Here is a 72089-nt window from a genome sequence, read left to right on the forward strand (position 1 = left end):
TTGATCCCTGAGGTGGGGAATGTTGAATCAAGGGAACCAACCTTTATTGGTTTGGGTCTGTTCAACACTACTTTATTTTCTTTTTATGGCTAATGGATCTGACAAAATGTTGAACAACAAATTGAAATAAAATCTTCAAAAGTGTAAGTTCTAAAGTCTTGTTCTATAATGGATAGTTTCGGTAGTCAGGTCACCTAAGCATACTTACCATGCGATAAGTGCACTGTACTTTATTATCTTGATAAATTGACTTCTTTGCAAAGAAAATAGATGGCCAACAAGTGGCGTTATTATTTTATCCCTTTGGAATTGGTCATTAATTCATTAAATGCACTGATAAATCAATACTTAAATGATAAAATTGGAGAACCGTGCACATTGTGCAGGAACATGAAAGGTTTGATAAGTCATATCTAAATGTACTCTATGGCCTGTCATAAACTAATAGAAAAAGATTTACACAGAGGAATGAAGTCATCATTTATACTAATAAAAAATGACACGAGTGTGTGAATATAATTTATCAGTGATTCATATGCATTTTATCTATGTAACTAGGACTGAAACTTCTTGGTGGAAATAATAAAATTCTGGTTTCATCAAGTACTCTAAGCAAAGAAATTAAATGACCAAAAATGAATGCAGAGGCAAGATTTTTATGGATTTGTATCCTACAAATATAGCACATTTCTTCCTCCCCGAGGAATATATATTTATATTATTGGAAGGAAGTGATCCTATGAAGGGCATTCTTATTTGTCAAATTGACACAGATAGAGCCATTTAAGTCAAATAAATCTGATTGTAGCACAGTGACTCACGTCATGTCCCTTTCTGCAGCATCTCTGAGATTTCCTCACTCTGGGTAAAATGGTTTATAGTTATACAGTATACTGTAGACAAAAGCATACATGAATTAGATACATTATTCAAACCGCGTATAACAAAATTATATAGTTTATACGTTTGAAAAAAACAAACACATGTCCGTCAAGGTTATCATTGTAAATTATACATAAAAATGCTGTACCCCACAACAGTAGTGTCAAATATGCATCACAACGTTCTGTAAGAGGCAATGAAATGCTAATCACTACTGCCAGACTGAGTTTCTACTGTGCCAAATGCTGCCCAAAAATATTGGAATAAAAGTCTGAGATCAATGCTTCTCCCTAAAAATCCAGACTCTAAAAGTCTTTGGATTGTATGTTATCCCTGTTATAGAGTACATTTTTTGTCCCATACTCTATTGCACTTTTAAAAGCCTCTTTTGGTAGCAGTATAATAGGGTAATGCATGTGTTTTATAAGAAAGCAGTCTATAAGGCAATATGGCTAACCCCTATTCAGCAGCTATTTTATAAAGATATATGTCATAGGTTTGCTTTTTATGGTTCACAAATAACCATTAGACCATGAGACCTTGTCTCATTAATGTCTCGTCAGGGCCTTAGCTTCACTCACATGCCAATGGCAATAGACAAAGACTGTTCGAGCTGCCAACATATGCAAGAATAGGACATGGTCCACAAGGTGAGGCCTGGGCTGCCAGCTCACACATGAGGCTATAGAAAATACAGCTATGGGCTCATTCACATGAACGTAATGGGACGGACATCTGGCTGCACCATTTTTGGATGGATATCAGTCCCCAATGACATCTATGGCGTCCAGTGACAGTGCAGTGAGCACATATTTTCCCACCGCAATGTGAACATGCATGGTGAAATATAAGACATGTCCTATATTTTGCCGTGTTATGGCACTGGCCATGTGCATCTCTATAGATGGTGGAGGAGTAAGCAGCACTCAAGGACGAATAAGCACACATTTGTGTGAATGTACCCTATGTATGAGTCAATAGAAGTAACCGGGGATGTGTACGAACTGATAAAACAATGGCTAGCAAACATCCAAGAACAACAATAACTTTGAAATGGTTTTGAATTTTTTTTAATAGCTTGCAAGAGCAGTCACCACATGGGTTGCAAACTTTGGCCAACACCTCTTGTGATTTTATGCAATACACTTACAGATACCCCGAAAAAGGCTATCTAATAGAAAATGCCAGAGCTGTAAAATGTTAGTCTGCATGCTACACTACATCCACCCATTTAGTTATTTCTGTGTACTTACAATACTTTACATACACCTTTCTTGGTTGGTTGGTCGCTGTGTGAGTGGATATTCATTAGTATTTTTTTTACTTTTGCCACCTCCAGCATATATAGACCATTGGGGTCTGCCTGCCTCTAGCAGGTTAACTGACATTAGAAAATAGTATTGTGAGCATACCTCCCAACCGTCCCGTTTTGGGCGGGACAGTCCCGTTTTTTAACCCTTGTCCCGCCTGCACGGACCGTTAAGTGAAAGTCCCGGTTTTTTTGCGGTTTCACGGATTTTTCCGTTTTGTCCCGCCCCCCCCCCGAGTCCCGCCCCCCCCCCCCCGAGTCCCGCCCCCGAGTCCCGCCCCCGTCCTGCTCAGGATACAGAGAAGCCAGGGGGCGGGGTACAGCGTCCTCCTCCTCTCCAGCTCCCGGGCTGTCTGCTGCAGAGCCGGCACCTCCCCCCATCCCCTCCCCTGGGAGGCAGAGCCCTCCCTGTCCTCAGGCTGCCACTTGCAGGCACATGGATGGATGGATGGATGGAGCAGTGCAGAGTGTCATATTCTCTGCACTGCCCCTGCACAGCAGCCCCAGGGGATCATCCTCCGTGCAGGCAGGAACTCTCCAGCACTGCTACATCAATGGCTCCCTGCCCCCACCTCCTCCTCCTCACTGAAGTTCGTCTGATGAAGCAGAGCCGAGTGTGTGCAGCTGCTGCAGTGTGATAACAGGTACTCTACAGTGACTGCAGGCAGCAGCTAAAGGGTTAAACACTTTCCTCCATAGACCCCCTGCCCCCATCCCTAACCCCCCCAGTGCCCTTCTATTCTGCTTTTATTGTACCATATACTTAATCCCTTAACCCCTTAAGGACGCAGGGTTTTTCTCTCATTTCTCGCTCTCCAACTTCAAAAATCCATAACTTTTTCATTTTTCCGTGTACAGAGCTGTGTGAGGGCTTATTTTGTGCGTAACAAATTTTACTTTCCCGTAATGTTATTTATTTTAACATGCCGTGTACTGCGAAGCTGCAAAAAATTCCAAATGTGGAAAAAAATTTTTTAAAAACCGCACATGTCACGTTCTTGTGGGCTCAGTTTTTTCGACTTTGACTGTGCACTCAAAATAACACCTCAGCTTTATTCTTTGGTTTGGTGCGATCGCGGTGATACCGGATTTATAGGTTTTATTGTGTTTTAATACATTTTCAAAAATTAAACGCATGTGTGCAAAAAAAAAAATAAAAAAATTTTTGCCATCTTCTGACGCTAATAACTTTTTCATATTTCGGTGCACGGAGCTGGGGGTGGGGTCATTTTTGGCGAAATGAGCCGACGTTTTCATTGCTACCATTTTGAGGTCTGTGCGACATTTTGATCATTTTTAATTTCATTTTTTATGTGATGTAAAAAGGTGTAAAAGTCGCATTTCGGACATTTGGGCGCCATTTCCCGCCTCGGAGGTCACCGCCGCCCGTAACCGTTTTTATATTTTGATAGATCGGGCATTTTGGGACGCGGCGATACCTAATATGTCTGTGATCTTTACTGTTTATTATGTTTTATATCCGTTCTAGGGAAAGGGAGGTGATTAGAATTTTTAATATTTTATAAATTTTTTTTATTTTTAAAACCTGTTTTTTCTTTTTTTTCCACTATTTCTTAGACCATCTACGGTACATTAACCCTAGATGGTCAGATCGCTCCTACCATATACTGCAATACTTCTGGCTCATTGTAACGAACCTGCAGAAGCCATGTAGCCTCGTGTCAAAAGAAGACCCGAGGCTACCACGGCAAACGATCGCCCTCCCCCGATGACGTTCGGGGGCACAGCGATCGTAAAAAAGACTTTGCCGGCGACAATGACCGACTGCGGTTATTAGCGGTGGGGGTTTTCTGCAACATGCAAAACCCCCCACCTTGTATGAAGAAGACTCAGCCCGTGAGCCCTCTTCATACACTCCTTATACTCTCTGCGTCGTAGAGCTACGGCGCAGAGCGTTAAGGGGTTAAAGGGGTTTTCCCACAAATACAAGTTAGGCCCTATCCATAGGACAGGGCTTAACCTGCTGATGTGTGGGGGTTTCAGTGATGTGACCCCCATAGATCATGAAAACGAGGGGTCTGTTGGGGTCCACATAAGGTCCATGTCATCGCTCTATGACGGTAATGGAGCAGAATGGTCATACACGGCCGTCTGCTCCATTACTCTGACGGAACAATTTTTGCGTTTCCATATTTCACTCCCCACTTTCAAAAATCAATAACTTTTTTATTTCTCCACGTACAGAGCTGTGCGGCCTGTTTCTGCGTAACAAATTATACTTCCTAGTGACAGTATTAAATATTCCAGGCCCTGTACTGGGAAGCGGGAAGGAAAATATCAAATGTGTTTTTTATGGCTTTCACTGCGCGCTCAATAGGACTCCTCCCCTTTACTGCGCTCCATAGGACCCCTCCCCTTTACTGCGCTCCATAGGACCCCTCCCCTTTACTGCGCTCCATAGGACCCCTCCCCTTTACTGCGCTCCATAGGACCCCTCCCCTTTACTGCGCTCCATAGGACCCCTCCCCTTTACTGCGCTCCATAGGACCCCTCCCCTTTACTGCGCTCCATAGGACCCCTCCCCTTTACTGTGACAACGAGCATGTCCCCCCCCTAGACAACGAGGATTTCCCCCCCTAGACAACGAGCATTTCCCCCTGCTAGACAACGAGCATGTCTCCCCCTGACCCCTAGACAACGAGCATGTCCCCCCCCAAGACAACGAGCATGCCCCCCCCCCTAGACAACGAGCATGTCCCCCCCCCCAGACAACGAGCATTCCCCCCCCTAGACAGCGAGCATGTCTCCCCCCGACTCCTAGACAACGAGCATGTCCCCCCCCTAGACAACTAGCATTTCCCCCCCCCCTAGACAACGAGCATGTCTACCCCTGACCCCTAGACAACGAGCATGTCCTCCCCTGTGGCTGCGTGCCCTTTTTTGTGTGTTTGTGTTATTTTTGTCTTCCAGGACCGTGCCTGCTGTGGACTGCTTCGGATTCGAAGGATTACGTCTATGACCGACATTTCTAACAAATAAAATGGTCAACGAGGGTGTGTCTGCGTCTTTTGTTCAATAAAATTTTCTGAAAACGGTGTGATTATTTATTTTTTTGCGACACTCTTCATAGTTTGCCGTAGTAGTGGTGCCGGCTAGGTGACGGTGCTCATTACTAAGGGCTGGCCTTAGTGTTTGCCTTAATTTTTTTGGCAAATTTACACTAACGCCCATACCATTACCCCGGTACCCACCGCCACCAGGGGTGCCGGGAAGAGCCGGGTACAAACCAGTACCTGACCGTCTATAGATGGTCAGGTAGTGGGGCGGCTGCAGGCTGTTATTGTTGCGCTGGGATAGCCCCCTAACAGTGGCCTATCCCAGCTCAGTAATAGCAGGCTGCTGCTGCTTTTTTGTATCTGGCTGATTTGAACAATAGGGGGCACCCCATGCCGTTTTTCCCCCCCATTTTTTTGTAAAAATGGGGGAAACAGCCTGGGAGCCCCCTTTAAAGGGGGGACCCCACGCATATTTTTGTCAAAAATTTGAAGAAAAAACGGCATGGGGTGCCCCTATTTTTCAAATCAGCCAGATACAAAAAAGCAGCAGCAGCCTGCCATTACTGAGCTGGGATAGGTCACTGTTAGGGGGCTATTCCAGCGCAACAATAACAGCCTGCAGCCGCCCCACTACCTGACCATCTATAGACGGTCAGGTACTGGTTTGTACCCGGCTCTTCCCGGCACCCCTGGTGGCGGTGGGTACCGGGGTAATGGTATGGGCGTTAGTGTGAATTTGCCAAAAAAATTAAGGCAAACACTAAGGCCAGCCCTTAGTAATGAGCACCGTCACCTAGCCGGCACCACTACTATGGCAAACTATGAAGAGTGTCGCAAAAAAATAAATAATCACACCGTTTTCAGAAAATTTTATTGAACAAAAGACGCAGACACACCCTCGTTGACCATTTTATTTGTTAGAACTGTCGGTCATCGATGTAATCCTTCGAATCGGAAGCAGTCCACAGCAGGCACGGTCCTGGAAGACAAAAATAACACAAACACACAAAAAAGGGCACGCAGCCACAGGGGGGGACAGGCTCGTTGTCTAGGTGGGGGACATGCTCATTGTCTAGGGGGGGGGGACATGCTCGTTGTCTAGGGGGGGACATGGTCGTTGTCTAGGTGGGGGTACATTCTCGTTGTCTAGGTGGGGGTACATGCTCGTTGTCTAGGGGGGGGTACATGCTCGTTGTCTAGGGGGGGGCATGCTCGTTGTCTAGGGGACATGCTCGTTGTCTAGGGGGGGCATGCTTGTTGTCTAGGGGGGGCATGCTCGTTGTCTGGGGGGGACATGCTCGTTGTCTAGGGGGGGGCATGCTCGTTGTCTGGGGGCGGACATGCCCGTTGTCTGGGGGGGACATGCTCGTTGTCTGGGGGGGACATGCTCGTTGTCTAGGGGGGGGCATGCTCGTTGTCTGGGGGCGGACATGCCCGTTGTCTGGGGGGGACATGCTCGTTGTCTAGGGGGGGACATGCTCGTTGTCTAGGGGAGGACATGCTCGTTGTCTGGGGGGGGCATGCTCGTTGTCTAGGGGAGGACATGCTCGTTGTCTAGGAGGGCATGCTCGTTGTCTAGGGGGAGTGGAATATGCCCCCCAATTATATACATAAATATACATTGGTGCCAGTGGATGCGTTGAAGGTATGAGCAGTGGCGTGGCCAGGGGGTGTGGTTAGGGGGCGTGGCTAGGGTGTGGCTTCTGTGGGCAAAAAAATCCCTCTTTCTCCTCCACAAAAGTTGGGAGGTATGTTGTGAGTGAGAATTTTTCAGTGATGAATTTAACTATTAAGAGGGCTACTGTGATAGCAGAAACGTTATACAATTTCCTATTATGCTTTCTGTATCAATTCCTCTGTGTTTTCTAGATCTCTGCTTGCTGTCATTCAACAAGAATCTTCATTATGTACATCCTGTTTATGTGCTGTCACATACTGACAAGCACTGGGTGACATTACATGACCAGGTTTTTATCCACAGGAAGTAAACAATGAAGCTTCCTGTTGAATGACAGCAAGAAGAGATCTAGAAAACTATGAGTATTGGATACAGTAAGTGCATTGGAACATGTTAGAAGTTCTCATTGCACAACAATATCAATTATTTGCTGAAAATGGAAAACTCCTTTCATGTAATATGGGCTAAGTCCTGCCTTACAGAGCAGGTGTTTTTCATATTATACAAAAGATACCTGCCATTAACTGCCCACATTCTGCTTACATTGATTGAGGTAGTTAACGTATTAGGTACCATGGTCAAACCCCACTAGGGTACATGTCTATCAGCCCATAAATCAGTTCAAACACCATATGACTCTGAAAAAATATTTAAAAAAAATTGAAAAAGTCCAGATACAGAAAAAGTTAAAGTAAAGTAAAAATGAAATACCCACATTTTCCTAGACTGTATATAAACAGGCAGTCCACTATTTAAGGACACCCGGCTTACAAACCCCTAGTTAAAGACAGACCCCTCTGCCCACTGTGACCTCTGCTGAAGCTCTCTGAATGCTTTACTATAGTCCCAGACTGCAATGAACAGCTGTAAAGTGTCTGAAATGAACCTTTATTGATAATCATTGGTCCCATTGCAGCAAAAAAGTTTGAAAATCCAATTGTTACTGGGGCAAAATAAAAATTGTCTGGTGTTGCAGTTATATAATATAAGGTTCCGACTTACATACACATTCAACTTAAGAACAACTTAACAAAGCTATGGAACCTATCTTGCACGTAACCCGGGCACTGCCTATATGCATAAAAACAAACAAAATAGTAACCATTTTAGGCACAAAAAAGCAATTATCCCATATGGTGAGCACTGTAATTGGAAAAAGTCCACAATTTAAACACCTATAAAAGTTTAATAAAAAGTTACTTTTGGCAAATTTGTAATAATTTCTAAAACTATTTAGACTTTCTTTAAAACAAAAATAATTTTATTAAAAGAAAAGGGTATTTGTCATTTGAACTGCACAGTGAAAGAAGTACAAACAAAGCCCTCTGGAAAGTGGCGCAACAGTATTTTTTGTCACAGTTTTTTTCCCATGTAGAATTTTTTAACTGCTGTCAAATACAGTGCACAAAATATTGATCTGTAAGTGGAAAAATAAAAACAACATATGGCTTTTGGTATACTGGAAGTATAAAACAGAAACACAATAATGGAAATGGGCCTGCACCATAAAAGGATAACACAAACTGCGTTATGAACAAGATAGGTTTGTACTTAAGTTGAATTTGTATGAAGTTGGAAATGGTATATTTTATAATTGTAACCCCAGACAAAATTTTTTTGGCCCTGTAATTTTCCAACGGATCCAGAGAAATTCACCAGACACACTCAATGATATTGGTGCACATGTAGGATTCTTAATCCAGCTGCATAGAGTACAGAAACAGGGCACACACCAAGTTGCTTCTACTTATTCTGCTTTCATTCTTTTAAAGCCTGAATGACTTTTGGCCCTCACAAAAACCTGATAGCATATTCACACATAATATTCACGATGGATCATAAACAATATAACATTTTGGTCATCCCGACCTTTGTCAATTTAGATCTGCATTGTTTGGAGCAATATCATGTGCATGCTGAGGCTGATGACATTGCTACAAACAATACAGATCCAAATTGGCAAAGGTTGGGATGATCAAAATGTTGTATTGTTTTTCTATTGCTGATTAAAAAAAACATGCACTTTAGCATGGGGGGCTAAAGTGCATGTTCTTTTTAATCAGCAGTGTGCTTAGGTTCATGGTCAATTCACTATATACAGCTAGTCAGTGTAGATCTCATAGGGACAGCATAGTGTGAATGAGAATACTTCTTCTAGTCACAGACTCCTTGTAGTGTAGGGTTCTGGTCATGTCGTATGACCGACCCACATACACTAATAGAGGGTTAGCATCAATTGGTCCACTATCTACATATAAATACAAATGAGAGATCCAAGCTACTCTATCTAAGCACGATCTAGTGCAATGTGTGTGAACAGGCAAATATTTGCTCTAACACATTAGACCTAGCTACTCCAAAGTGACCCTCCATACTGGCAACTAAATAGAGTCTGTTACCTATCTAGTCACACTATAATAATTTTTCCCAGCGATCTTAAATCATACACATCGCCCTGAGGCGACTATGTGATATACCAGTAGTGAGTGAATACTCGCCCTTGACTTATTGAGCCTACCCCACTGTGCTTTTAATATTAATTGCCATGAGCACATTGTAGCAACGCTACTATACACATCTTTTAGACTTGTGAATAATAAAGGTGATGTTTTACTATATATCATGATACACTTTTTTGTCTGGATATGGGTACATTTTTCTCTGCCAGTGGCAGCTTTGTGTCCTTTTGGAAAGAGGTAGGGCACAAGGACAGTTACCTCCTTTGGTGCTGCCGGTCCATCTGTTGCTGATGTTCTGCTGTTTGTTTACAGGGGCACAGCAGCTCTGCTCTCACAACTTCCGCCAGTCTGGTACACCCACCTGTCTCCTGTTCCAGTGCTTGTTACATTGCTGGAACATGGGGATGGGTGGGTGTTCCAGGCAGGTGGGTTTGTCAGAGAAGAGGGCTGCAACAGATGGCAGCACTAGACACTGGCAGCACCGAGGGATGTAAGTATAGGTTTATTTTTTTCACACTCCACCAGGAGAGTTTTTATCAATGTCGGACAACCCCTTTAATTACCCCCCCTAAGCTGAAGATGTCCCAATTTAATTAAGAGTGGGATAGCCCCTTAATCACTTCAAAGCAAGCATGTGATCCACGTTTAGAAAAAAAACATAATCAACATTAATAAAGTTGCAGATAAAGGAAATGTATCATTATTTTTCTACAAAAAAAAAACCTTTTTTTCCTATTTCACCTTGAAAATTAATGTGCTGCATGTATTTACAGATCTGTCACTGATCTTTTAAAGTTTGCAATTAATGGAAGCGCTGAAGAGTATCGAGATTCTGTAGCTTGAATGGAGGGCTCAGTGACCTATCCTTTCTAATCAGTGTTGTCTATGTAAAGAAGCAAACATCTCCCGTTGTATTTTGCCGCTGTTCCTGTTTGTTTTTGTACCTCTGAGCGGCTAATCATTTTCTCTTCTTAGACGAAACTGCCTTACAGATCTACATCCAGTAAGTTCATACAACGCGCCTGTTATTTCTGCTCCGTGAGCCATTTATAATACAGCATAAAAAGTAGGAGACACGCAGTGGATCATTAATAGTTTAGTTCATTAGTGTCAACAGTCTTGTCGTCAGATAATGGCAGACCTCTACAAAGCCTGGATCACATTGTGCTCAAAGCAGATGAAAAGGAGTTGGATCATCTGAGCACACAACAAAATAAAGCCCTCATTTTATATTGTTTGAAATCCGCTACACCTATATTCCTGGTCACATCCCTATGAAAAAGCAACTTCAGAAGACACATTTTCCAGCAGGCAGAAGCTTATTTTTATTAAATTGTGCAGGAAACTAACAAGAAGTGAGATTATTTCTTCGATCTAAACATAACAAGGCGATTTCTTCATAAATGTGCCCATGGAGAAGAGTGTAACTTCATGGTAAAAATCATACATATAAGAAACGTCAAGTGTCTGTGATGTTAAAAAGGATAAAATATGTATGAGCTAAGAAGTACAAATGGAAAGACTATAAAGAAATGAACAGCGTGTTCGGTCTGAGTGGCTGCTTTTATGTCCTGTGTAATTTGAAGATTGTATTAACCAATTCGCTATCAGCCGTGCGTCTGTAGAGAAATATATATAGATGAGGTGGTTTAGCCGATAGCATCTCCATGTAGGCCTTGTGCAGATATCAGTTTCGTTTTATCTAACTCCTATCTGGAAGACGTTATATCAGCATATTTTCTTCTTAGCCGATTAGCTGTGTAACTCTTCGCCGTATTGGACAGACATTGGTTCCGTAAATGCCATTTGTGATCTGCAGGGAAAAAAAAATTGATGGGGTGACAAGAGTTTAATGGGGTTTCTTTTAATCATGCTGACTTCATGCAATCTATAAAGTTCAGCAGCCGCAGATATTTCTTGACGATTAAAAGATTTTGCCAGTATAAACAGGGCTCTCTTCTTATCTGAAAATCAAACAATTTCTGCACGGCAAAAAAAAAAAAAATGGTAAGCCGCATGTACTCCCAGCATGCATTTGGAATACATTTCGATCAAACAATCTCTTAAAGCAATAGAAAATTGACTGAATTTTAAATGGAAGCATTGTATTTAAATATGTCAAGCTGCTCTTTGCTCATCTCTATGAGGGAAACATATTGACTCTCAGCTGCAGCTAATGCAGTTTTTTTTATAAAGATCCTGTCAGACAAATAATAGTTCTCTATGGATTCCAGTATGATGTACATTTCTAAAGCAAACACTGAACAGCCAGGAGGCTTGAGGGAAACAGCTATAACAAGACTCTGAACTGAGAAATAGGATTTATTTTATCTTCCTTACTACAGTACTATGCATTAGAGGGCCCATGACAAGAATGTCATCTATTTAACCAAAACTAAAATGTCCACACGTCTGGGGAAAAGCTGCCAAGCCATTCATTCTAGAAAAAACGTGCCACAAAGAAATACCTTCACAAAAGATTACGAGAGTAGGACCGTTTTTGGTTTGCCTGAATTATGATTGAGAATATAAAAAAAATTCCAAAAAAATGCAGTCAAGTAAAAATAAACCCCAAATACAGAACTATAAATGAACATGATAATTGATCCACTCGTCGTAGAACAAACAGTCTTTTTCTGTATTTGGATTGCGTCGAGACAAAGAGACTTTATTATAGCGCGATATATCTGTCAAGGTTTGGCTCAGTTACCGATCAATATGTCCTGTTTTTTGGAAGTTTGCAAATGGAAAGGTTCTTTTCTATTTATGTTCTTCACTGCTTCACTTATGTTTCATTAAAACATAACTTTGAATTTGTATCTTGTGGAGACAGCAATAACCGCAACAGATGCCAGTAAGTTGAATAAAGTGACACATTTACGCGTAGTGCTGCCAAGATGGAGGGTGGATGTTACAACACTGCAAATCTTTTATTTTATCTTCAACTTCAGTCTAGCAAGAAAAAGAGAAAATGTTATTGAAGTGCCATAATATAAGAGATATGATTTCTGCATACAGATGGGGCCACAGCTATTCTAACTTGTAGGGGTAGTCAGCATCTAGCATGGAGAATATGTGCTTACTAAGTGTTAATTTCCAGCAAATTAATTACTACATCAAAATAATACTTATTGATTTGTAGCAGATGGATGACTTTGTACAACTGTGCCGATGGAGAAAATGTATGTTTTAAAAATCTGCAAATTTAATAAAGATTTTTAGTTTTAACAAAAAATTGACCCTTCATTAATCGTATTATCAGACATCCAGGCTGAGACAAAAAGTCATCCTTTGTCTATAGCCAAGCTTCCATGAGAACACAGCTGCTGAACGGTGCTACATAGCTGGTCTGTAAGTATGTACTTTTTGTAACTGAAAATACTGTGCTTTTGGTAAAATGGGTTCAGTATAGATCAAAATCCTACAGTCCCAGAAGTCCTTAAAGCTTAACCAGTTATATTTAAATTCTTTACAAAAAGAAAGTACAGAAACTTCTGGCATGGAGTAAACTAAAGAAAACTGAGATACTGGTATTTAAACACACTGTTATGTTTGTGCATGTACCCTAAACCCATATCTCTAGTACAGTAACCACCGGACTTGACATATTTTCTTCTGGATAAATTTACAGCTTGTCTCTTTGCTTCATTTATAGTCACTCAAGTCATATACACACAGCAAATGGATGTTAACTTAGAGAGACATTCAAACTAAAAATGTATTTATCACAGTTATTGCTTAGCCTTTGTGAATAAAAAATATAGATAGAGAGGATAGTAGCAGAGCACTCATAGATAGCAGAGATTGTTCTGCCTCCGGCTGGTCATGTGATTCTGTGCAAAGTAATCCTACCAGCTTGGACTGTCCTACGCGTAAATAGGTACTTCCACCGGTGGGCCCCTGGCTAGGTTGAGCCCTCAGCCTTTGCATGACAGATAGCACACAGTATTTCAACTATTCTATTTATTCTTATGAATAACTGTAACTTATCATGCTGTTGGGCTGAAGTCACACTGCTGCCTGAGGCCTGCTGCTGAGTGGACATGTATTTTAGGCTCACAGAGATTAGATGGTCATAAGAAAGAACAAAGCAGTAGGTTACTTTAGGACCATAACAATCCAAGGCAAGGACTACTGAAATAACTTACATTCAGCTCTTCAATCGTGGTTTTTATTGGTTGGTCCTAGACATTTCAATCAAGCACGGGCATCGTGGGATCTATAGCAAACCAAACTGACAAGAAAGTAAAGGTGAGGATGCAATACAAACGTAACAGCAATATGTTTAAAAAAACTCATATGCCATATGAAGCAGGTGCAGAAATGGAAAGTTGTGTGTTCTACTGGACATCTGATTTAAAGATTAACGATAAAAGAAAAAAATGCTTCTTTCTATAATGAGGAAGTTCCATAAACCTAATTTTCAATGGCCAGCTTCATAAATTATTTAAATTGAATACATTTTTATTATGCTGTTACTTGTGTGTTACAGTAAAAAATTCGTTAGTATCTTAAAGGGAAGCTTTCATCAGAAATTGGCCTCATAAATAATTGTATATTGTCAAGCAGCTGAAATGCATCTAGATCATGTTGCTTTCATGACCCAGATTGGTGGCATCATCCAGAAACTCAACTTTGAAGTGAGATGTTAATTGGTTTTAAGTCAGAGAGGCAGAGAGTTTAAAATTGAAGTCATGCTCTCCCTGCCTCTGAACACCTTCTCCCATGTGATTGACATCATACGTTGGACTTTAGGAGATCTGATCAGTGATGTCCCTGGATGCAGGACCATAATTACAGTGAACAGGGTGTTTTAAGGTTGGGAAAGCTTAACTTTAGTTTTAAACTCTCCACCTTGTTGACTTCATAAAACCAATTTACATCTCAAGTTGATGTTCTAGATGATGCCACCACACCGGGCCATTACAGAAACATGATCTAGAAGCTGCTTAGATGCTTAACAACATAATGGTGGTGGTTTATTAAGCCAATTTCTGATGTCAAGTTTTGGGCTTTTTGGTTATATGTAAAAAAAAAAAGATTAGTATTGCTGGTCAGTATTGCTGGTCAGTAAGATTTAAATAGTATATTATTATTTGTTATATACTGAGGCATTCATTTCAACAATAATGGCTGGAATAATACAGTCACTTGAAGAGAGAAAATGATAGCACAATAAAATTAAAAAAAACTTGTACTCAACTGAATAATTGTTAGAATAACACTTTAACAATTAATCCAAATGGGCAATTATTTTATATTTCATAAACAGTTGATTACACATGGTCTGGACTAAATACAGTAGATAGCTGTAAATACAGTAAACATAATAAAAAATAGTAAAATAACTTCAGAATCTTACAGAGCAAGATGAGTCTGGCAACAATGGTTCATTTAAGACATTTGTGATACTGTTTCGGAGCTGAGGAAGACATTTCAGGTAACCTCCACATTGTTTTCATCAAGCACTTCTGTTTCCTTGAAGCTGACAGACCTCCCGGACATCCCCATCTTAGAGTTTCATTATTACTACAAGCCTGATTGACAGCAAGTCAGTAGATATAGTTGCAGTGATTGTCACCAGTGACAATATGTCAGCTCTTTTCCCCAAAGATTTGCATGTGATGGATTTGGCAAAGTAATAATTATTTCTTTTTATCCACAAGCCATCCTAATAGTGTCTAGCTACAACACAAAATAAACAAAACAAAAAAATTTCAAAGAGACACCATAAGTATTGTTATTTGTTTTACTTGCAGTTGTAATATGAATCATACAATGGAGACAAAAACACCCAAAATGATAAGTTAAAATCTACATTGCATCATTGTATAAGAATACATTCAATGGCCAACCATGAGCTATGTAGATATTAAACGATATGTCATGCTTAAGTATTGGATTATTGCTTTTATATATCCTCATATAACCGACTGGCTACAATAATGAGTTTGTATTATGTAATTATTCATCAGAGCAACACTAGTCAAAACAAGGCACATGTCCAGTTAAAACCAATGTACAATTCTTAGTCTATCTTCTCTCCCACGTTCACTCTATGTTATGACTACTTCTTCTGGCAGAGAATTACAAGGTTTTACTATGTTGACTATAAAAAAAAAATCCCCTCCCAATAACATCTTGGAGAATTATAGCAATTCTGCCACCTCCAAACTCACCCACATCTAAAATCAGTGTTCTGTAGGGCATTGTGTAAGCTTTCCAGACATGCATTTCATTTTTCTCAGTGATTTGTTATTTCAGAAAAAATATTTAGGTAAATGAGCACACCAAAGTCAAGATCATTTCAGCTGCTGCACCTGTTTTCTTATGCTGGTGCGCAGAGAAGTTAATTTGCATAAATACATTTCTCTAAGGCTACATTCACAGAAACATATGCCTGTTGGGCCGTAGCCTGGCGGGCATACGCTCTCTGGGATAGAGAGGAGGAGTGGTGATCCCTTCCCTCTCCATAGCAATCTGGCGCCGTAACACAAGGAAAGATAGGACATGTCCACGACCTTATCGCTCCGTGCGCCCATTGCCAGACTATAGGGAGACATATGTACGTCTGGAAGCCGTGCCCCCATGGTCGTGTGAATATATCCACATTTGTTGAAAAATTAATTTGTGCCCACAAAACAAAATGTTGTTATTGTTTCAAGGGCTGCAAACATAGTTCATAATTGTAAATCAGTGTATGTGTGTTAATAGTCGCTATACCGACCGACCAGTTGAATGTTGGGTCATGCTTACGATATGGTAGGAGCTGGAATCTGATGGCTGTGTACTGGCGGGCTGGCTGCATGCTAGATACAACTTTAATTTACAGATGGAACTGTGTTCTTGCGGGTTGATCCATAGTGTAAAACAGTTGACTGGCAGAGGTGGCATTTGTCAAGGCCCTATTGATATCATTGATCTATCTCTAAATAGGTCATTCATAGTTTTTGGTAGAAAAGGCTCCTTAAAAACAGTTATCTTCCAACTTGTCTGGAGTTAAAGAAGCACTCCAACAATAATAGCTTTTCATCCCTGGACTTGTGATATTATTACCATAAACACTCCAGGTTTCTTTTGAGAGATATTGCACTAATTTCCATCGGACTGTTTCCATCAGACTACAACTTGGTATTTTATATCTCTCTTTCTTTTTGTTCACATTGCTTATAGATATGCAGGCTGTGCCATGGTTTCCTTCTTTATAACTGAGTTTTCTATTCACAGCTGTAGTTAGTGAGATAGATTTGTGGCCCCTTATGGAGATTCTTGGTGGAACGGTCATTATTCGAACTATGAATCTGACTGGTTGGAGGAATTTGCCAATGATGTGCCTCTTCAACCAGTGCCACGATTATAGATGGGCACTGGTTTTCAATCGGGGGGCGAATTCATATAGTCATTAGTGTGGTTAAGCGCTTGTCCACCTGACTTACCAAAAATGCAGCAGGATGTGGAATATAATTTTAAGTACCTAAAGCAGCTGCTGGCAAATAACATTAACAGAACATCCTACTAGCAGAAGACCACAGTTTAATGGTGTAAGATCAGTATAGGGGGCCCTACTGTGTATGGGGATTTACTCTTTACTGATAAACTCTGATATTTGTGGCCAATCCCCTAAACTATTGTAGATGTAAATAGATCACATGACCTAACTATTATATTTTAAGGGAATAGATACCTAATCACTCACACATTGCACTGCACACTGCAAGTCACAATTATTGCTAAGATCCTGCTATCAGAGCAGTAGCTGTCGTAGCAGCTTCTATGGGGCCCGCAAGTACCAAGGGCCCGCAGGACATGGGGGCCCCTGCCTGGCAGAGAGGTGGCAAAAGCATAATTAGTGGGTAGAGCTCAGAAAATGCAACCTCTCCCCCCAGACAGGTAAAGATGAAATTGGTTTATTAAATGTATGCTCCCTGGGCTCTACATCGACCGGCCACCACATATGCGGCTTTCTGGTCACTTGGCACTGGCGATACAAATAGATTGTCACATTTTATAAAAAGTTAATAAAATAATAAATATTCAAAGACCTTGTGCTGGAGCTGGAACATGTAGACAGCCCATGGACATTCTCTGCTCAATAAACAAGTTGCAAGATCCGGACAGAGGGCAGCCCCTTCCAGACCGGAGGAGATTGGCCACAATATGAAGAGAGAAATATAGGAACAGCCCCTAAAATATAGCAGATTCAGCCGGGATAACTGTGATAACTCAGTTTTTTATACATCAGTAGGTGTGTATATACTGTGTGTATGCTGTATGTAAGTGTATATATTCTACAATTGTGTGTGTATGCTGTATATGTGATGCTGTATGTACTCTATGTATGTGTCTATTTACTGTATGTGTGCATATACATAGGGGAGATTTATGTTCCAGTTGCCCATTGGAACCAATCAGAGCTGAGCTTAAATTTTATAAACAGCTGTGGGAAAATAAAAGCTGAAATCTGATTGGTTGTTATGGGAAACTAGAACAGTTCTGCTCTCAGGCACTTCCGCTATATCTCCAAATATACATATATGTGTATATGCTGTTAGCGCATTTACTATCTAATGTATAGTATATAAACTCAATGGGTGTATGACGTCTATATACTGTATGTATGTGTATATGCTATATGTATATGCAGTAAGAGTGTGTATATAGTGTGTTTCTATTGTATGTACATGTATATATAAAGTGTATATACGGTACGTCTGTAAGTGTATGATGTATGTACACTATATATGTGTATATAATTTGTATGTACTATACAGTATGCATGCAAATTTAATGTTTATATGCTATGTGTGCATATGATTTATGTATATTGTATGTGTGAATAAATGTAAGGATCTGGACATACAGAGTGTGTTTATACTCTATGTATGAGTGTAATAATGTATACATTAGTACATAAATGTGTGCTTATGAGTGTATAAATGTGTATGTATGAGTGTAAAACCTAATGTGTGTATATAAATTAAAAAATGTGTGTGATTGCATAAACGTGTGTGCAAATATGTACTTACGGTATATATTTTTCTAAGAGGATGAGGGGCTTGATGAAGAAATCTGCTACTCTCTCCTGCAGACTCTCCTACTTACTCCCCTGTATTCTATATGATTCCTCTATAAAATTTTGGAAATACTTATACATTATAATTATGCATTATAAGATGTATTGTCCTGAAGATTATCTTTTTAAATAAATTTAAAATATCTCAAAAAATATCAGGCGACCCTGCCCGGGTACTAAGTCACACTTGTAACTATCCCCTATATGCTGTCATCCTATATACCGTTTTAATGTATAAAAAATATAGGTGTTCCTGTTGTTTGTGTTTGTTTGCTGTTGTATTTGTGTTGTACGTATTTATCATTTATATTGCTAAACTCTATTGTATTTTTTGTATACAGTAAAAATATAAAAAATATATCAGGTGCCCTGTTTTTAGGGATAATGGTCTATATTGATAATATTCATCGGTATATATATTTAGTTTGTGTACAAGACAGGTGGATAGATAGATAAATAGATAGAAAAAAAGAGAGTTCACAGCGGCACTGCTTAACAAATATGGTTGGGTGCACGCTCAAACGGGCCGGCTAGGTCCCACAGTCCATATAAAATACAAAAATAGGCGGCACTCCAATGTTGTAGGGATAAATCAAGTGGTTTTTATTCCCAACTTGGGAATAAAAACCACTTGATTTATCCCCACAACATTGGAGTGCCGCCTATTTTTCTATTTTATATAGATAAATAGATAGATAGATAGATCAGTAGATAGGAGATAGATAGATAGATAGATAGATAGATAGATAGACAGACAGATAGATAGATAGATAGATAGATAGATAGATAGATAGATAGATAGATAGATAGATCAGTAGATAGGAGATAGATAGATAGATAGATAGATAGATAGATAGATAGATAGATAGATAGATAGATAGACAGACAGACAGACAGACAGATAGATAGATAGATAGATAGATAGATAGATAGATAGATAGATGAGTAGATAGATAATGTCCTTCCAGTAAACTTCCCTATCATTATTCTTGTGAGTCTTTTCCAACTTTCCATGTATAATTTACAATATGTCACATACCAGGCTCCAGCTGGCAGGCATGACTGATTTGGCATAATTTCAATTAAACATAATTGCTGTTTAGGTGGTCACATCATGTTTTACGAAAAAAAAAACTTTATTAAATGTCAACATACTTCAGCTGTGGTGTTAAAGAAGGAACATGTATGATTTTAGATTGGACATCTCAGAATAGCAGATAAATAGTCAATATGATATTTAATATGTTCCGAACAAATGTCACACTGCAGGTAAAAACTGTTTATACTAAATAATAGTTCTGAGCCAAAAAAATCTATAGAGCCTAATGAGCCTTGCAATTTGCTGTTTATTATTCACTTTATTATTTGATTGTACAAGGCTTACAATCATAAGGTTTTATTTTTTTCTTTTAATTCAAAATCATGTTATAAATGAATGATAAAAACACTACTAATGTACTTATGTACCAGAAAAATACTACTAATACCTTCAAGGAACATAGCCCTGTTTTAGCATTTTTATTTTTTACTCCCACCTTTCAGCTATAAATTTAAAGGCATCATTTCACAGAACCATAGAACTGCATGTCTCCTCATAGAAATTGCACTTCCAAGTGGCATTATTTTATATTCTGGAAAAAGCTGTTGCACTAATCAGTGGTGCTAACAGCAGGTATAATACAGCAGACACCCACTCTGAATAGAAAGAGTGCATCCTGTGAGCCTTCTGCATACAGGAATAGAGACCACAACCAATACATGTACTCATTATAACACCTTGATGAGTAAACTTAGTTCACATCTGCATTGATAAGTTTCATAATTTTTTTACAGTAGGATTCTAGTACTGCAGCCTACTAATTTGTTTGTACAGTTACATGTATGTAACCCTATGGTGAAAGTAATACCTTCCATTCACCTTCAGTATATAGCTTTGGTCACAATCCCTGTGTGCATTAATAGTCTACGGTAAAAATCTGTTTTCCTCCTAAAACTTCCTATTAAGTTTTCCTTTTTCTATAATCCCTTGCTAGTGATTCTTAGGGATTATTCACGCTGCTAAGCACCACCATGGTTATCTTTCTATAAGGCAATGTTTATACCATGGTTACCATAAGCCTCAGAGAGGCCATTCTGCCTTAAAGAGTAACTGTAAAATTATAGTGATTTTACCAAACTAATATATGTGATTCCCCCTTTAAAAACAAACAAAATGATACCTCCATTGTGCTGCTCACCCTTTGCTTTCCAAAGTTATGGCATTCTCTGTTCTGAAAGTGTTTGACAAAAATATTTCTCACCAGAGGTGAAATGGGAGGAGACTAAAGTCTGTCAGTCTATGCCCTCAGGCTGAATCCAGTTAATTTGCCCACAGATCCCATGATGCCTTGTGTTCGCTCTCAAAGTGATTTAGCATTAAATCCATTTAGTTTCCCACTAGTAAATCCACTGAATGCTGCACAGTGCACATAGAAGATGCATATAGTGACAGCCTGGCAGCTTCTATCACATGGAGGAGCAGGGAACATGCATAGTACACATAAAGGATGCATATGGGGAATAACCCGCCAGCTTCCATCACATGAAGGAGCAGGAGACATGCACAGAGCACATACAGGGTGTACCTTTTGACAAACCTGGCAACTTCCATCACATGGAGGAGCAGGGAACATCTAATAAGAGGTAGAAATCATAAGTGAACCAGTTACATGAAGTGTAAAGCCTGTGCTGTCTGAGCAATAAGGGTTAATAGCTTATCTGCAGAGAGTTGATAGTGCCAAAAACAATGTGGGGGAGGGGAGCTGCCTGAGTTGCAGAGAGAGAGACAGAGAAAGTTCTGTACAACCACAGATTAGGATGGAGGGACTGATAAGGAACAAGGGAGATCTTGAACCTCTCTATTCTGTGCAGGAGATATCTGTACCCACTGTTCATAACACATCCAGATCTGCTACATACAGAGAGAGAGCTTAGTCACATGACCTCCTCCTCTGTGAGCAGGGAGCAGCAGCCCCTCCCTTCCCATGAAACTGACAGATAAACTATGGAATCACAGGGATTGTGCAGCACTAAGGTAATCTGAAGTGTAACAAAGATAATAGGCAAAGTTGTTTTACATCCTAAGAGCTATTGATTTTTTTGTGAAAAATACCTTTACAGTTACGCTTTAAGTATTTCTCTCTTCCCTCCAGCAATCATGTGTCTGAAAGAGGTCTATCAAGACCGAAATTTCCCAATTTTCTGTGGATTTCTGTTCGTCTGTTTCAACACAATATAATAACACTTTATATTCAAGGGACAGAACTCCAGGCGCTGGGTATCATGCTGCCACACTGTTCAGAGATTGCACTGTACTTTACACAATGTAGCCACATGATACCCGGCACCTGAAATTCTGTCCCTTGTCTGATCAAGGCTTGATTGCCAAAAAGTCACTTACTCCATATTTGCCTAAGTAAAGAAACCATTTTCACAAAAATCTTTGCTTAGACTTCAGTTTATACTTAGCTGGGAAAGGCTCCCTTGTCTTCGTTGGGAATTTTTAATTGGATGTGCGAATTGTACCTTCAATAACGTTATATTCAATCCAGTTTAATTGCCATATTACTTTTGTGATTTAAATGAAGTAGTATCTTACTCAGGCACCACCATTTCCATTTGGAGTGACATCTATGTCTTCTATAATGTGATAGCATGATGGAAAAACTCTCAATGATATGGGCCAAGTATGCTATCTTATACATCAGAACTGCTTCAATGAATCTGCAAGATTCAAAGGTAAAATCTGTAGGGAACATGCACTGTACAACAATCCTTTGGAGGGAAAACTATTTATCAAATTATGTCCCTGTTCCTTGTGTTTCTAAATGCAATTTAACTGGAACAAGTTAATGCAGCCTTTCTCTTTACAAAAATTCAGAATCTCTGCAATTCATTGAAAAAGAGCGTTGTTTGGCAAGGCATAAAACATTTTACATAGAGAGAGTTTATATTACTTGTTAATGTCAATCTAGTAAGCAATTTGTATGTGGGCATCAGTGGGTTTGGGGTGCGGTAGTTTGTGTGTAAATAAATATGGATATTCCCATGCTATTTCATTTTTACACTTTTTACTTAACACAAGAGCAGGAGTGAGCTACAGTGTTAAAGAAAGTCTTATTTATGGAGGATGAATAAAAACTAAGAAGGCCATTGAAATCCACTCAGCAAAAAATGGGAATCCCTAGATGAAGCAGGCTGTGTTAGTACCCAGGGAAAGACACAAAACTGAATTGCGGGCAAAGATACTTTACAAAATCACAGACCTCTTCCCCAAGTTCCCGGCAGGATTCTGATCATGATAGCCACTTATATAGCCATAACTGTGCTCCTGGCCAGTGCAGGTAGGAATATGGATACAACCATCTAGAAATCCGAAGGAAACAGAGAAGGAAAAGGACATTTCCTGTACGAAAGTCCAGCTGGTCGCAGTCTGCAGCGTCAATTGTCATTTAACATCAGAATTCAGTAAAACTAACCGTAGGCAGGTAAATACAGACAGATAAATAAGGCCCATCTGACCACCCCAACTCTTGAATGCCAGGTTACTCCGTGTACTTACCAAAAATGTGTCACATGAAATTTACAGAAATAGACCGATTTGGCAAGCTCTGTTTAGCGCTGCTTAATCTGTGTGTGCTATATAAATAAAGGTATTATTATTATTATTATTAGCAGTAATAACATCACACACGTCAAAAACTAGAAAAAGTTTTTGACAAGGAAGAGGCCTCAATGATGGCATTGGAGGGACACGGGACACAAAGAAACATTGCTAAGAGACCCAAAGCACACAATGGAAAGATGGTAAAAATGCTGTCTGCTGATGTCTATTAGTCACCAAGGAACAGAAATTCAAGTCCACTTACTAGTTCAGAACATATTTGTGACACAAGGGGGAGAATAACTTACTCAGATTCAAACAGATCTCAGCTGAGTAGAATGGTAAGGTGGTAGGGCCTGATCTGAAGGAGACATGAGATGATATTGGCAAGACGAGACCCGTTGCAACATGATAGACAGGAGGGGTAAGACAGGGGAACTCCACTGTGGAAAGTCTTGGAGCAGGATACCTAGAACCTAGCATATCTGAGGAGGATCAAATGTTCAATACTCTTACAGAGCAGACAGACTGAACAGGAAGTCCCAGTGATAAAGTATGTTCTGCTCTCTTAGTAGCTTAAGGAGAGGATACAATGTCCTCCAGCCTTTTAATGAATCAATCCATGACAGATCTTGGAAAAGCTGGACCATTACCTCTTGGAACTCAATGTGGCACAAATGGTATGTGTTTGCCATAATTTCATCCTTAAGGAAGAAGACACTGATGGAACAAATGAGGCCACAGGGATGTACAGCTGTTGATGCAGGCCCCAGAACTCTTTGGGCTCTGCTCATCTTGATAGGATCTTCAGGACAACAGCCCAACAGGGAATATAAAAGAAGAAGTAGGATGGCAGGAACATCTTCAGGACATGAAGCCTCAGGTACCCCGCATACATTAATATTATTTTACCACATGAAAATACAAGTCTTGGATAATTTATGCTTCGGAGACAAGTTGAGAATATAGTGTATTTATCACCTTCAGTGCTGCAGTATGATCATCCTCAAACTGGTCCACTCTGCTTGCATTTCTTGGCATGTCTTTGACATCAAGAAGCAACACCTGGAAATGCATACTGGGGAACCCAACTCTTTCTTAATCTAGAGACTGGCCTCATGTGCCCTGATGGGGTCTAAAAGCCTAAGTCTTCTGGACACACCCCCTTTGACCAACATTTCCAAAAAACACTTTTTATTTCATGTTTCTCTGTTTGAGTTCCTTAAAACAATCTCATGAAGCTCCCTTCTCTTCTCTACAGATACATCTATACATCTTTCTTGACATTTCTTGTGACTGAATAGGTCTTGCAGAATAAACTCTTACAAATAAAGCGTCACAGAGCCCATTGATACACAGCCTGCCTGTCACTACTGGTAAATCTGGATATCTTCATTATTTCTTGCAGCTTTGTCTATGATTAAATGACTATTTGCATTTTGGTGTTTAGAATGAAGTAAGGCTTGGCCAAGGTGTGTTATGTTACATATTGTTAGCAACACTGTAATCTAATCAGCTACCAACTTGTACCGTATTATATTTATTAATGTATCTAAATAGTTTTATGAGCTAGAAGGAAATCTGCAAATACAATCTGTTAGGCATTGTCTCGTTCATTCTTGGAATATAAGCCAATGGAAAGGTCATGTCACCCACTGGACCAGTTTACTATTCACTTAATACTTGTTCATTGAACATTGACGCATTACATGACTAAATACAAGTCAATTTTAAGAACCTTGTGGATGGCCATTTTATTGTATTTTTCAACTGTAAAAAAAAATTGTCTTCTTTAATATTCCATGTTAAAAATACAATACACCATGGATAAAACAGACCTGGATTGATTTCCTTCTTTTGTGGCTTTAAGTTGGGTCAGGCTCTAGACCAGTTCCTGTGCCCCGTGAAGCGCTGCTTTTTGGGAGTTCAACATTGCTGAGAGCCGAGTATAGAGGTACATTCTATACCTCTGTTTTTTCTTTTGCCTGGCCATTTTATTGTGACAGCATAAAAACTTTAAGCTGTTACACTAATTCCTTTAAGCAACATTTTATGGTTTAATAAGACGCAGAGGGTGGTCCACTGCTTGAGTCTTCATACTATCTTTGAGCCATTGACAACATGACATTTAGCTCAGAAGGAAGTCCAGTGACCACAGGGACAACCAACATAAACAAATGATTAAATATGGCTTAATGCAAAGATATTGCACATTTTATTTCAAGTGATAGATGACTCTGTATGTAAATGTTTCGAGGTGACACTTTGAACAATGTTTTTTACAATAATATTTTTTTACGGCCCATGTGAACACATTAGGGCAGATTTACTTACCCGGTCCATTCGCGATCCAGCTGCGTGTTCTGTGTGGAGGATTCGGGTCTTCAGGCGATTCACCAAGGTAGTTCCCTCGATGTCCACAAGGTGTCGCTGCTGCGCTGAAGTTCATTGAAATGCACTGAAGTTCACCAAGCCAGGCCGGGTGCAGGTAAGCGAAAGTGACACTTTTTTATAAAAAATCCGAATCAGAATCCATTTTGTACGGCCACGCCCCCCCATTTCCACCACGTGCATGCCGGGGCCGATGCACCACAATTCGATCGCGTGCGCCAAAACCCCATTGAAATTCAGGGAAAATCGGCGTAAAACGGGAAACCGCCGGAAAAACGTGATTCGGGCCCTTAGTAAATGACCCCCATTATATTTCTGTCTCTGACCTTACTGACTTCCCATGTTCTCATTGACAGGCCCCATGAGAGATAATTGTCAATCCCTGATAAGGCCATCACATGACCATAAAGAGAAGAGAGGTATAATTTGATAAATCCCAAGTTATACTGTATCTTTTCCCAGGAACTATATATTTCTTCTCCTTCTTCTGCTCTGTAACAAACAGATAACAAGCAGATAAGATACTATACCCATCTACTCCACTTTGCTTATTCTATAACAAGCTGAGATGAGACATCTATTAGACATCTATAATATTTATAATAACCGGCCTTTGGATAGGATACTATGTACAATCCATTCAACTTCTTTGTGCCAGATTCAGGGGCGTTGCCAGGGTCATAAGAGATCCGGGGCATGGGCCCCAATGCATATTTATTGAATGTTCAGTAGTGTCCATCCGTGTACCCTCAAATGAGCTTCCAAAACCAACTGAAAACACAGGAGAAATGTGTGTTCGGACTATAGTTGTTCTCTATCTTCTCTATTAGGTCCTGTATCACCATGTCTCCACTTTGGACACGTGTCCTCCCTGTGGACTTCACCACACAGATATCTTATGTTCTTCATTATTTCTACATCGTGGACCCTAGCACTGTCCACCAAGTACTGTAATATGACTACACAGACAATCCCTAAATGTTCCCTAAACATGGCCTAACATGTAATAATGCACTTAATACCCGTGGACTCTTCTAAGGCCCCTTCAATGTGATCCTACACTGAATAATGCCCTACACTTAAAGGAAATCTACCATTTAATTTGATGCATTATGAATCAAACATACCTTGAGAATGCTGTACACTGATGCAGAAACATATCTTGTTCAATCCCCGAGCTGAGTGGTTTGCTGAAAAAACAATTCTAACATTCCAGAGTCTCTGCTGCTCCTTTGCCTGGCTCAGCGCTTCTTACACTTCTCTGGAGAATGATGTAATCACTGACAGGCAGAAGTAATCAATCGCTGCACCATCCCCCAGCTTATATTTATAAGTGATCCAGCTAAGGTTGATTAGTCCTGTTTGGATAGTTCAAGAAGCTCCGTGTAATGTGTTTATGTACTGCAAAAAGCATGCAATCCAACTTTCCCACGGCCCTGAATGCCATTATTGTTTTTCAGCAAAACCACTCAACTCAGGGATTAAACAAGATATACTACTGCATCAGTGTAGCTACAGCATTCCCAAGGTATGTTTGGTTCATAAATCATGAAATCATGAAATCAAATGGTAGATTTAATTTAATGACTCACGATTGTGGCCACTTTGTAATCATGTGCAGTGAAAGGAGCCACCTAATTCAAACACTAAATAATATCCCCTCCACTGAATAATTCTACTATATACTAGTTTGGATTTAATCCCACATCACGTCATAAGGCTTCCTGCAGGTCATGCTTGAAGTAGCTTCCTTACAAGCTGGCTAAAAGAGGCGTGGTTTTCCTTATCCCAACCTGGAAGACTTTGCATATTGTCCCCACAGACACCAGTAGATAATGTTCCCAACAGCCCCTAATAATGTCCCCCACAGCGCCCAGTATATTATGTTGCCACAGCCCCCAGTATATTATGTCTCCACAGCTCCCAGTACATTATGTTGCCACAGTCCCCAGTATATTATGTACCCAACAGACCTCAGTATATAATGTCCCCCACAGACGCCAGTATATTATGTCCCCCACAGCGCCCAGTATATTAAATCACCACAGCCTCCAGTATATAATGTCCCCCACAGACCCCAGTATATAATGTCCCCCACAGACCCCAGTATATTATATCACCACAGCCTCCAGTATATAATGTCCCCCACAGCGCCCAGTGTATAATATCACCACAGCCTCCAGTATATAATGTCCCCCACAGACGCCAGTATATTATGTCCCCCACAGCGCCCAGTATATTAAATCACCACAGCCTCCAGTATATAATGTCCCCCACAGACCCCAGTATATAATATTCCCCACAGACCCCAGTTGAAGTACAACTACATACCATCAGTCTCACAGTAAGTAAGTGAAACTGTTTTTATTGCATAAAGAAATGGCAAATTTACAAAGAAAAAGCATTTTAAAAAATATGTAAATTCACAGTTTTTTAAATTTATTCTGCCCTGCAATGTAATTGTACCTCCTGCTCTCGACTGAGGAGCCAATGGAGAGCACAGGCCTTGCTCTCTCCACGTTCCGGGTCTCTGACATCACCAGACGATTCCTAGGTCCTCGAGCGAGAGCTACAATTACATTGAGGGGCAGAACAAGTTAGAAGATGCTGAGAGGCGCTCAGGTGGCGTCATCCTGAACATCTCCGGTTAATTTACATATTTTTTAAATTGTTCCCAGATATGGATGTGCCCCACAGCCACACCCCAAGCAATGGATGTGCCCCACAGCCCCTCCCACCAACAATGGATGTTCCCCAAAGCTTCCCCCTCCACCAATGGATGTGGCCCACAGCCTTCCCCTCCACCAATGGATGTGCCCCACAGCCCCTCCCACCAACAATGGATGTTCCCCAAAGCTTCCCCCTCCATCAATGTTGCCCACAGCCTTCCCCTCCACCAATGGATTTGCCCCACAGCCCCTTCCCCCCAGCAATGGATGTGCCCCACAGTCTCCCCCTCCACCAATGGATGTGCACCACAACACGCCCGCCAGGAATGAATGCTCTCCAAAGTTCCCAAGCAATTAATGCCCCCGTGCTCAATTGTTGTCCCTGTAGAAATTGAAGCCCCCCTGATCAATGGATATTCTCCAGACATATACCAATTTATTCTATGGAAAAAATATTGCATGGTAGGTATGTAGGGCTAACCCGTTCCGATGGTTTTCAGGGAGGACTTCCAGTCAAGCAGCACGGATACTCATGTGACCAGCATGTTCAACGAGTATAGAAATCCAAAAGGAAAAACGGTCCAGCGCATAAGGTTAAAAGTGCCTCTAAGTTTTATTGTAAACTCCGGTGCGGGCAATACATAGAGAAACGCACTACAGCACTGCGTCCAAGAGGTAGGCTACAGGCTCAAGCCTATGCGTTTCAAGTGCGTTACACGCTCTTAGTCATTGTTAAGAGCGTGTAACGAGCTCGAAACACGTAGGCTTGAGTCTGTAGCCTACCTCTTGGACACAGTGCTGTAGTGCGTTTCTCTATGTATTGCCCTGATGTGGGGCACAAGCCAACAGATCACAGGCCTTGGATCTTTTGGCCTAGAGAGGCCCCTGGTTAAATTTATCACTGTGTCTGATGTTGGATGACAAATCTGCCACAGTTTAAGACTTTCATGTCATACTCTGTAATGAACAGTGACTTTCTTTACCGAAGAAATTTAGGTGCAAAGCAATGTAAGCAAAGCATAGTACAGACTTCTCCAATCTCCTCCCTCTCAGAAGAAATGCAGAGTAAAGGCCTAGGCTAGTTGTCCCTCTCTTTCTCAGAAGGCTAGTACCCTGGCCAAAGGCTAGTAGCCCATCTAAACTTCTACTTTATTTTCAAGTGGACTGACTTCTACTCCAAGTACTCCCTAAATGCAAAACACTGAGGATTGTGGCTGTTCTCTTTATATACCTTCTATTTCAGCACAAACAATGACAAAGCATTCTACTATACACTCACCGGCCACTTTATTAGGTTTACCATGCTAGTAACGGGTTGGACCCCTTTTGCCTTCAGAACTGCCTCAATTCTTCGTGGCATAGATTCAACAAGGTGCTGGAAGCATTCCTCAGATTTTGGTCCATATTGACATGATGGCATCACACAGTTGCCGCAGATTTGTCAGCTGCACATCCATGATGCGAATCTCCCGTTCCACCACATCCCAAAGATGCTCTATTGGATTGAGATCTGGTGACTGTGGAGGCCATTTGAGTACAGTGAACTCATTGTCATGTTCAAGAAACCAGTCTGAGATGATTCCAGCTTTATGACATGGCGCATTATCCTGCTGAAAGTAGCCATCAGATGTTGGGTACATTGTGGTCATAAAGGGATGGACATGGTCAGCAACAATACTCAGGTAGGCTGTGGCGTTGCAACGATGCTCAATTGGTACCAAGAGGCCCAAAGAGTGCCAAGAAAATATTCCCCACATCATGACACCACCACCACCAGCCTGAACCGTTGATACAAAGCAGGATGGATCCATGCTTTCATGTTGTTGACACCAAATTCTGACCCTACCATCCGAATGTCGCAGCAGAAATCGAGACTCATCAGACCAGGCAACATTTTTCCAATCTTCTACTATCCAATTTCGATGAGCTTGTGCAAATTGTAGCCTCAGTTTCCTGTTCTTAGCTGAAAGGAGTGGCACCCGGTGTGGTCTTCTGCTGCTGTAGCCCATCTGCCTCAAAGTTCGATGTACTGTGTGTTCAGAGATGCTCTTCTGCCTACCTTGGTTGTAACGGGTGGCGATTTGAGTCACTGTTGACTTTCTATCAGCTCAAACCAGTCTGCCCATTCTCCTCTGACCTCTGGCATCAACAAGGCATTTCCGCAATGCCACGTTCAAAGGCACTCAAATCACCTTTCTTCCCCATACTGATGCTCGGTTTGAACTGCAGGAGATTGTCTTGACCATGTCTACATGCCTAAATGCACTGAGTTGCCGCCATGTGATTGGCTGAGTAGAAAATTAAGTGTTAACGAGCAGTTGGACAGGTGTACCTAATGAAGTGGTGAGTGTAGACTTACAATGAGTCCCCATAAATTTTTGTGGCAGAAAGTTCCTGAATTGTTCATTTGCCCTTTCAACAGGTCTGTACAGATACAGTACTAATAAACAGAATGAGTATAACAAAACACTACAGATTTATGCAGGTTAACCCTTGATGTAAAATTAAGTAAGAAGTGCTGACTTCGTATAGGGGAAATACTGCAATGTCCACAAAAGTTCAGAGCTCCTCTGTTCCAGGGAACTACAGTATTAACCAAATTTTGGGCCACTGACTTGATTTATAGCTGAACAAACTTTCTGACAACTAGTCAGAAAAGAAACAGTCTAAAAGACTTGATAAAATAGTCGTAAGGTATTTAGGCTCATATGATTCCAGAATTCTGCCAAGTAAGCATAAATCCCTCTCTTCATATGAATCGCCCTCTCCCAAATCTTATGTGCAGGGCCATCTTTTTTTCTATAAAAAACTAAGGTATTAAAATAGAGAACTAGTAGAAAAGATCATGGAAACCTACTGCTGGCAAAGAGAGATTTCCTTGTCAGGGATCCAGAGCAGATAAAATGATAATACAAATCAGATGTAACAGGAGTGCACACAAATAGCAAAACCCACAGTACTGATCTACAGTTGAACTATTTAAATGTGCTCCTAATGTTTGTGCTAAACAGAAGAGTAGAGGATAATTGGCGATGCACATTCTGTACTCAAAACAAATTTGTTCATTTCAGCTGAATATATTTTCACACAATCCCCAAGGTATGCATTTTTGCATATAATCAACCCCCCAATATTTCCCTGTTTTACAAATGCACAGTGTAATTGGGTACTGAATGGCAATTAGGAAACATTCTATGCAAGAAAATGCAAGGGCAATAATTTTGAACCTTTGGTACATTTTTTATCGGCTATTTTGCAATTCATAATACAAAAGATGTTGCATCAGGGGAGCCAAGGACTGTACTGTTTAACAAAAAGATATTCTTCCTGACCAAATGTTATGCTTTTTAGCTTTGTTCACTTTTAATTTTTTTCCATTATTTTTTTTCCTCTCTCGGAAACAAAACAAAATTTGAATGTGATACAATATTGCCCTCTGCAGGCGTACAGTGGTATTAAACCCTGGGAAGCCAGGACAGTGAATGGAGAACAGACAAAATCTGAGGCATTTAATCCTTCTCATCTGTTCAATATCTTTAAGCACATTTATATATAGTCCTAACACCTTTCTGACTGTGGTTTTAGGGGCAGCATTAGCATTTGTGTCAATCTTATACCTGTAACATAAATTAATACACAATACAATCTAAATAAAATGTTCTTTACATTGCGTGCCTGCAGCTACTAAAAGGTACCTGTAATCCTCTCTGCTTTTATTAAAAGCACATTTACCAGTAACCATTAATACAGCTTCATGTAGTGAATATGCTGAAGGAGGAATATTATTTTATAAGCTTATAATGAATACAGTGAGGGAGGATCATAAATGCATCTGAAATAAGTGTATCTGTTAGAAGAGTAGTTGTACAATGTAATATCACAGAGAATATACTCACCCAGAATACATTCTCACATTAAAATAGGATGAGGCCAGTGCAATACCAAAAGGAAGAGGAATGAGAATTACACATAGCATGTCCAAAAGTAAAGTTATTGAGAAAGGAGATGATTTATTCACAACATAGGGAGAAACAATAACAAGTCTATAAAATTATTTAATCTATAGATGTTGCAGGTATATAAATCATAAACATTTATTAATTTAACCTGTAAATAATCGAAACCTGTATATTGAAAAATCAGCAATCCCCTAAAGGTAGTATCTATGTGCATCTTTCTTGTATTTTTACAATATGGAAAAAGTGTCGAATTGTTGGGGGTCCGACTGTTGATACCTCAATCAATGATTAGAGCACAAGTACTTAAAAGATCTACTGTACATATAATTGAACAAGCAATGTTCTCATTGTTTAGATCAGTGGTGGCGAACCTATGGCACGGGTGCCAGAGGTGGCACTCAGAGCCATTTCTGTGGGCACTCAGGTCATTGCCCCAGGACAGAGTTCACCAAGCAGGACCAAATCCACCAAATCTTCCTGCAGTCCTAGGCAACTAAAGAGATACTGCTCTGCACGCTATTTTAAAGCAACACTTCATTGGCTGTTTGGAACTGTGGGAAAAATTAGGAAGTGTGGACTGAACTGCAATATCTCTGGATGTCATCCTGCTGGTCCCAGCATTCTTCCTGTACAGAGAACTTGGAGAGAAGCTACAATGATAGTCTGAATTTGCCCTGCTTCTTTCAACTGTATTAGTGGCCTCAGGGGGCCAATACAATTGAAAGATGTGGAAGAACAGGTAGCAATAAGTTACTGCTCAAAATGCCATGTTGGCACTTCACAATAAATAAGTGGATTTTGGTTGTAGTTTGGGCACTCGATCTCTAAAAGGTTCTCCATCACTGGTTTAGATGATGAACCAGTATCTTAACATGGCCACCCAAACCACCTACCCATACTCGAAAAAACCTTCTCCCATGAAATCCTTCTACATTTGTTCCTGCTCTCGATACACAAGTACACAAGGGCCATTTCGGGAACTTTGAATGCCCTCCGAAGGTCTTGAAATTGCAGGTTGAAAGCAGGCAGAAGGGACACATCCACCATTCCCCAAGAAGCTTGATTTTAGCACCAGATGTAGGAAGTGAATTATAATATTCATACAGGCTAATGGCAGTCTAAACCTGCATCAGAGTTGAACCCAAAACATTCAGAAACTTATTCCTTTGGTGTGTATGGACAGAGGAAAAGTTTACACAGTGACACAACACTACTATTATCCAAAATGTCAATCTGTAAGTGTGTATTTTACATAGAATTGCCAGCCACAACCTTTTCATAACTTGTTTAATCCAATATCTTATTAAATGACATCTTCCATCAGGATGCATACAGTCCTACATCCTGCTGGTAGATGCCTTTTAACAGATAGATCCACAGCACCTCAATATCACAAAAAACAACTTATCCAGACTACCCTACTTACAGTGCTTCTCTAACTGAGCCAATCATAGTGGCTTGGCTACATTGGTCCCATAACATTTTTAGCCGCACTTCTTCCATAACTGAGCTAGCTGTAGTGCTCAATACCATAAATAGCCACACTGTTTCCAGAACTGAGTTACCATAGTGATCTAAAACATTACCACATAGCCAAAGTGCTTTCATACATAGGCATGGTGCCTACAGTTGTTCATAATTTTCCCAGCCATAGTGTACAGTGTATATAATTTTCCCAGTACAGTGCTTCCATAACTGACCCAGGTACAGTAGTCCCAGGTACAGTGGCCTCAGTGCTTACATAACTAAGAAAGCCATAGTGCTCTATAACATACTTGGACACAGAGGTTCCATAATTGACTCTACCATATACCTAGCCACAGTTCTTTATAATATATATATAGGGATATATCTGGCCGACCCGTTAGTGCGTGCACCCATCCTTATTATTGGTTATGCAGTGCCGCTGTAAACTTTTTTCATTTTTCTATATATATATTTATATATATATATATATTTTTTTTTTTATTTATATATATATATATATATATATATATATATATATATATATACCCAGAGTGCATTATATAGTGCTTTCAAAATTGAATATAACTCAGCCAGCCACAATGAGCTTGTTCACACATTCATGATTTAAAGAGGCTTTGGGGGATTATTTTAAGTACTTATTAAACCAGATTATATTCTACATCCAATGTATAAACACATTTATTCTTCTTCCATGCTGTGAAAATACTGTAGATTATCCCAACACATCATAGCAGGTCAATTTCTTCAACCAGCTGGGGTGGGCTATGGCTCCAGATGCGTGCAGATCACACAGACTAGTCTATGCTCACACTACAACTGATGAAAGAGAAGAGGAGCTGTAGGGATCGCTGGAAGATGAGTACTGATTTTATATTTTTTTAATGTGCTGTGGGCAGTATTCTGGCTACTTATATATTGGGGGGGGGGGGGGGGGTTTATAATGTTTTTAAGCTGCCAATGTGAATATTCATCATTTTCTCCCTGTGGTTACCAGCGTTGCACTCCCATCCAGCAGAGGTGATGCCTTACTAGTATACAGCGTGTGAGTATTGATATGTATACAGATTCATCATCACATATAGAAATATGTCTCTAATAGATAGGGGCACAGTATATATATCTAATAAATGGAGGATGGTATTTAATAGAAGGGGCACACTATATTGCCAATACAGATTGCATAGCATCTATCTTTATTTATAAATGTTTTTAAACGTAGCGGTAATAGATCATTGTATGATTTGTGGATGTGCAGTCCAGTTCTTTTTTCTCTCCCAATGTTGGCTTGGTACTATTCAATCCCCTCATTTATTTAGTTTTCATTTATTTAGTTTTTTTGTCTGTTACCAAAACTCTGCCCCGTTTTGACCCCAGTGTTTTTTTAAATTAGCAGGAGACTGCATATAGGGGCCGCCTACTTTCTCTCAGCCAGTGTCTGAAACCACATAGAACAGTGAGTATTCAATACCTGTTCACACATGATGAGCATTTTAGTCCTGTTCATGTGGTGTGCATGGCATCTGCTGCTTCTGTGGTGTGGTGCTGGTAGGGACCCGGAGCCATGGGGACTATGCCATGTGATGCTGCACATAATAGCGTAGGGACCCACTACAACAAGGTCACCGTGAAGTGGTTAGTGGGCTTATGCAATTTGATCAAAATATAACAAAGAACCTCGATTTTGTTTTGTAAATGTTGCCTTGCAGCAATCGATGATTGTATGATTTATTGTGTGGATGTCTAGTCCAGTTCTTTTTTCTCTCCCAATGTTGGCTCTATTAATACTTACAGGATGCACAGTATGAATTAAAAGGGGAACTGCATGTATTCATTTTTCAGGGGTACTGTATATGTGTAAATTACGGGGCTCTGTACATGTAAAATAATTTGAGATACTGTTTATATATGTATATAGGGACCGGGATCTGGTCCTGGTGCTGTGGTTCTGTACAAAGCTTGGTTCCAGTACTGTACTTACATATTGAACTCCAAACTGATGCTGTATTTATGTACTAAGCTTTGTTCTGGTCTGGTTATCTTACTGTTGCAGAAAGTTTTGTTTAAGTTGTACTCTTAGAGACAGAGGGGCACATTTACTGACCTGTCCCTGGCCCGTTCCCCGATGTGTGTTGTCCGAAAAGAATGAACTCTGCCCTTCATCTGTCGCTTCCCTGCACAGGTCCGCCGGAGTTCACCACCATTTGAATATTAAATCCTGCGCTCAGTATGAATCAGTCGGATCGTCCAACGGCTCGCCCCCCGATTTCTGTCGCATGAATGCCGGCGCCACTGCGCCTAAATCTGATCGTGTGCAACACAATCCCCAGTTAAATGCCACAGCGGCGCAAAATCAGAAAATTTTGAAAATCCGACTAAAGTGCGTTCTGCAGACCCTTAGTAAATAAGCCCCAGAATATTTTGCAAAAAAAAAAAAAAAAATAGCTAGAGGCTCATGCAATACTCGGCTTGGTCATGTTGCCCGTGCATAATCTATTAAGAGGCCAAAGGATATAAAAAATTCAATACAAGATACGTTAAAATGGCATGTGTCATAAACATTACATTCATCATAGCCCCTGTGAATATTATCCAATGACATCAGTGTAAATAAAATGTTGTTTCACCTGCAACTTTGTTTTTGGAATTGATTGCAGAATGAAACCTGAAGAAAATAAGTGAGCGGACACATTGATCAATGATAAGTAATAATTAATACATCATTCACACTGTCATAAATAAGTCAGCGTCCAATAATAGCCATTTAAGTTTCTCTTGTCTGTGAGACTTTGATTGATTTCTCGGGTTGTCCTGATTTCCCCCTGTGATTCGGTTAAAATACTTTGTTTAATGTAAGATATTAATCTGCTCAACCCTCAGATGAATGTAGCTCCAAAACAATAAAATACAAGTTTTTGCCCATTGATTCTAATGTAGCGTGTTTGGTATTTGTACATGTAAGTGAATGTGGCATTTCAATAGCATTGATTACGCTGTGTGGAAGCTATTCATTCATTTATACATTGTATCTTTCCTTTGGGACTGATCGCTCTAGAGGTAAGCATTGCTTCTTGGCTTTGCTATGCAAACCTCAATGTATATTTAATTTCATTAAATATATTGACATTAAATAAATGGGATTGCAAATTGTAGAAACAGGTTTACTGTCAGCACATTGTGACAATTAGATTTCAATGGTAATTAACATTTATGTCGGACGGACAAAGTACAAACCACAAACCTCATTCAATAGAAACAATGTTTAAAATATATTGTATGGAGATGGAGAACATAATTCAGAATGATGTAGGCTATGTACTGTACAGTGTCTCTTTGGAAATATAAGAACAGCTTTCTATTTTTTACTTTGCTTTTGTAGACTCATTTGAACATTTCCCTTACTGTATATGAAGCACAATGCAGATGAAAAAAATCATACAGTAAGTGTATCACTACCCACCCCCACTTAATTTAAAGAAAAACTCAGCAAAATACTGATTGACAATTTATAATGTGGATAAAAATCCACTTATATAAACTATACAGATCCGTTATTAAAGTTAGCTCACATGGACACACGGCATTCACTTATTGAAAACAATACATCTGTGATGTCCGAGTTTTGTAGGCCGTGTTTTATCAGTGAGATCTGGTCACTCTCTGATGACAGTAGAAGAGATTGCCTGAGCCCCAAACAAGGGCAGGACCTCCTCTGAGTTTTGTGACCTGGGCAGTCAGCTCATACACAGCACATCTATAGATTTGAGCCCATTGAAATCCATTTGTCTTTGCTCCATCCTTTGAATTAACAGGTAGAACACAGCAAAAGCAATGTTTGGAGGTGTCCTTACTCTTGGCTTGAAAAACCCAGTTATCAGTAGTACACAAAAGTTTTCAAGATAACACTATTTTGTGGAATTGCCTTGTAATGTTAAATCCTCTGTGTCTATGAATGGTCACCCATGTCCAGTTGTGTCATCAGATAAAAAAATTTTCAAAACAATATTATTAGTTACATTGAGTGGCCCCCTAGTTTGTTAGAGGGTTGGTATTAGTGGGTTATGTTTGGATCTTGTGATTTCGTATTGAATTTGTTTCATGAAAGTCCTTAACCATGTTCAAGTTTAATTAACACTTAAAACATTAATATCTCATAAGAAGGGGGTAGCACAATGTACACCACAAGCTGGCAGGTCCCCACTTTATAAATATAAAGTACACAACTAAAATACACATATAACCTATAAGTGGGGGGGGGGGTCGCTGTCCATTTTTTACCTGTTACTGACCCTTTAAGAGAAGGAACCAGTCAGCTCTAAAGTCCCGTGGTACTCAGCTTGCATATAGGGAGATTCACTCAATATGTCCATTGGTAGAAAAAAAAAAAATAAAGGTGGTGTATCGTTCCTGTACGACCCCCTGCTCCCGCCTGCACTGAATGCATTTTTTATCTGGCTGAGCAGACTCACCACAATGTTATGCCGAACATTGTGGGTTTGGGTTCCAAATTCGGACCAAGGCTTCAGACAGATGTTTGGGATAGCTGTTCTGACACACCCCTGCCTGTAACCCTCTATATATTGCTGGCAAAGCCTATGACACCAAGTAGATGCCAGAGCACATGCCTGTACCAATCATAGTTTTTAGCCGTCTGTCCAGGTTCAAATCTTTTTTTTACATTTGGCCGAACCCAAACCCTATTGATTCTGCTTATCCTTATTTAATTTCTAATTATTATTTATTTATATATGACCATTGATTCCATGGTGCTCCAAAATCAATAAAGGGTTCACAAACATTACATTAAGACAAGAACAAATGCAAGTACATCATGTGCCAAAATGAAAGCGACATTAATGAATAAGCCAATATAATAAACATGAAGTGTTAAAGAAAACTAAAGATCCTTACTCATTCCAAGAAGCTGAAGTAAGATACAGCACTTGCTTAATGATAAATCTGGCACATTGAGGCAAAAGTGCACCTTTAACATACAGGGGTAGATTTAATTACCTGGTCCTGTCGCGATCCCGTGGTGCGTTATCCAGCAAGGATTCAGGTCTGCTGCGATTCACTAAGAGTCCTGCATCCGTCGCTTCTGCGCCGAGGTCCGCCGGAGTTCACCTGCTTCTTCCCAGTGCTTGTAAGTGCGTGTCTTGTGACCTCCGATTTCTGTTTTGTGCAAGCCGGCGCCGAAGTGTCAGAATCCGATCGAGTACGTCAAAATCCCAGAGGAATTTGGCGCAAAACTGAAATTGTTGGGAAACGAAAATGGGTCCGACACACCCTTAGTAAATGAGCCCCACAGTGTACAACACTGCTCCTTCGAGTCGCTGACATAAATGTGTGCCAAACTCTGACTTAGCGCGAACATTTGGTGCACATTTTTCTAAAGTTTCGGAAACAGCATAAAAAACTGGTGCAAACACTTCATAATTACGTGAGTAAGCTCCAAAGATGTTCCTTTCAGTGCAAAGCAAGACAGAAAACTGGCCAATATATCTGCCCAATATGTTTTGGTGAGCATCAAGACACATAAACAGTGAAAGACCTCCTCTTTATACAGAGCACTTTTTTATGGCAAATTTTCAGTTCCCCCTTATAACATTAATACTAGCCATCCTATTTGAAAAAGGCCACCCTCCAGAATACCATTTTAAACTGGACTTTGAGGGAATCTTAAAAAGGTTTGGCTGTTTTTTAAGCTGCTTTTTAAAGAGAACCATTTCCCTAAAAATCCACTTTTCAGTCATATTTTACATAGGTGTCTCAAAGAGGTTTATTTTTTTGCTTTCTTTTATTTTTATCTGTATTTTATTTCTTAAAACATGAATATAGAGACACTATGTTCAAAATGCAAAGGGGTCAATTCCTAAATTGAGACACAAAGTTCAAGTCTCGAGAGAAAAGTATATTTAACTATATCTCCTGGATGACAAAATTCAATAATTAGCCATCCTGTACCTGCTTTACACACTTGCATACATCTTGTAGCAATTGAAAGACTTTCTGACGTTCACGGTCCAACAGTCTTGCTCCTGTCCTAGACATCTGTCTTGCATGACCTAATATTGTGACACAGCCTGTCAATGGTCTCCGCTATCCTACCATTGTTTGAGTGTCTGGAACTTGAACAGAATAATCTATTACTCTCTGTCAGGATCTTGACAGATTTGTTCTTTTATGATGCTGTACGGCTTATCCCAATTGAAGTTTTGAGACATGTATTCTATATAGCAATTGATTATATCTTTACAATGTTATTATTCTTTTATTTTGCTTTCGTTTTAGGGCATTTTAATAATACAGAATATGTAGAGTTGGAAAAATGGTATTTTATATCATGGCACTTGAAAGTTTAATAGTTCCAGTTGATTCCGAATTTTGCATCTAGAATTTATGGTATAAGCATCAATTCGGGGTTTATTGAGTCTTCTATATCTAAGTTATAATTAAATTAGTAACAGAATCTTGGGTACGTGACACAAGCCCAAACCCTGCAGCTCTTCTTTTATTTCTGCAGTGTGTTATATTCGACTATTAGGACCCAGTTCTGAATTATGTGAAGGGTCAGTTGTTTACTTACACAAATAGGGCTAGGTCATGACCCCCAGATGAAAACCAAGGGGTTTCTTGTGTTTATACTTGGTTGTGTATGTAAAATTGGCTGGTGATTCCTCTGTGGGTCATAACCAGATTATTTTGTACCATTTATAGTCATTGGGGTGGAGATATCATATGTAGGCTCTGGCCTCCTGATGTGTAAGAACACTTGGTCAGGTGAGGTGATTCACTGATCTACGACACCAATGTAATTCAGGGGAGTATAAATTATAAGTCTAAAATATAACTTTTAATGACATGTAGATAAAAACAGGGAGACAGTAAAAAAATGATAATAGGTATAATGATAAACACAATAAATACTTGCAAGAAAGGGCGATAACCGCCTTGCCAGACCAAAACATATATGATTGTTTATAGCTGTCAGACTTATATCGATTTGCTGTCCGAAATCAGCAGTAAGTGTGAGCTTAATTATACATGGAACTACGTCTAAGAAATGATTATATCTTTCTTACCATGTAAGATATCAGTCATAGCCAAATCATGGATATTCTCAAGAGCTATCCTTCTACTATCGTGATGATGAAAGCCTTGTCAGCAATTTCTCCTTATAATTCAAGGCAGGAAGTGTAGGAGTTAGAAGACAGACAGCTAAAAAACATGAGGTGTAAAGCGAAAGGTGATAAGACTACGATATATCGCCATAGGACTGTGGTGACTATCTCTAAAATAACCTAATAATAATGCTTTGACTCCGGTCCACAGACATAAACAGCTGCCACCTCCACTGGAACCTGTCCATAGGATAGCAAAATAGCTGCTATGACCCTGAAAGAGAGAGGTCCCAGGTTAAGTTGAAAAATCTTGTGCCTTATATTATTTACTTCTCACTCTCAATATTATCTGTAGATAGGGATCAGGCTCATAATAAAGCATAATATAAGATTTCAGTTTGGCCAAAAATGAACAGGGTAAAAACACCTTAATTAGTATGAATTTAACTGATGGATGGCAATGTCCAGGGGGACAGACATTACAAAATGATTCATGTAATGGAATAAGATATGATCAGAGAAAAGAAGCTAAGGTTAGAAAATCTTAAAGGGGATATCGAATAGGAATAGGAACTTCTGATACAAAAATCCATAATGCTATAAATATATGAATACAACAATGCTCAATATCATTAATCACAAAATGGAGATTAAATAATTTGCTTTTATCATTTACAAATTTTATGGAAATTCTAAAGTATGCACAATTATCTCCAAGATGACAATCTACAACTCCCATGATCATTCAGTTCTCAGTAACTCCCTTTTATGCCCTGCTACCAGTGATGACGTAACAGACTGTCCTGCTCTGTTTCCATAGTAATGATGTGTGTAACTGCCATTACTGCACATTACCTCGCTGAGATGACGTCTCACCACAACACTGGTCATATTGGGTGCACTGGAAGCAATGGACTACAGCCAAACTTAGTGGTGACCACGTGACCTTCCCAGGCAGGGGCAGGACATGTGATGTGGACATGTGACCAGTAGCTATATTCTGTCCTGTGTCTCCTTGATAGGGACACAGGCAGAGGGCTGATTAAAGGGCCAATAGCATCTTAATTATCCATCATAGTGTATGTCCCCAACATTTTTGTGCTAAAGGGAGCTAAATTTTAACTAACTTTAAATAACTAGCTTATTCCTGGAATACCCATTTAACCTGGGAACATTTATGGTATTATCCAAGTTGCTCTTGTTGCTCAAGTTGTTGTTGCTGGGTTTTTATGACATTAATTCATATAAATCTTAGGGCCTTCTGGTTATCCAGAAGCTCATTTTTAACATGGCAGGGTTTGTCCCATTTATTTTAGATGCCTCCCAGGTGATCACCATGTTGCAAGATAAATTACCCCCTTAGCATGACAGTTAATTAACCTCATTTGTAACCTCACTAGTGAATGTTTAAGCACTAGTGAGTACATTTCTAAAACACCCATAGACTTCTCTGTTCATTTGACCATAATACTTTGTTCCATCCTATAGGTTACACTCTGATTTTCACATAGGAAGGGGGCTTTCTGTAGCACCACATCTGCATAGCCTTTGCCTGAATGAGGAAGTCTTCTGTGGATGAGCAGTTCCTCAGTAAATGCTTGTATTGTCGAAAAAGAATTCCTCTCCCCATCTGAGCAAGGAATTTGTAGATGTAGGTTTCCTGTAGATGATTTTGTGAAGTATACCTCCTGATGTTTATGTAGGGTAGGTGTGAAGGGTGAATTTAAAGCATGAATGTAAGCCAGAGTTGTTCAAATGATTCTTTTAACTGTTTTGATAGATGTAGACATCCTCTATGTAGAAACCCCAGAGGCTCACCAACTGAATCCAATGTGGACCCTCGTTGTCAATTATCGACAATTGAGAAAATTGAGTTCCCATCAGCCTAGGAACAAGTTGGCATAGCTGCGGGCAAAGGAGCTTCCCATTGCTGTGATCCTGAGCTGGTGCTACATCTTGTCATTAAATGTAAAAATGTTGCATCAAAATACCTGTGGAAAGGTATCTTTCCATGTTATATATGAATGTCATAAAAGTAATTTTTCACCATAGTCCCCCTCTCATTTTACTGCTCATGTTTTTAGCTGGATGTCTTCTATCTCTTATAATTCCTGCCCTGAATCACCAAGAAACATTGGAGACAAGGCTTTCATCATCATTAAAGTAGAAGGATAGCAACTGAGAATATCCATCATTTGGCTTTTGACTGATAGCTTACACAGTAAGAAAGATCTAATTTTTTCTTAGACCTAGCTCACACTTACCATTCATGCTCCCTTTAATTACATTGGTGTCGTAGGTCAGGGAATCACTCCATCTGACCCAGTGTACTTAAGCCCCTTCTCCACTGGCGTTTTTCACGCGCGAGTTCTGCGCGTGCATTTGACGCGCAGAACTTGCATTGCACTCTGTCCCATTGTATTCAATGGGTCTTTCTTCATTTGCGTTGTTTTGCACGCGCGTGCTTGCGTTCGTTTGCACGCGCGTTAAAATCGCAGCATGCTCTATTTTTGCGAGTCACGCGCAATTTTCACGCCCCATTCAAGTCTATGGAGATGCATCAAGAACGCATTGCACTCGCAATCATTGCAAGTGCAATGCGAGTGCAATGCGTTTTAAACGTAAGGGTTGCTAGGTGACCAGAATAACAGTATTTCCCCTGCTCGCGAACGATCATTTAATTAAAAAAACACAATGAAGAACATTGAAGAATAGAATAAAACCAGTGAACACAGTGAAAACAGTGACCACAGGATCATTTAAGAGAAAAACACAGTGCAGAACACAGTGCAGAATAGATTACAGATGTTCGGCACATCTGCTTACTTGTCGGGAGATACGCGCGGAGCGGTGCGAACAAAATAGCATGTGAAGAACAATATATATGTGTGTAAAGAACACATTGCAGATGTTTCCATACATCTGCAATGTCTTCTTCACACATATATATTGTTCTTCACATGCTATTTTGTTCGCACCGCTCCGCGCGTATCTCCCGACAAGTAAGCAGATGTGCCGAACATCTGTAATCTATTCTGCACTGTGTTCTGCACTGTGTTTTTCTCTTAAATGATCCTGTGGTCACTGTTTTCACTGTGTTCACTGGTTTTATTCTATTCTTCAATGTTCTTCACATCTGCTAACTTGTCGGGAGATAATATACGCGCGCGGAACAGTGAAGAATAGATCGCAGATGTTTGCAACTTATCAGAAGACATTATTTTTCAATTAAATAAAACATTTTATTCCCGAACCTTGGTCCCTTTGAAAAAGTCCCATTGACTTAAAAAAACGCGCGTGAAAAACGCACCGAAAACGCAAAAAAACGCGAACAAAAATGAAACAAAAACGCAGCAAAAACGTCAGTTTTTCACGCATTGCACCCTGACGTGAAACGCAACGCTAGTGTGCAAGAGGCCTTACACATCCAACAAGAAACCCGTAAAGTTTATATCTCCCATGAATCCAGCCAATTGCCTGCACTGCCGGATAACTGTCAGGTAGGACATGCCTGAGTCTTTTTCTCTAACCTATGCCTGAAGGGCACAAGCTATAGCTAGTGGGCAGGCATGGGGCATGAACACACTGCACCGGACCACTTTGTCATCAGGCAAGCTCCACTTTACACCCCTTCATCCCTACATGGAGGTAGTGTAGCAGAGGAAATAAATGCAATTCCTGGTGGTACACAATGAATTGTGATTATTTCAAGGCTCATATGTCATAAAACTGGCAAAAGAGGCTTGATAAATGTCCCTGAGTGTTGTGAGACACTGAAGGGGTTAACTGTGGATGGGCGGTATGTTTCCCCTAGGTTTTGCTATTATGCAAGGCCTTAATGCTGAGGTTGGGTGTCCAGCACCTTGGACACAGGTGATGGGAGCAGCCTAATCAGTCTTTTTTTTAAACCGCTCAGCAGAGCTGAAAGGGTTGTCTCTCTGAAAGGAGGCTGGAGAGCACACAGCCCTGACCTCTGTGCCTGGAGCAGCCAAGTGATTTTTTTGTTAGTGGTGAGTTAGAGAATCACTGTATAGTTAGCACCCTGACGGGTAGGATATTATTTGTTTTGATGCCTGAATGTGAAGGCTGTTTTATTTTGTTCCTGCTGCAATAAACGCAGGCTAGACCTGTTTTGGACTGTACCTTGGTGTCACTGTCTTGAACTGCATCACAGCACCCCGCTACCACGGTCTCTACTGGGCCAAATCTCCCACATATGGTGGTCCCAGGCTAATCGGCAGCAGCAGCAAGCCATGCTCCAGCAGCAGCAGGAAGAGTCCCAGGCTAATCGACAGCTGCAGCAAGCCATGCTCCAGCAGCAGGAGGAGAGTTCCCGTCAGCAGCAAGCCATGTTCCAGCAGCAGGAGGAGAGGTCCCGCCAGCAGCAGGAGGAGAGGTCCCGCCAGCAGCAAGCTATGTTCCAGCAGCAGGAGGAGAGGTCCCGAGCCATGTTCCAGCTGATGATGGAAAAGTTTTCTGGCATTATGGCAGCACCGCAAGAAACAACTACTGAGGGGTCCCATACTGGTTTGCAAGGGTACCCGGATGTCCAGCGTTCCGCACGGGCTGCAGTACAAAAGGCTTTACAAAAAATTACGGCGACCGATGACGTGGAGGCGTATCTCACTGTGTTCGAGCGAGTAGCTGAGCGAGAGGAGTTACCAGCTGAGCAGTGGGCAGATGTCCTGGCACCGTTCCTGACAGGCGAGTCGCAGAAGGCTTACTACGACCTGAGTGAAACAGAGGCCCGTGAGTACCCCCAGCTAAAGGCAGAGATTCTGGCTCGTCTTGGGGTCACCATTCAAGTTCGTTCCAGCCGGGTCCACCAGTGGGCATACTCAGAAAATCTACCCCCACGCTCCCAAATGCATGACCTGATCCATCCTGTCAAGAAGTGGCTACAACCAGAGGACTGCACCCCAGCACAGATGGTGGAGAGAGTGGTTCTTGACAAGTTCATCCGTTCTCTGCCCTCTCGGCTCCAGCGATGGGTTGGACAGGCCGGTCCCACAAATGCTGAGGAACTTGTGTCCCTAGTAGAGAGATATCAGGCTACGGAGGATCTTCTACTTCCTTCTCCCACACGAAGCAGTGCCAGTGACAAGGTCACCAAACCATCTGGTAAGACTGCTACTGCAGAAAAGGGGAGACAGGTCAGGTTGGGAGGGGGTTCATTGGGGGGCTCGGATACACAGAAACCCAACGAGGCTCGTGACAGAGGTCATAGCCGTATCCAGTGCTGGCGATGCCATGAAATGGGCCATATTGCTGTCAACTGTCCCCTGTCAGTGGAGCCAATGGACTGCAACCAGACCCGGCGAATGTCCCTGTTTGCCCGGCCGGTTCTGGCAGCAGAGTCGGTCACGGATGCAGAACCCCAAGTGTGTATGGTCACAATCGGTGGTCACACGGTGGAAGCCTTGCTAGACTCAGGGAGTCTGGTCACCCTGGTGCGGGGAACTTTGGTTGATCCTGGACTGTACAGTGGGCGTAAAGTGGGAGTGTTATGTATACATGGGGACACTCGCGAATATCCCACTGCCGTCATCAACCTACATACACCTTGTGGTACTATCACCCATGAAGTGGGGGTGGTGGGGACCCTGTTTCATGAGGCTATTATCGGCAGAGACTTACCGGTGTTTTGGGACCTCTGGAGACGAAGACCCACCTCATGTGCTGTTGCAGATAATGGACATCACGTGTGTCCAGCCTTGGCCCCTGAACCCTTTGAGGCCAATGTACCCACACCAGCAGTAGGGGTGACCCCATGTGATGAATTCTCTCCCCTAGAGGTCCTAGCTGGTGAGGTCGAGGGCCACGAGGAGGTGGCCGACATGCCGGACCTTGAGATTTCCCGTGAAAGTTTTGGGGCTGCACAGCTACAGGACCCTACCTTGTTTAAAGCACGGGAGAATGTTAAGGTGATAAATGGGGTACTCCAAATACCAGGGGCTGACAAAATGTACCCCCGAATGGTGATTGTTGGGGAACTGTTGTACAGGGTCGACCAGATACGGGGTGAGGAGGTTGAGCAACTTGTAGTACCCCAATCTCACCGTAGGCTGGTGCTAGATTTGGCACACAAACATGTGCTGGGAGGGCACTTAGGTGCTGAGAAGACCCGAGAGAGGATCCTGCAGAGAATTTTCTGGCCCGGGGTGTGGGAGGAGGTAAACCGGTATTGTAGCTCCTGCCCTGAGTGTCAACTTACTGCCCCGGTGTCCCACTTCAGGAGTCCTTTGGTCCCGCTACCAATCATAGAGGTGCCATTTGAACGGATTGCAATGGATCTGGTTGGCCCCACAGTTAAATCCACAAGGGGGCACCAGTACATCCTGGTTATCCTGGACTACGCTACGCGGTATCCCGAGGCGATTCCATTAAGGAACACCTCCTCCAAAAATATTGCTAGGGAGCTGTTCCAGGTATTCTCACGCACAGGCCTCCCCAAGGAAATCTTGACTGACCAGGGTACCCCATTCATGTCTAGGGTAATGAAGGAGATGTGTAAGTTACTGCAGGTTAAACAGCTCCGCACCTCTGTGTATCATCCTCAGACAGATGGCCTGGTCGAGAGGTTTAACAAGACCTTGAAGGGGATGCTAAAGAGGGTGGTCAGCAAAGATGGGAAGGACTGGGATTGTTTGTTGCCCTATTTGATGTTTGCCATACGTGAAGTTCCCCAGTCCTCCACGGGTTTCTCACCCTTTGAGCTGTTATATGGCCGTTCCCCACGTGGGCTTTTGGATGTAGCCAAGGAGACCTGGGAACAGGAGAGGACCCCCCACCATAGTGTGATAGAACACGTCTCCCTTATGCAGGACCGCATAGCGGCGGTAATGCCCCTTGTAAAGGAGCACATGACAATGGCACAAGAGGCCCAGTCTAGGGTCTACAATAGGTCAGCCAGACTCAGGACCTTTAACCCTGGCGACAGAGTGCTAGTTCTGGTGCCCACCGTTGAGAGCAAGTTCTTGGCAAAATGGCAAGGACCATATGAGGTCATGGAGAAAGTGGGGGAGGTAACCTACAAGGTATCTCAGCCGGGGAGGAGGAAACCCGAACAGATATACCACGTGAACCTCCTAAAGCCATGGAGGGAAAGAGAGTCCCTGATGGCCATGGGAGTAGAAAAAGCGTCTGTCCCCAAGAAGGTGACACCGGAGGTAGGTGTACCCGATGCCAAGGTGCCTGAAGTACGGATCCCGGAGTCCCTCTCCAGGGCCCAGATTCAGGAAGCGAAGGAGTTTGTGCTCCGAAATGTGGATGTGTTCTCTAAGTTACCGGGACGTACTTCAGTCATCAAGCATGACATCGTAACCGAACCCCACATCCGGGTACACCAAAAACCCTACCGGGTCCCTGAAGCGCGCCGGAAAGCCATATTCGAAGAAGTCAGGCAGATGTTAGACCTGGGGGTTATCGATGAGTCTAAAAGTGACTGGTCGAGTCCTATTGTGTTGATTCCCAAACCTGATGGTTCCCTACGGTTCTGCAATGACTTTAGGAAGTTGAACGAGGTGTCCAAGTTTGATTCTTATCCCATGCCCAGGGTTGACGAGTTGATAGAACGACTTGGACAGGCTAGGTTCTTCTCCACCCTTGGTTTTTAATGTTGCAGAATTTCAAATTCACGGTGGAACATCGAGCAGGAAAGCTGCATGGGAATGCCGATGCCCTGTCTCGTACCCACTGTCTGATGGCCAAAAGTGTTCGCCCCCACAGGGTCAAACAGAGGGGGAGGGTATGTGAGACACTGAAGGGGTTAACTGTGGATGGGCGGTATGTTTCCCCTAGGTTTTGCTATTATGCAAGGCCTTAATGCTGAGGTTGGGTGTCCAGCACCTTGGACACAGGTGATGGGAGCAGCCTAATCAGTCTTTTTTTTTAAACCGCTCAGCAGAGCTGGAAGGGTTGTCTCTCTGAAAGGAGGCTGGAGAGCACACAGCCCTGACCTCTGTGCCTGGAGCAGCAAAGTGTTTTTTTTTGTTAGTGGTGAGTTAGAGAATCACTGTATAGTTAGCACCCTGACGGGTAGGATATTATTTTGTTTTGATGCCTGAATGTGAAGGCTGTTTTATTTTGTTCCTGCTGCAATAAACGCAGGCTAGACCTGTTTTGGACTGTACCTTGGTGTCACTGTCTTGAACTGCATCACAGCACCCCGCTACCACGGTCTCTACTGGGCCAAATCTCCCACAGTGTGTTTTGTTTTTTGCATTTGTATCCTTGTTTATTCCTTGGTATGATAGTAGTAGATTCATGCACACTCTGTAGTGTTACTATTCAGACTGTTTTAGTGTGCAATCTGTTCTTTGTGTAAGCCCTAGTTAAAGCAGTTTTGTCATGCTGATCAATATTATGTTTAATATTTTTTGTACTGTGTTTGGTTTTAAACAAAGATATGTTTATCCAACTGGATTAATTTTCTAAATAGAAATTTCTTATATAGTAAAATGAAAACACTAAATATGAGGGCAAAGAGTATTGTGCTTGGACGTTGCTTTGTGGTGAAGGGACAATCCATAACTTTATAATGAGAAGTGGTAGTAGTAGTGAGTTTTTGAGTAAATGGATCTATTACAAAGGTCCATGCGGTATGTACGGTGAGCAGCTGGACCTTGGATAGCTACCATTAGAGACTGAATAACCATTATGAGTTTGGAAGCAGGGACTGAGACTGGAGATTCCATGTCCAATTGCAAGGGAACTACAATCTATTTTACATACCTATTTTCTTCACCAAAATCGTAAACTACTTTTTGTCGGGAGTGCTTTGAAGACCCATCAGAAAATGGCACCTCACCCTTAATGCATAACAGGTAAAAAATGGTTACCCAAATGGTTGTACATTTGCACTACTTACAATGTACCACAATCACAGCACACATGATCAAGGGTAAATTTTCCTGCAGGTCTTCCAATCCGATGTACCTGATTATGGGGTTTTGTAATCTCCTGGAGTTTGGCCATTACTAAATTTAGTCCTGGAATTCTTGTCCAAGGGACCTAGTGAGTCTGATCACCCCACTGGGCTCCTCATCTCAGGTAATAGGCCCTTCCTTTATTCCCAGGTTCTTATTACTATAATGAATTCCCTAGGGTACATCGTACCACAACACTACCAAATGCTGCGGCAGGGTACCACCAGGTCATTCCACAGGTGCAACTAGCCTGAGGTGGTGGCTGAGGTCGAGGTACCTTAGCAGGAAGCGATCTCGGGGTCAGGTTCAGGCACAGGGTCAGGGCAGGTGGCAGAGATGCAAGGTCAAGTCCAATCCGGGGTTTCATTTACATTTCTAATGAGGATGAGTCTTTCACACATTTATCCACTCTCACTAATGAGAGCCAGTCTTTCACATTCTTGTGCACTCTTTTTTACTAATATAGCCTCATTTGTGTCACACACGGGGGTGTGGGAGAGTCTCATGGGACTAAATCTGTGGACTCCCTTGACCACTGCTTAGGATGATGGTACTAGCCGCAACCCGGGACTGGAATCTAAGTGGTCCCTGGTCATCACCAGAGCCCGCCGCAACGCGGGATGGTCTTGCTGCAGCAGTAAGCCACCAGGTCATTCCACGGGTACGACTAGGCCCGCGGTGGCAGCCAAGGTAGGAAGCAGGGAAGGCAGGACCTCTGGATGGCAGGAACTCTGGATGACCACAGGAACACGGGACCGACACAGGAACACGGGACTGCCACATGCTTATAGAATAGCATATTTAGTTATTACATGTTTTGTGTGATTTACTAGTGTGAGTGATCTGTGTGAATGAGGTGCCTACTGCCTTTTGTCAGTCTGTAAATAAATAAGACTTCATTTTGGCAATGTTTTTACTATCCCATACTGGAAAGCATATTTGCATATTTCTTAGTCTAAGGTTCCACTGCCTAATTTTAAGTCAGTATTAGTAAAACTGTTCTAATGTCTTTTGTTAAATGATGTGTATTTAATCCCCTTGCATTGACATATATTTTTATACTGATGCATATCGAGAATATTCTACACAGTAATAATAATCTGTTTCTGGAACTTTGAAGATGAAAAAATTCCTTTTATTAGCTTCACTTTTATAAAGTACATGTTTATACAATTTATTAGATATTGGTGACATTGCATGCTGCAAAACAATACAAGAACAAATAATTGAAGAAATAAAAGCTAGCATAACATTAGGGCTTTATAACACATGTCATAAAGCACAGTTTGTGTTCTGAGCTAAAGGACAGAGCATAGAAAGTTAAGCCCAAATTGGCTTTACCGCTATATTAAAGGATTTAGTGGGAAAAAAAAGACAGGATAGGAGAATTTTTCAGAAAAGTAATGATAGTCTAAGGTAACAAAAGGTCATGCTTCTGTAATGGAGGGCTAGTTCTGCTTTATAATGGGTATTGGATTCATCATGTTTTAGGTTAAAACAATGAACACATTTACATATATTGATATTGAATCTTTAAAGGATCACATATTGTACAAGTTTGTATAAACTTTTTGAATGCCTCAATGGATTTTTTTGTATTTAAATGTGAAAATAGAGCAGAACATTAAATAAAATTTGAAGATAGAGATGTATCTCAATTTCCAATGGAATCTACAGTAAAAACACATATCAGAGGGTTTCCCAGAAATTTTCATTGTTTGTCAATCTTTAGAATTATATTTATAGGGCTGATTTTACACACAGATTTCTCAAAGGGGTATTTCATTGCCTATGAAACGTGGAGAAATAAATAATAATACGGTAAAAATAACCATCAGGCATTACACAATGCAAACAGCATAAGACTCAGGTAGTTTGTGTCAGAACTCGCAAATTGTACTGATGGATCAGGTTTCAGGCTTCTTGCTGGAAAACCACACCCAGAGCTGTCTGTGATTGACAGCTCCATTTCTGATCCTGGGAAAGCTGGGTGTGTCTCTGTAATTCTTTTGTCTTCAGCCGCGGTTTGAGTGATGGACGGCTGAGCCAGTCAGTGCTGGAGGTAGTGTCCATTACTTCCTTATATTCTGCTCAGCCCTTCATTTGGTGCTGGTTATTGCAGTCTATCTGTGTATCTAGTGCTCTTGCCATTGCATTTCTTGATATTCTGTGTATTGACTTCTGCTTTGCCTACTGACCATTCTATTTGCTATACGAATCTGTACCTTTGCCGCCATCTTGTTTTGACCCGGTTTGTTTGACTCCGCTTGTCTGTCTGTATCTGTTGTTTGTCCCTCAGTACCGTTTATCTCCTAGTGTTACCCCACCTTCCTGTCTGTCTTGTGTCGGTTTCTGTTACCAGTGTGAACACTGACCTATATCTGTATTCCGGTTACCTGTCTGCTCCACCATCCAGCAGCTGCCAGACAAAGAAGGTTTTCCTGTTACTTTGTAGGGTCGCTCAGGGACCGTCAGTTAGGTTCCTGATAGTGGGTTCGCCCTTATCAGGGCGGTTTATCTGCTTTAGGCAGGCCCTTAGCCTGTAGGGAGTCCACAGGGTGAGTTCGCCACCACCTACCTAGTCTGACAGCTAGCGCCAAGCCTGGTTGTGGTTGTGTGGTTGCTAGAGAGGTACTGACAGTTTGTTTTTAAGATTGACAAAACTTTATGAGCTTTTCAAAGTAGATTGGGTCATTTCCAAGATTGGCTTTGGGTCCTGAGAAAGAAAGACAGCAATCTCCAATAAACTAGTCATTCCAGTAATTCAGTTATACAGTGGGTGAGCACCACTAATAATCCTGGTGCTGGGATCCAGGCATGAAGAGTCGAAACATTGTGATGTCACTGGGCTAATGGTGTGCTGCTCCTTCATCTATTTGCTGACACTGGATATTACAATTCCCATATGCTTTCTACATGAGGTATGTCTTTCTGACCTCTGACCTTTACATTTCTCATTACATCAGCCCTATTCTTCCTTGTTCTTCCCAGCTCTGTGAAGTAAAAAACAGAATAGCTCAAAGTTGTCTAACAACTGTCAGCTTCTAGGAGATGTTCTTGTGTAGACCTCAGGACTAGCAAAAAACTGCAAGTCGTCTAAGAAACAAGTGTGCTTGCTGTCGGTGGATGCAGAGAAGGCCTTTGACCTTACTTCCTGGGTTTGGTGATTTATACTTGGCTCTGAGAGCAGAAGTGCAGACCAATGGAATTATGTAGGACCCCTTTCCCATCTGAAATGGTCCCCGGCAAGGGTGCCTATTACCTCCTCTCTTGTATGTATTAGCCATGGAACACAGTTGCCATTCGTCCTTTATATCGCCCTTTATGCCGACTATCTTCTCCTTTATATCTCTCAGCCTTCAAACTCCTTCCCAGCCATAGTAGAGGAATTCAAGAAATCGGCTCCCTCGGTAACTTTAAGGTTAACTTCTCTAAATCTGAAGTACTGAACATCTTTCTTCCCGGAACTTCAGCATCTGTCCTCACAATTCCACTTCATGTCATTGTTTATTTTTCTTTAAGAAGATCCTGGATGCTTTATTTAAACATAAGTGTAGGTGGGCACTAATAAGGAAGGTTCCGGATTTCTTAAATGAATTAATATTTATTTGTACATCCCAAAGACATACAGATATAAAAATCAGACCTACAGACGTCTGTGTTAAAAGTTGGTCTTTGTAACAAAAAAACAACTAGCTTGAAAAAATAAAAAAATAAAAAAATATAGCGCTTTAGAGATATGTCAAAAATTTATTTTAAGTTAAAAAATGGAGAGGAAAAGGTAATATCTCTTTGAAGGGTTCAAAGTTCGGATACCGTATGAGAGGTAGGTATCCGGGAGGTATTTTAAGTGGCTGGCAAGATATAGGGCCCTATATACAGCTCGTTATAACACAAAGCTCTGCTAACTCTCTATCATACTAATGAGCCGTACAACTGTGTGACCATGGTCAGATTTCTGTCCACTGGAAGTAAATATAGAAGCTTTCTATAGAAGGACAGCAAGCAGAGATCTAGAAAACCACGAGGAATTGATACAGACACTATATTTGAAAGCAAACAATAAAATTGATTTGCCAAAGTGGGAATACCCCTTTAATGAAGGGATGTTTTAAGTGCAGTGGCAGATTAAGTGTCCCATGGGCCCCGGGCAGTTCACACGACCCCAGTGTCTAAACCCACATGTGCCTGGATGTTAGGACTTAAGTGCTACTCTATATACTCTACATCCTCTATATCCTTAATCTAGTACTGTTCATAAAAGTAATTTAATGATGAACTTCCTAGCTGCTCTTATAACCTATTCCCTAACTGCATAAAACCCTCCACCCTGACTACCTTTCAGACCAGATGTCCCAGTCAGTGTAGGAGATGTGTATGTGTCCCCTGGCTGCCTGGGCTCTGTACTCTGCAACTGATCTGCCCCTCATACTGTAAATACTTGTGTATAAAGTTGAAGCTCCTATCATTACCAGTAATAAAAACTGGGAAATGTTTTCGACTGGGGTATAGGCCCCCAAGTTCAGAAATGTAGCCGCTACTCTAATAAGATGTCCAGCAGCAAAAAAGCAAAATCTATACTCACCTTCCGGCTTCCGACTCAGCCCTGCAGCTCCATGTTCTCCGTCTTCCGGCCTGGGCGCAAGACGGCGGTTTCGGTGTCACGGCCACGTGACATCATAGTGTCAGGGCCTGTGCGACTTATAAACTATGATGTCACGTGGGCGTGACACTGCCGTGTCATAGTCATGTGTCCGGGCTGAAAGACGGAGAACATGGAGCCACGGAGCTGGGGAGAAGAAGCCCGAAGGTGAGTATAGTTTTTTTTTTTTAAGACTGATAGAGGATCTTCATATAGGGGCCGGGTATAGGCCCCATACCGCCTATATGAAGTTTCGTCATTGTTTATATGTGTGGGAGAGGGAGGTCAGTTGTGTTGTGAGGGGTATATATTATTCAGGAGCACAGTATTCTTATCCAGGTCACTTTATACTGTAATGGTATTTTTAGGGACACCGCGTGGAGATGTGCTGCTTGGAGCTGAAGATATCTGGCTGTGAATTCAGCAGTGATATGCCATGGAAGGATGAGCCCGAAATAAAGTCCTCTCCATATGGAAGACATTGTCATCTATAAGGTACTAGATGCAGCCAATTTGAGTAAAGTTTTCAACATTTTCTGAACAGAATGTGGACACCTTTAAAAGATTTGTCAGATTCCCTTGCCACATACATAGCAGGGGAAAATAGGTATGATACTGAAGGATTAAGGGGGAGAGGGGCATTTTAATTTTCGCCTCAGGCAGCAAATGTGCTAGAATCTGCCCTAGTCACAGTGAATTCCTCTTAGTCTCATTTACAGTTAAGGATCCTTGTTTATGACACTTAAACTTTTCCCCTAGGCAAAGAAGATTCTCATTGTTACAGGCCAAGAAACAGTTTGGTATAAGCTCTCTGTATCCTCCATTAAGTAGCAAGGGTCAGTAAACACATAGCAGGTACATATGGAGTTGCTGGACACCACCCATGCCACTGATTGGTTCGGTCATACATCACTTTAACCACACAAACTGACACATTCCAAAATGAACAACAAAATGCTTCTGTTCACATCAAAGTGTAAAAGAAAAGGATTGATAAAGAAAAGATCTTGTAAAGAATAATGAATTTACCTAAAGGAATTTTCAGATGCAATTTTTTTGCACAAAGCCAGACCGTATCACCAACAGCATGATCTGGTCCAGCAATGTTTTATTTGCCTGTTTACTGATGATGTCTTGGGCTTTTATCCGGCTCTTGTGAGACTGTGCCCTAACTGTGCACAAGTTGGAAACAGCATCAGGCTGAAAAAATGCAGATAAAAATCATAATTACAAAAGAATGTAGGCATAGCATCAGAAGAATAAGAGTAATTATTAAGTACAAACTCAGATAATGCCAAGTATACATACCCAGTCAGACACAAAATCCCTCAGATATTGTCCCAGACTTGACTTGCTTAGTCTGACTGTAAGTCTCATGGTGGAATACCAATGAGAATAGCAAATTAATTCCTTATCTCTTACAGAATTCTCTCCAAAAATTAGAAAGAAAATGTACACTGCAGTCTGATACTATAGATGAAGGAACCGAATGAAGGTAGAGGATATCATCAATAAATTGTGGCTTAGTGGTTAGCATTACAGCCTTGGGAATCTGGGTTCAACATCTGCAAAGAGTTTGTATGTTCTCTCCATGTTTCCTTGGGTTTCCTCCCACACTCCAAAACATACTGGTAAGTTGATTAGATTGTGAGCCTCATTGGGGACAGGGAACAATTTGGCAAGCTCTGTACAATGCTTTGTAATCTGTGTGCACTATATAAATAAAGGAATCATTATTATTGTTATTATTACTTTTATTATAGCTAAATATTTCACTTTAGGTAATTTTCTGAATAAAATAAAGTGACACATTGTAGAACAAAGGAACAAAATACCCCCACACAAGAAGTGGGTGTGAAAAGATCAATGATGGTGTCCATGGACAAGTGGGACTCGTGGGGACCTTAATCGTGGGGACCTTAATCTTAGCACAAATGTCACAAGCATAAGCAAAATTATCCTCATCATGAGACAACTTAGGATACCAAAATGACCGGGACATCAATTGATAAGTACCAGTGATACCCAGATGGCCTTCAAGTAAAAAGCTGTGATATACCTCAAAAACTTTCAGATGGTATTTAATTGGTACAATCAATTTATCTTTGGGGAGATCAGGAGCTAGATGTTGGGTGTAATGAATAACAGTAGATAGTTACAGATCGATGGACTCAACAGTGTGGGACAAAGCATCTACCTTTAGATTCTAAAAACCAGGATAAAATGTAACTATAACATTTCAGTAAATCCTTGAAACAAAACAGCTCCTGTACCTACTTCGGAAGCATCAACCTCAACCACAAAAGGTTTATCAAGGTTAGGCTGTAAGAGGACTTGGGCAGAAGAAAAAAGTTCTTTAAGATTTGAAAGCATGAACAGCATTCGGGGCCAGTTTAAGAGATCAGATCCCTTCCTTGTAAGTGCTGTCAGGCCTTGCCACTAGAGATGAGCGAACATACTCGTCCGAGCTTGATGCTCGATCGAGCATTAGCGTACTCGTAACTGCTCGTTGCTCGGACGAGTATTTCGCCCGCTCGAGAAAATGGCAGCTCCCGCCGTTTTGCTTTTTGGCGGCCAGAAACAGAGCCAATCACAAGCCAGGAGACTCTGCACTCCACCCAGCATGACGTGGTACCCTTACACGTAGATAGCAGTGGTTGGCTGGCCAGATCAGGTGACCCTGGGATAGACTAGCCGCTGCCCGCGCTGCTCGGATCATTCTCTGTCTGGATGCCGCTAGGGAGAGAGCTGCTGCTGCTCAGGGAAAGCGTTAGGGTGTTCTATTAGCTTACTGTTAGGCAGGAGTGATTCTAAAAGAACCCAACAGCCCTTCTTAGGGCTACAATAACGTTATAATTTTTTTTTTTTTTTATTTGCAGCTAGTACCATATTGTGAGGAATTAGCAGGGGGACTTGCTACCGTTGTGTTTAGCTCTTAGTGACACACATATCCACCTCAAACACCAAAGTGGGAAAATTTATTAGGGGTTTGAGTAGAATTAGGCACAGTCTGCCAGTTTCTTTTTATTTTACGTTTATTTTTTTCATAACTCAGCGTCATCTCATCTGGCATAGTAGTGTGCTGTAATACTTGGCTAGAAAATAGCCATAGGAGAATACAAACGTCTTAATTACGCCTACAGTAGCGTTATATATATTTGATTTCTGGTTGATCTGCTGGTGGCTGTACTTGCTGCAGTGCATCTACTATCAAATTGGGAGCAATTTGGAGTCAGACTTGCGACCACTGTGTTTTAGTGACGCACATATCCATCGCAAAGACCGAAGTGGGAAAATTTATTAGGGCCCGGGGTTGTATTTCAATTAGGCACAGTCTGCCAGTTTCTTTTTATTTTACGTTTATTTTTTTCATAACTCAGCGTCATCTCATCTGGCATAGTAGTGTGCTGTAATACTTGGCTAGAAAATAGCCATAGGAGAATACAAACGGCTTACTTACGCCTACAGTAGCGTTATATATATTTGATTTATGGTTGATCTGCTGGTGGCTGTACTTGCTGCAGTGCATCTACTATCAAATTGGGAGCAATTTGGAGTCAGACTTGCGACCACTGTGTTTTAGTGACGCACATATCCATCGCAAAGACCGAAGTGGGAAAATTTATTAGGGCCCGGGGTTGTATTTCAATTAGGCACAGTCTGCCAGTTTCTTTTTATTTTACGTTTATTTTTTTCATAACTCAGCGTCATCTCATCTGGCATAGTAGTGTGCTGTAATACTTGGCTAGAAAATAGCCATAGGAGAATACAAACGGCTTACTTACGCCTACAGTAGCGTTATATATATTTGATTTATGGTTGATCTGCTGGTGGCTGTACTTGCTGCAGTGCATCTACTATCAAATTGGGAGCAATTTGGAGTCAGACTTGCGACCACTGTGTTTTAGTGACGCACATATCCATCGCAAAGACCGAAGTGGGAAAATTTATTAGGGCCCGGGGTTGTATTTCAATTAGGCACAGTCTGCCAGTTTCTTTTTATTTTACGTTTATTTTTTTCATAACTCAGCGTCATCTCATCTGGCATAGTAGTGTGCTGTAATACTTGGCTAGAAAATAGCCATAGGAGAATACAAACGTCTTAATTACGCCTACAGTAGCGTTATATATATTTGATTTCTGGTTGATCTGCTGGTGGCTGTACTTGCTGCAGTGCATCTACTATCAAATTGGGAGCAATTTGGAGTCAGACTTGCGACCACTGTGTTTTAGTGACGCACATATCCATCGCAAAGACCGAAGTGGGAAAATTTATTAGGGCCCGGGGTTGTATTTCAATTAGGCACAGTCTGCCATTTCCTTTTTTATTTTACGTTTATTTTTTTCATAACTCAGCGTCATCTCATCTGGCATAGTAGTGTGCTGTAATACTTGGCTAGAAAATAGCCATAGCAATAGGATAGCATCGTTTGGTTTTAAAAACTAAAAAACACAAAAAAAAACAAAAAAAAAAAAAAAAGTTAAAAAAAAAATACAAGTTATAACTCTCATTTTCAAAATGTTTAACCCGAGGGCTAGGGGTAGAGGACGAGGGCGGGGACGTGGGCGTCCAACTACTGCAGGGGTCAGAGGCCGTGGTCCTGGGCGGGGTGAGACACCACCTGCTTATGAGGGAGCAGGGGAACGCCGCAGAGCTACACTCCCTAGGTTCATGTCTGAAGTTACTGGGAATCGTGGTAGAGCACTGTTGAGGCCAGAACAGTGCGAACAGGTGATGTCGTGGATTGCCGACAATGCTTCGAGCAATCTGTCCACCAGTCAGTCTTCCACGCAGTCCACCCATGTCACCGAAATCGGCACTCCTCCAGCTCCTGCACCTCAGCCTCCTCCCCCCCAGTCTGCCCCCTCCCAGCAAAATTTGCCATTTGAACCGGCATACTCTGAGGAACTGTTTTCTGGACCCTTCCCACAGTCACAAACCACTTGTCCGGTTGCTGATGAGCAATTTTCCGATGCCCAGGTTTTCCACCAGTCGCAGTCTGTGGGTGATGATGACCTTGTTGACGTAGTGGAAGAAGTGTGTAAAGAGGTGTCCGACGATGAGGAGACACGGTTGTCAGACAGTGGGGAAGTTGTTGTCAGGGCAGGAAGTCCGAGGGGGGAGCAGACTGAGGGATCGGAGGATGATGAGGTGACAGACCCAAGCTGGGTTGAGAGGCCGGGTGAACACAGTGCTTCTGAGACGGAGGAGAGTCCTCGACCAGAACAGGTTGGAAGAGGCAGTGGTGGGGCCAGACGGAGAGGCAGGGCCAGAGCTGGTGCATCAGCGCCAAATGTGTCAACTAGTGAAGCTCCCGTGGCGAGGGCTCCTGCGGCGAGGGCTAGATTTTCAGAAGTCTGGAGGTTCTTTAAGGAAACACCGGATGACCGACGGACTGTGGTGTGCCACATTTGCCAAACCAGGATCAGCAGGGGTTCCACCACTACTAGCTTAACTACCACCAGTATGCGCAGGCATATGAATGCTAAACACCCCACTCAGTGGCAACAAGCGCGTTCACCTCCGGCCGTGCACACCACTGCTCCTTCCCCTGTGTCAGCTGATAGTCAGCCCCCTGCCCAGGACCCTGCCACAAAAACCCCATCGTCACCTCCACGATCCTCCACAGCATCCACCAGCGTTCAGCTCTCCATACCCCAGACGCTGGAGCGGAAACGCAAATATAGTGCAACCCACCCGCACGCCCAAGCCCTTAATGTGCACATCTCCAGATTGCTAAGCCTGGAGATGCTGCCCTATAGGCTAGTAGAGACCGAGGCCTTTCGCAGCCTCATGGCGGCGGCCGCCCCTCGGTATTCGGTCCCCAGCCGCCACTACTTTTCCCGATGTGCCGTCCCAGCCCTGCACCAGCACGTGTCAGACAACATAATCCGTGCCCTGACCAACGCCGTTTCTGACAAGGTCCACCTGACCACGGACACGTGGACGAGTGCTGCCGGGCAGGGCCACTATATATCTCTGACGGCACATTGGGTTAACTTGGTGGAGGCTGGGACCGAGTGTGACCCTGCGGCTGGTCATATACTGCCGACGCCGAGGATTGCGGGGCCTACCTCGGTCCAGGTGTTTGAGGCCTACTATGCCTCCTCCTCCTCCCACCCCTCCTCCACCTCCTCCTCCGAACGACCATCCGTGGGCATGGCGCCATCAGTCGGTAGCTCTAGGCACAGCAGCAGTGCCGTCGCTAAGCGACAGCAGGCGGTGCTCAAACTGCTGAGCCTAGGCGATAAAAGGCACACCGCCCAAGAATTATTACAGGGCATCACGGCGCAGACTGATCTGTGGCTGGCACCGCTGAACCTGAAGCCAGGCATGGTTGTGTGTGACAACGGCCGTAACCTGGTGGCGGCTCTGCAACTCGGCAGACTGACACATGTGCCATGCCTGGCCCATGTGTTAAATCTGATAGTTCAGCGTTTCCTCAAGACATACCCCAATCTGTCTGATTTGCTCACGAAGGTGCGCCGCATCTGTGCGCATTTCAGGAAGTCCAGCACAGATGCTGCCACTCTCAGGGCAGCGCAGCGCCGCCTCCAACTGCCCGCTCACCGACTGTTGTGCGACGTGCCCACGAGGTGGAATTCAACACTGACCATGTTATCCAGAGTTTACCAGCAGCGCCGAGCGATTGTAGACTGCCAGATGTCAACTTCCACCAGAACTGGTAGTCAGGTCAGTCAGCTTCCTCAAGTCTACAATGAGGAGTGGACGTGGATGTCTGATATCTGTCAGGTGCTGAGTAACTTTGAGGAGTCAACACAGATGGTCAGTGGCGATGCCGCCATCATCAGCCTCACCATCCCGCTGCTTGGCCTGTTGAAAAACTCTCTGGTCAGCATGAAGTCGGAAGCTTTGCGCTCCTCACAAGAGACAGGGGAAGAAGATTCCCTTGTTGATAGCCAAAGCACCCTTAGGTCTGTTTCTCAGCGCATATCGGAGGAGGTGGAGGTGGAGGAGGATGAGGAGGAAGAGGAGGAGAATGTTGGCGAGACACAAGAGGGGACCATTGTTGAGTCCTACACTGTTGAGCGTGTATGGGCAGAAGAAGAGGAGTTGGAGGAGGAGGAAATGGACAGTCAGGCCAGTGAGGGGAGTGAATTCTTACGCGTTGGTACTCTGGCGCATATGGCAGATTTCATGCTAGGCTGCCTATCCCGTGACCCTCGCGTTCAAAGAATTTATTCCAGCACCGATTACTGGGTGTTCACTCTCCTGGACCCACGGTACAAGCAAAATCTTTCCACTCTCATCCCTGCAGAGGAAAGGAGTGTGAGAATGCATGAATACCAGCAGGCCCTGGTGCACAAGCTGAAACAGTATTTCCCTTCTGACAGCGCTAGCGGCAGAGTGCGTAGTTCTGCGGGACAAGTAGCGAGGGAGAGTAGGCGAGCAGGCAGCTTGTCCAGCACTGGCAAGGGTACGCTTTACAAGGCTTTTGCCAGCTTTATGTCACCCCAGCAAGACACTGTCACCTGTCCCCAGTCTCGGCAGAGTAGGGCTGATCTTTACAGAAAGATGGTGAGGGAGTACGTAGCTGACCATACCATCGTCCTAAATGATCACACAGCTCCCTACAACTACTGGGTTTCAAAGCTGGACATGTGGCACGAACTGGCGCTCTACGCCTTGGAGGTTCTTGCCTGCCCTGCCGCTAGCGTCTTGTCAGAGCGGGTTTTCAGTGCAGCTGGTGGCATCATCACCGATAAGCGTACACGCCTGTCGACTGACAGCGCTGACAGGCTGACGCTTATCAAGATGAATAAAGCATGGATTTCTCCTAATTTCAAATCTCCAGCAGGTGAAGGAAGCTCAACCTGAATAATTTATCCACTCCTCCTCCTCCTCATTTTCCTCCTTCTCCTCCTCTTTCTACAGTAAAGCAGAGGAAACTGGCTGTTTTTTGACAGGGCCCACTGGCTCTAGGTATAGTACTTTATGCATTTAATTTTTCTGGAGGGCCACCGACACGGTCCTCTGTTTTAAACAATTTTTGGGAGTGCCACATACAGGCACTCAATCTATTCAATTTTTCTGGAGGGCCACCTTTCCGGTCCTCTGTTTTAAACAATTTTTTGGGACTGCCACATACAGACACTCAATCTATTCCATTTTTCTGGAGGGCCACCTACCTGCTCCTCTGGTTTGAAAAATTTTTTGGACTGCCACATACAGGCACTCAATCTATTCCATTTTTCTGGAGGGCCACCTACCTGCTCCTCTGGTTTAAAAACTTTTTTGGACTGCCACATACAGGCACTCAATCTATTCCATTTTTCTGGAGGGCCACCTACCTGCTCCTCTGGTTTGAAAAATTTTTTGGACTGCCACATACAGGCACTCAATCTATTCCATTTTTCTGGAGGGCCACCTACCTGCTCCTCTGGTTTGAAAAATTTTTTGGACTGCCACAAACAGGCACTATCCAAATTGAATTGTCTCCATAGCAGCCTCCACACGTTGTCTCCATTGCTACCTCCAAAAGTCGTCCATATAGCTGCCTCCATACATCGTCCCTTTATCAAACGAGGTTTGTCAGGCCGAAATTTGGGTTGTTTTCATGAATTCCACATCAAAGTTGTTAACTTTGTCGCCACCCTGCTGTGTTATCCACAAAATACACTGGCAAACTTTTACCATTTACGGATATTATTTCAGCGCTTCTTGCGTATCTGTTTACATTCCCCTCACCCGCCATATTCCAAACTTATAAGAACGCTACTACACTTGATCTTATACAAAAGGTTCTTAGAAGTGCTGTTTGGGGAGTAGCCTAGAGACAGGGGCTTGGATTGGCGAAAGCTCGCCTAGCAGCGGAGCGCCAGCTCCATGTGCATCATGCGCTTCTTGCGCATCTGTTTACATTCCCCTCACCCGCCATATCCTAAACTTATAAGAACGCTACTACACTTGATCTTATACAAAAGGTTCTTAGAAGTGCTGTTTGGGGAGTAGCCTAGAGACAGGGGCTTGGATTGGCGAAAGCTCGCCTAGCAGCGGAGCGCCAGCTCCATGCGCATCATGCGCTTCTTGCGCATCTGTTTACATTCCCCTCACCCGCCATATCCCAAACTTATAAGAACGCTACTACACTTAACTTGGTGCAGGCTGGGACCGAGTCTGACCCTGGGGCTGGTCATATACTGCCGACGCAGAGGATTGCGGGGCCTACCTCGGTCCAGGTCTCAAAGGCCTACTATACCTCCAAATCCTCCCACCCCTCCTCCACCTCCTCCTCCTCCGAATTACCATCCGTGGGCATGGCGCCATCAGTCGGTAGCTCTAGGCACAGCAGCAGTGCCGTTGCTAAGCGACAGCAGGCGGTGCTCAAACTGCTGAGCCTAGGTGATAAAAGGCACACCGCCCAAGAGCTATTGCAGGGCATTCCACATCAAACTTGTTAACTTTGTCGCCACCCTGCTGTGTAAGCCACAAAATATACTGGAAAACTTTTTTCATTTACGGATATTATTTCAGCGCTTCTTGCGCAGATGTTTACATTCCCCTCACCCGCCATATCCCAAACTTATAAGAACGCTACTACACTTGATCTTATCCGAAAGGTTCTTAGAAGTGCTGTTTGGGGAGTAGCCTAGAGACAGGGGCTTGGATTGGCGAAAGCTCGCCTGGCAGCGGAGCGCCAGCTCCATGCCAAGAACCAACTAACATAGTTTTAACTGCAGTACCTTTAATCTACTACTAGTTCACTGCCTCCATACATCGTCCCCTTATCAAACGAGCTGTGTCAGGCAGAATTTTGGATTGTTTTCATGGCTTCCATGTTAACTTTGTCGCCACCCTGCTGTGTAATCCACAAAATATACTGGCAAACTTTTATCATGTACCAATATTATTTGAGCGCTTCTTGCTCACCTTCTTTGGTTCCTCTCTGCTACCCATTGGTTGGAAGCCTGAGTCCATTTAGGGTATGTCGCCATGCCACTCTCTAGCCTTCCGCTGCTGCCGCTGCCTCTGCATGCCGTCCCCTATAGTGTCAGGGTCAATTATTGGATGTTTTAGATGCTATCTAGCTTCATTCTGTCACTCTGTCATGGCCATGCTGTTGCCCATAATTTTGGCATAATGGTGCGATTAAGCAGCCTCAGAGGCATCCATGCATGCTGCCCCTGCTGTTTCCTGTCCATTTCCGTGGTGTTTCCATCCTTTTCTGAGGTTCCCAGGTGTTTGGCCAAGCTTCCCTGTGCAGAGCCTTGGTCCCCTTGAAAAATGCTCGAGTCTCCCATTGACTTCAATGGGGCTCGTTACTCGAAACGAGCACTCGAGCATCCGGAAAAGTTCGTCTCGAATAACGAGTACCCGAGCATTTTAGTGCTCGCTCATCTCTACTTGCCACCAATGAGAAATAAAGCCTGTACCAAATTAACAATACCATCCATGTTCTCCATACCAGAGTAGGATGGTAGGGTTGGTTATTCTGTCAAGACAGAAAAAGTTTCAGGCCCTGAGCTAACCCTTGACCATTGCACATGCCTACTTGCATGGCCATGCACTAACCCACAGGTGGCAAATAGTTGACGTTCCTTGAGTATGTGCTCAGAACAGATGACAAACAAAGAGACAGACAGACAGACACAAGCAAAGTCAGGATAAGCAGGTCAAAACCTAGATGAGGTGGTGAGGTACAGAAATGTCAGCCAAAGAATAGTCAGGAATGTAGCAGGAGTCAGCAATATCAATGAAGCACATAGAACAACAAGAGACCAGTGAAAACCAGCACCTAAAGAATTAAGAAACAGCTCAAATGTTGTTTGGTCCTGCTGCCCATCACTAAGACCACACCAGACACACTCACTATGCCACTTACCCGGGGGTCCGATCCTCCAATGGCAGCCGGGAGAGAACCCGGCTTTGTTACTAAACACAGTGTGTTTAGTGAATAAGAGCTTGATCAAGCGAACAGAGGATGGCTTGTTCAAGCTAACCTGTATGAAAAAAAGAAAACAAAAGTTTTAAACAATTAATTACGTTTTTTTTTACATAGTTTTTATTTTGTCTATAACAATCTATAAAATAAATTGGAAACATCGCTGGTCCCTCTCTGTGAAGGCGTAAAATAATTTTTCATAAAATACCTTCACAAAAATGTGCACCAAAATGGTACCACTGAAAAGAGCAACACATTCAAAATAAGCCCTAAACCAGATCTGTCAACCAAAAAATATCAAAGTTATGTCTCCGAAAATATGGAGATACGAATACAAGAGAAACTTTCTCTATATTAGTTTTTTCTTAGTAAAATTGTACAAATATATGAAAAACAATACAGTAAGTAAATAAATTATTATTTATTGTATCATCACTCAAATGTACCCTAAATAACCCAAGAAAAGTTCCCAAGAGTGGTATTGTGCCTAAAATCAATAATTCTTTATTAAATCACATTAAAATTCAAACAAAAAAATCATGTGAAACAAAAAAACGCTACAGCAAGTGTCTTTTTACCTTTGTGGTGACAGATGCCCCATGGAGATACAGTATAATGAAAACCTAAAACATATAGTACCTTTAGAGCCACAGTACTGGTGATCCAGTAGAAATCAATCTTACCGTGATTTAGACGCACTTTATTAACAGTATTAGCCGTATTAGGGTATGATCAGAGGTGTACTTTTCCTAACGGGTCCCCGACAGCACCCACTCTTACAAGAGCAGTAACCAAACTGTCCCTTTGTCTTTACGCTTTACCCGTCCGCAAACGCTTCCCTAAATATATAACAAACTATATAAATGACATATCAAATTGTAGTGATCTATAGAATAAAGATAAAATATTATTTTTATGGCATGGTGAATGGCCCTCGAGAATTTCACTGGGAATGAGTATATTTTTTGAAAACTACATTTATTTAGACAAATAATTTTAAGTTTCAAAATTGTTACCAAATTTGTTTTAACCTGTGTAAAACATTTAAAGGGTTAACAAACTTTTGGTATGTTTTACATACATTGAGGGGTGTAGTTTCTAAAATGTTGTAATTTATGGGGTTTTACTATTATTAAGGCCTTTCAAAGTGACTTGAAATCTGAGCAGGTCCCTCAGAAGTATGATTTTGTGTTTATATGAAAATGTGAAAATTCGCACCTAAAGTTCTAGGACTAATAGCATCCTACAAAATGATGAGGCTGCAAAAAAAAAAACCATTTCAACATAAAAAAGACATACAGTAAGGGTGGTAGGGTGTGAAACCACACTAAATGTTAGCTATCAAGTTACTTTGCTGTTATGACTATGTGTCAAAAAAGTAGAACATTTTTAATCTCGAAAAGAGAATTTTTCAAAATTTTTGCCAAATATAATTTTTTCCATATATAAACGCCATACATATTACCCACATTTTTCAACTAACACGAAGTACAATGTTTCAAGAGAAAACAATCTCAAAATGATCTAGATATGTTTAAGGTGAAAAGTGGCTTTGGTGGGAAGGGGTTAAACAGCATGAGGTCAAACATTATTATTATTTTTTTAATTTATTGCCTGCCTTTGTGTATTTTTCAATCAAACTGGTTTCTTTCTGTTTCTTATTTTCTGTTTTTTTTTTTTTTGTTTTTTTTTTTACATATGGTATGTATATCTGTATAGGATTTAATTGAAAACGTCCAATTAATTTTATGTTCATTTATTTTACAGGACATTGTCTCTTTTCCATTGAGGACTGTATTAGCTGCTGAAAGTTGGCCTTCCTAATGTCTTGTTTTTGTATAATAGATATTCTAAATTTCCCCTTACCACTTTAAATACATTGGGACACATTTACTTACCCGGTCCGGTCGTGATCCCACGGTGCCTTGTCCGATGAGGATTCGGTTCTGCCACGATTCACTCGCTCGTGCGCCCGAGTGCATTCGTTGCTTCCGCACTGAGGTCCACCGGAATTCACCTTCTTCTTCCTGTTGCATGTGAGCGTTCGATCTTGCTACATAATTAAAATTTTTTAAAATTTCGCGCTTTGTCCGAATCCGTCGGGTTGTCCGATGGCCCGCACCTGATTTCTGCTGCATGCAAGCAGGCGCTGATGCGCCACAATCCGATCGCGTGCGCCAAAATCCCGGGCAATTCGGTGCAAAACGGAAATATTCGGGAAACCTGACAAAAATGCGTCTGACGGACCCTTAGTAAATGAGCCCCAATATGTTGCTCAGAATGTAGGGCTGATATTCCACTCTACCATGTGCTGTATATAAAGTAGAATGGTTTTACTCATGTAATACATAAATTATGCTCCAGTCTACAATGGTATCCCAGATAAATGCTTATTATGCCAACCCATCATTTCACCCCTTCTTATAATATATAATCCGAGGTCCCATGTTGGGAAAAAAAAATTGAAATAAATTGTAATCATATTTATATTGAAAAAATTTGATTTTTCAAATGAATCACATCCCATTACAATGTATGAAATGTATTAGTCATCTATTTAAACATTCATAATAGATTTTACCAAATAATCCTGTTTTAGAAATCTACTGAATTATGCTCATTCCTTCACAACATAGGGGCACATTTACTTACAAAGTCACTGGAGTGCACTTTTCCATCTATAATGCTGCGTGCGGCGATTCACTAAGACCGTGCGCAAGAAAGCATTAATCTGGCGCTTCCCGGCTCAGGTCCAACAGAGTTCACCATCTTTTTTGTGGTGCACCTTTAACATAGGGTGTGCAACACAATTGAAAGTTAAATACGGCGCACGGTCCGAATCAGTCGGACTGTCCAACGACACTACCCCTAATTTGCGTCGCATGGAAGCCTGCGCAGCTGCGCCACAAAAGGGTCGCGTTCACCACAATCGCAGTACAGACACCTCTTAAATACCTGTGCAAGTCGTTTTAGCCATGAAGAACATGAACAGTCTGACTAAAGTACTGCACAAAGCCCTAAGTAAATGTGCCCCATAGTGTTAAATTTCTTGCTCACAGTTTTTGGCAGTATAGTGGTTAGTGGTGTATGGTTCAGCATGACAAAGCCGGTACTATAGGTAGGCACATGTATAATACAGCCCATACCTTGGATATTAGCATAACATACTGTATATATGTAACATTAAAGTAAGGAATTTTTGTTTTCATATCATATCTTAATAACTGAGTTTTCTTTTAACAAGCATGTTTTACAAGTGCCATCTTAAAGCGCCTTTACTTGTATGGCATGTTCTTCAAAAATGCACTATTTCTAGAACTATTTTCCTCCTCAGTATGGCCTTTATCTCTCGCAAGTCGAGCTAAAGTAATCAGTGGCTCTTCTTGACAGGCAAATTGAGATTCTGGCTAGCTTGACAAGAAAATTAGAGTTAATTAGCAATTACTTTATGCAATCCTATGCTCGTATCTTTAAATCACTAACATTTTTATCTTTATCACATTATTGTTCTAACTGGGAGTATGCTACAAATGGAAAGGCTTTGCACTACAACAGCTTTTTACCTTCATTCATTGTTGCCATCAAGTGAACTGCATTTCCTCCCATTGAAGAATATTTGCTGTTTCCACTTTAAGTTCATACATGTTATTTTATGGCATTTGCTTACATGATGGACCTTAGTGTGATTCACTCGCCATGTCATGGACCAAGTTATTGAATTTCATTTGAATTGTTGTGTTGCTCAATATAACTTCATGTTTATTGACTTGAATCGGATGTTGACCTCCACTAACCTTGTGTACCTGAAGAAGTCCCTGCTGTCTGCCACATAAAGCCTGGAAAGGGGGCACAAAAGTTGTGATGCTTCTGCATAAAGAAAGACTCTCTCAGCTCATTAGGTGTACCTGCACTCTGATGCATTGGAGCCCCAAGATTTCTCCTAAAAGTACATCTACCACCAGGAGGAAGGAGGCATCCTAAGTTATCACGTTTTTAAAGTTATCATTTAAAATAATATTTTAAAAAAATGACTCAAGTAGGTAAGGCCATGATGTATGGACTATCGCAGCCCATAAAACAATCTTTTCAGAAAGTAAACATAACCAAATGGTTGTATGCTGGACTGTGTCTGGCCTTTCTCAGTATGTCTGGTAGCAGCAAATAAAATAAAGCATTTGCTGTGGCAGCGACCTAATTAAGTCTTTTAAACTGTATACTGTCCTTGGCTGTATTTGCTTCTCCACTTAGGAACGGTGGTGTGCACCTCGTGGCAAAGCATCAACTGCATGGAATGACCCATATTCTCTGCCATGTGTAATTAGGACATCTTTTTGAGATAAATAGCTACAGCTTGGTAACTTTCATTGAAGTAAACACACCCTGTATGTACAATGAAAGGTATTGGAATACAGTAAGCAGTACAGCAGTGATCAAAATCTGAAATTATTTGGGAAACAGGTGAAAAAATAGATGCATATTGTTGTTTCCTACCCATACATCCCATTATGGCTGGCTCAGAGAGAAACATTGAGAGAGGAGGAATAGGAAAGGCAGATGGTAATAACAATGACGGCCCTTTACTAGATGGGAACATAGTCTGGCAATTGTAGGGGATGATGTCTGCCTTGCTCACAGCTGCCAGTTTCATTTTGTAACATGGTGCTTCAGCTACGTTTAGAAAATTCAAACAAAGCTACCGCCATTCCCTCAACAGGAACATCATTTTCCTTAGGTGTTTGAGAACTTGTCTACCAGGAATTAATGAAGCACCTCACTTTATTGAGTTTTTAGTGAATACAGAGAGGATGGAATAGAAAGGCTGCCATGGAAATGATGAGCTAATACAGGGGTGGTAGTTGATAAGGCAGACGATGGCGGTGTACACTGGCTCAAAGTCATCTGTGAGTGTCAAAGACTGCTGTGATTATGCACCATTCAGTCGCAGCACATTGTTGCATTCGCGAAATTTCGCACTCCCTCAGCTAAACAAGGCCCAGGACGGGATAGCAATGCCCGTGTGGACAAAGATGTACAAAACTGTCTAGAAGAAAGAGAACAATGGTCATTGAAGTACACTCAATGATCATTGTACAGTCTACAAGGGCTGTCTTAGTTAACATGGTAACACCTGTATTTAGTGTAGATTACAATTTTAAATTGTTATGAAATGTATGTAATGGGAGTGTAATGTTTGCAACTTCACCACAGAAAAAACACTTGGGAGGAATTCATTATTGCACATGCGGCAGAAAATGATGCATTTGAGGGAAAAAAAACTGTGTAAAATGCCTCCTGACACTTTTATGAAGGCTTTTAGACCATCTTAGGACCTTTTCCATCTAGTCCAAAGGGGGTGTGGCCTCAAGGAAGGGTTTTGGATAAAGGTGTGTGGTCATATTTAAATTAGTTCACGTGTCACCAAATTGTGGTGCACTGTATAGACCTGCTAAAAAGCAGGTCTAAAATTAGAACTCGTAGAAATAGTCTCATATTGCAACACATTCAATATTATGATGATGAATCAGGTGCAACACTAGACTAGTGTTGTTGAGCTCTGCATTGTCGGAGCCTGTAACATATTAATAAATTATCCCACTTCACTTTTTTTCCGTACGTTCATTGAGCCCTGCAAATGGTGCCTGGAACTCTATAAGACGGCAGTAAATAATTTGTGTTTGTTGTCTCCCCTCAGAAAACTTGCTAATATGTAAAATTTTATCTTTGATTTTAAACAATGACCTATATCTAAGTGAGGATAGTACTGTATTTTCTTTATATTTGTCATCTATTACTTGTATGTATATAACAGCAATAAAGATGGAATATGCTAAAATGCCTTAGTTTGACTCTGTTTCCTAAAATACATACAGCTTTAAATATCAGAGAGTACCCTCTGTCAGGGTCAGAGGTAGTGGACCCACTGAACCACTGAAAGCAAAGATGTAAGCTGACACCTGGGAGTGAAGTGGCACTCGGTTTTCCCCAAAGCCCGACGCAATGTGGTTTGGACTTGCTGCAGTGGAATACCACCAGGTCACTCTACAGGTGCGACTTTGCTTTTATTGGTGGCCAAGAAGTACAGAATTATAAGGCAGAGATGGAGTCAGGGTCAGGCAGGAGGGCAGGACAAGTGGCACAGGATCAGAGTCAGGAACAAGGCTGAAGGTCAGGGCTGATGGCTGAGGAGCGAAGTCATGAACGGCAATCAAGGTCACAACGGGAAATCACTATAAACACACAGGGTAACAACAGGAAAGCGTTTTCAGAGACATGAAATATCCGGCAGGGGACACAGGAAGGTGCTGGCAATTTATGAGGGCTGGCAGCCGGGCAGTGCCTATCATCGGCCCTTTAAGTCTTTAAATCTTACAGAGACGGCGCCCTAGGAGGCAGGGACTGGCATGGTGGAGCACGGGGAGGGCCGCTGGAACGAGCAAAGGTGAGTGAGGCTGCAGCTGGGATCTAGTGGCACAGGGAGGTACCGGGTGCGTCCAGGACATGGGTTACAGAGCACCTGTGACACCCTCATTTCTAAATTTTAGATAGGCTTGTATCAAACTGATGATAATCAGTTGGCGTCATTTTGGCTAATTCAATTTGACTGAAACTGAAGATTTATCATTGTTATATCTTGAAAACTTGAAAATAAAAGTGATTATGCCACAAAAATGGATGCTTTGTAAGTTACAACAATCCTGTTCTTCCAGCTTCAGATCAGTTCTGTGCCATTTATTGTCACAAGAAAACAATCTCACACAGGGGTCAGTAAAACCTCTGGCAGTCATCTTCTATTGAATATTGCCGCCCGCCCACCGCTGACCTTTCCTGTCACATAGATACAGTATGTGGTCTTCTTTCAATTATCCCAGTATGTGTGACAAGTGTAATGCATGTACATGTATGAGCCCTGCCCTGCTAAGCCATACAACAA

General features: G+C 41.8%; 1 long non-coding RNA gene across 2 annotated transcripts; it reads right to left on the reverse strand.

Moving 5' to 3' along the window:
- Positions 1 to 11435: 11435 nt before the first annotated feature.
- LOC140104967 (uncharacterized) lies at positions 11436 to 33590 on the reverse strand. Of its 2 annotated transcripts, none has more exons than XR_011850477.1 (3): positions 33506 to 33590; positions 13494 to 13579; positions 11436 to 12297 (listed from the first exon to the last, which is right to left on the reverse strand). It is a non-coding gene; the product is annotated as an uncharacterized lncRNA (long non-coding RNA). The 2 variants fall into 2 exon arrangements; XR_011850470.1 differs by lacking the exon at positions 33506 to 33590 and adding an exon at positions 14708 to 15221.
- Between the last annotated feature and the right edge of the window lie 38499 nt (positions 33591 to 72089).

The sequence above is a fragment of the Engystomops pustulosus genome, chromosome 1, assembly GCF_040894005.1.
Source record: "Engystomops pustulosus chromosome 1, aEngPut4.maternal, whole genome shotgun sequence".
Taxonomy (NCBI): Eukaryota; Metazoa; Chordata; class Amphibia; order Anura; family Leptodactylidae; genus Engystomops; species Engystomops pustulosus.